Source organism: Podarcis gaigeae (assembly GCF_964106915.1).
Source record: "Podarcis gaigeae genome assembly, chromosome: 13".
NCBI lineage: Eukaryota > Metazoa > Chordata > Lepidosauria > Squamata > Lacertidae > Podarcis > Podarcis gaigeae.
The window spans coordinates 46865617-46936929 of record NC_139689.1 but is presented as its reverse complement, the minus strand read 5'-3'; the positions used below and the strand labels follow the sequence as shown (position 1 = coordinate 46936929).

Here is a 71313-nt window from a genome sequence, read left to right as displayed (position 1 = left end):
GCTGATTTGCTAGGAGTTAAATACCATCGACACATCATTCTCATATAATTTTCTTTCAGCGTATAACATGCCGTGAACTGCTTTTGAGATTATTTTTTTCTTTAAAATACAAAGTGCTATAGAAAGTGTTGTGGGTGAACATATCAGATGACACGGCGATTCTTCAAACAGCTCTTGTTTATTCACAGGCCAGAACAGAACTGAACTGAAGGGTTCAGCCAGCCTGCTTATATAGAGCTCCACTACAACGCAACAGTAGCAACTTTCTGTAACTATCCAATCGCTGAACGTCACTTTCAATCCCTTATTTGCATATGTGGACCTGAGTGAAAACTATCTACAGTATCCCCCTGCTGGCCCAGGGAGAGAACTTCAGTACATAACAGAAAGGAAGTGAATAAGAAGAATCTGTTCAGGAGAAAGGGTGTGGCTCAGCGACAGAGCACATACTTTGAAGAATAATCCGGATTCAATCGCCTTCATTTCCAGGGAGAGCTCAGAGAGATTGTCTGCCTCACTTCTTAGCTCTCTGCTGCCCATCAATAGAAGGCAGTGCAGAGCTAAATAAACTCATAACCTGACTTGGTATAAGGCAGATTTCTGTGTTCCTGCATGAGGTTCCTTAACATAAGGTAATGCTTGAATGTTGTTAATGGAAAAATCCGAGGGCTCCCTTGGACAAAAACAAAGACACCAACCAGGATAACTTGGAGCAAAACAGCAGCCTGTAGGCTTGGCCTTTATTGGATACTGTCGCGACTCCCACCCACAACAAGATGAAGCAAAATGGAAGCCCAGAACAAAAGAAGGTCCCAACTTTTATTAGTTACTAATCCCCCAAACTGCATCCCTAAGACTACATCACATCACAAAAAGGAGGGGTTGAGGGAGGAGTTGTGGTGGTAACCTGAGTGTCCTGTCACCTGGCTGGTTCCTCCTTTCCCCCCTCCCCATGAGTACTTTCCAGGTGACAAAGGGGAGTTTGCAGTTTCCTGCCCCCAGAGGGAAGAGCTGATCATTGTCCTTTGTTCCAGTCCGTGCTGAATCCACTCCCATATGCAAGTTCTTTGTGACCTTGATGGTCTTCTGTCTAGGACCATCAGGGTTGGCATAGCAACTGGGCACGGCTCCTGTGTATGCGCTGGTATGCTCAAGGGATTATGGCTGCCCTGTATCAAACCTTCCCCATTTTGTAGTCCTTCCTTCATGGAGTAAAATAAAAGTGGAACGGTGCAGATTTGATGTATGGTTGATTTTCTATGAATTTATAACAGAAGCATAGCATATGTAGTGTGTGAGTGAGTGAGTGTGTTTGTGAAGTTTGTACAAACTGAATGATTGGGGGGGGGGGCGTTTTCCTGCGACAATGTGAATAAAGACTTCTAGGCACCTCCCAATGTCATCATAATCCATTTTGCGAGCTACTAAAGTCAAGGTGCCCTGTAGGACGGAAGAAGTTGGATGAGTTGAGAAAGGATACAGCCGAGACCTTTGTACCGCTGCCTTAACTGGCAGCTTTTCACAAGAGGTTGTAAACCGAGACACCTCAGCAGCACTGTTTGTTCTGAGACCAAAGGACAAGAGCCAAGACGAGGCCAATTTGCAGAGCCAAAGGTCACTCCCGAAATGGCTCCGCAGCACTGCTCATGCAAGTCAGTTTGGGGGCCCAGGAAGTTGCAGGGACAACTGTACTGGGTGCCAGTGGGTGCAGGATGGTGGCCATTGGCTGGAGAGAGCCCAGGGGAGCTGTGGGATATTTCCAGCACATGCTTTATTGACAAATATACAAGTGGGGAGTAAAGTCATTATTGACATTTGCTAAGGATTGGAAATTTGTTGTGGACTTTTTGTGTGAAAATGATCTTGGTGATATCTGGATTTGAAGACTGAAAAGATAGAATGGTTCGATCTTAAGGAATAAATATCATGTGTAGCTGCAGGACAGAGAACCGGAAGACCTTTTATTTTATTTTTCCCTCCCTCCCTTCCTTCCTTCCTTCCTTCCTTCCTTCCTTCCTTCCTTCCTTCTTTCTTTTCCTTTTTTCTTGTGTTCTCCTTCTTTAGGTTTCTCCTTTCCTTGTATTTTCTTCCTTCTGACTTTGTTCTCTTATAGACTAAGTAGCTGTTTCATCTAAGTATATTATAAAAAGATAATTTGTAATAGGTATGTATTTTTGTACACATTGGTACCTCGGGTTACAGATGCTTCAGGTTACAGATGCTTCAGGTTACAGACTCCGCTAACCCAGAAATAGTACCTCGGGTTAAGAACTTTACCTTAGGATGAGAACAAAAATCGTGCGGCGGCAGCGGGAGGCCCCATTAGCTAAAGTGGTACCTTAGGTTAAGAATGGACCTCCAGAACGAATTAAGTTCTTAACCCGAGGTACCACTGTATCTTTGAATAAGTATCAGTATGTACAGTGGTACCTCGATTTACAAACTTAATCCATTCTGGAAGTCCGTTCTTAAACCAAAACCATTCTTAAACCGAGTCATGCTTTCCCTAATGAGGCCTCCTGCCGCCAGTGCCCTTCCACCATTCAGATTCCGTTCTTAGACCAAGGTAAAGTTCGCAAACCGGGACACTACTTCCGGTTTTGCGGAGTGCGTAAACCAAATCTTTCTTAAACCGGATTGTTCTTAAACCAAGGTACCACTGTATACATTTTTTGAGAGAGAGAGGGTGACAAAGAGGAACACTTTCAAGGCAATTTCCTACAAGGCAGCAGTTCCACAACTCCAACATCTGCTACCCACAGAGAGACCCTGCACTCCCAGAATGCATCCAAACAACTCACAGACTCTGTCTGAATCAGCCTCTTCCAAGGCATGCCCAACAGAGTGAGTGGTCAGAGCCGGCTCTTCCGTGAGGCAGAGCGAAGTAGCCGCCTCAGGCGTCAAATTCTGAGGGACGGAAAGTACCTGGAAACGTGTGCCATGTGGTCTCTCCTGCAGCCCCTAAGTTAGCTTGCTGTCCTAAGGGTGTAGAAATATAAAAGGGTGTGAAATAAATGAATACTACTTTATAAATGAGGAACGCGGGTGGCGCTGTGGGTTAAACCACAGATCCTTGGACTTGCCGATCAGAAGGTTGGCAGTTCAAATCCCGCGACGGGGTGAGCTCCCGTTGCTCGGTCCTTGCTCCTGCCAACCTAGCAGTTCAAAAGCACATCAAAGTGCAAGTAGATAAATAGGTACCGATCTGGCGGGAAGGTAAATGGCATTTCCATGCGCTGCTCTGGTTCGCCAGAAGCAGCTTAGTCATGCTGGCCACATGACCCGGAAGCTGTACGCTGGCTCCCTCGACCAATAAAGCGAGATGAGCGCCACAACCCCAGAGTCGGCCACAACAGGACCTAATGGTCAGGGATCCCTTTACCTTTACTTTATAAATGCAACAGTACATATACAGTCTGCAGTCACACAGGGACTGTCTGTGATCAGTTGCAAGACCTATCATAAACTTCCATTGACTGCAGTAATCTAATCTAATCTGCACAACCTGGCGCCGCCGGATTTCTTTATAGTTATTACTACATGGCTTAGCAGTCCATTGATTAAAGAAAACCATTATCCTGAATTATCATCATAACTTCGTAACATTGTAGCTGCAATGAAAATGATGGCCAAGTTACAACTCTGCACACTGGTCAAGGACAGAAAATGCCATCTGGAGGAGTTTTGCAGGCGCCATCCTTTACAACCAGTCTTGTCCACAGAGCAATGTGAGAGAGCTGAACCAACAGAGAGAGAAGAAGGCAGCAGGGCCCACAACTCCTGGTTCACATCAGGCTTGTTCACACATTATACTGAACACAGGCACAAACTGCCTCTGCACATGTACAAGTGTTTGTGTTTAAGGCTGCGCATCTGTGGTTTTGTGAAGCTAAATCATTTGTGCACAAAATATGTACACAGATCATAATGGAACATGTGAACACACACACACACTGTGGAACCCCAGCTTTTTTCCAGGCCACTGTGGTTAAGACAGTTATTTAGCCCACTCACAGGACTGAAATAAAACTCATAACGTTTATTGTAAACATTTGGTTAGACTACAAGATGTAATGCTGTAATAACAAAGGTCCGTATAGTTAAAGCTTTGGTTTTCCCAGTAGTGATGTATCGGAGTGAGAGCTGGACCATAAAGGCGGCTGATCGCCAAAGAATTGATGCTTTTGAATTATGGTGCTGGAGGAGACTCTTGAGAGTCCCATGGACTGCAAGAAGAAGAAGAAGAAGAAGAAGAAGAAGAAGAAGAAGAAGAAGAAGAAGAAGAAGAGTTTGGCTTTGATATCCTGCCTTTAACTTCCTTTAAGGAGTCTCAAAGCAGCTAACATTCTCCTTTCCCTTCCTCCCCCACAGCAAACACTCTGTGAAGTGAGTGAGGCTGAGAGACTTCAGAGAAGTGTGACTGGCCCAAGGTCACCCAGCAGCTGCATGTGGAGGAGCAGAGACGCGAACCCAGTTCCCCAGATTACAAGACTACCGCTCTTAACCACTACACCACACTAGCTCTCAAAGAAGATCAGGCCTATCCATTCTGAAGGAAATGAACCCTGAGTGCTCACTGGAAGGACAGATCCTGAAGCTGAGGCTCCAGTACTTTGGCCACCTCATGAGAAGAGAAGACTCCCTGGAAAAGACCCTGATGTTGGGAAAGATTGAGGGCACAAGGAGAAGGGGACGACAGAGGAAGAGATGGCTGGACAGTGTTCTCGAAGCTACTAACATGAGTTTGACCAAACTGCGGGAGGCAGTGGAAGACAGGAGTGCCTGGTGTGCTCTGGTCCATGGGGTCACGAAGAGTCGGACATGACTAAATGACTAAACAACAAATGTCTAAAGTATAATGCAACAATTTATTAAAGAATTATAGACATTTATAGAATGTATATATAGTAATCACGCTTAAGTAAGAGCAACATAGAGAAGCCAGAGGAGGGGTGGAGGGAAGGTAATTTGGATAAGATATATGTTGAAAGGAGAATAACATTGTTAAGCTGCATTGTGTTTAACACATTTGGAAAAAAAATCATAAAAATTATTGGAAGGGAAAAAAGACAGTTATTTAGCCCAGCTCCAAGAACCGAGGAGAAAGCAAACATCTACTTTGCTTCTAAGCCTTATTGGGGAGAGGACATTTGCTTGCTTATGTCAGGACACATAACTACATATTGCACTCTGAAGATCTGGACCACAATGATCCAGAAATGCTGAGACCAGGCTCCCAACCCTACCATTAGAAGGTGCCCCAAGGGGATTTCAGTTGACTCAAGGATCTCCTTGGTCTGACCAGCCTGGACTGCAGTGCAACAATGGAAACCATAGAAGTGACTCAGCAAAAAGACAGAGCAGGAATAACGTACCAAACTGGTTTTGTGGTGGTTTGGTTATGCTTCAAGCAACCCATCAGGAACAGCTTGGGGAAATAGGGCAGACCTTTTGGTCTCCAACACTCACTACAATGATTTATTTAAGAAAATGGTGAGTCTATGTAATAATAAAATTTAAGGTCTTATATATATAATAAATGTTCATAAATGTACCAACCAAGCACGTACATAGATCAGCACAGGAAGACCGACCTGAAACCATTTTGACTCCCAAACTGACCAAATGTTTTCTCTGCAAGGAGGGAGGGGGTCAGGGAACCTTCCCATTGCCTCAGGAATTGGGAAATCACCATCTCAAAGGGTGACAGATTACCAGGAAAGGCAATCGGATAAGGCATTATCAGATAACCTGTGAAATATACTCAAGAGTCAAGAGTGGATTTCATGCTCTTTATTCAGCTCATAGTGGTGAGGAGGAAATGGAAGTTCCCCCAGAATGTCTGCCTTATATACATTATTTACACAATGGGCCCCACATGATTGGCTAATTCCGGGATTCACCTGTAGGCCAATCAGGTTGCAGATTGACTTCCACCTGGAGCTGGATAGGGTGGCTCCTGTGGACCAATCAGACTGCTGCATTCTGGATCCTATTGTTTTAGGACCAATCAGACTGCTGCATTCTGAATCCGATTCTTCTAGGACCAATCAGACTTCTGCATTTTGGATCCTATTCAACTCAGTACATAACAACCTGGCAGACAGGAAAAACAACACCACCTTTTCTGTGACGTAGGTATGATGTTTGTGGGGAGTGGTCTTGAGCTCCAGGGCAGGGAATTTAAAATGTCTATATAAGGCCTTCCACGCCATTGTTCAAGGTCCTCCTCCTTTCCTGCGTGTGGGGGGAGCACCCTGTTGCAACAGTTCAATAAAGATCAGGCTTACTAGCTGCTTTGCTTCTCAATATTCTCTGGTTGGCCTCTGTTATTTTCTCCGACCGATGGAGAACCTACAAAGGACTCTACAAGGGCTCTTGTGTCCCCCATAAGGGAATAAGGGCAGATTTTTGTTTATTACATCTATTTAACCATGCATGTGGGAAAGAAGGGTTTTACTGTTTCCCAACAGGGTAGGCGAGTTTTGCAAGAATATCCACTAGAGTTTAGGTTTCCTTTAATCTTTAGTGGAAGTGAAACTGCAAAGCAAATGTTTATGAGAGGAGGCAGAGAGAGCACTCAGCTTATCTGACACCAGAAGCCAAGGTAGCTTAATAATAATAATATTCTTTTTAAATAAAAAAACCCCACCCATCTGGCTGAGTTGCCCCAGCCACTCTGGGTGGCTTCCAACACACATGAAAGCAATAAAACATCAAACATTAATAGTAACAATCAGATCCTACATTTAAAAAATCACAAGAACTTCAAAATAAAGAACTTATATAAAATAAAGCAATATTCAATGATCCATTAGAATCCAATAGTAAACAGTACAATTAAGCACCAGCAAATAATAATTTAACAATTTACAGTACACTTATCAATTGCAATAAATAATTACTAATCTGTAATCAATAAAATAACAGCAAATCACAGTGCATAAAATACCAGAAAGCGTACAAAACCATGTAAAAGGCTCAAACTGAGAAACAAGGATGCACAACTTATAAAATTATTTTTTAAAAAACTGTCCCTGAACTCCTCTCTTCCCAGCTGATTCTGCTGTTCTCAAAGTCATGGGCTGGGAAAGGCTCTCAGGAGCTGGAGGGTGGGGCAAGGTAGGTAGGAAAGCCATTGCCTGCAGAAAGACAGCCTTGCTTTTCTCTGTCAAATCCCACTGTCACACATGTTGCATGAAACCTAATAATAATAATAATAATAATAATAATAATAATAATAATAATAATTTATTATTTATACCCCGCCCACCTGGCTGAGTCTCCCCAGCCACTCTGGGCGGCTCCCAATCAAGTGTTAAAAACAATACAGCATTAAATATTAAAAACTTCCCTAAACAGGGCTGCCTTCAGATGTCTTTTTAAAAGAAGATAGCTACTTATTTCCTTCACATCTGAAGGCCACTACCGAGAAGGCCCTCTGCCTGGTTCCCTGTAACCTCACTTCTCGCAGCGAGGGAACCACCAGAAGGCCCTCGGTGCTGGACCTCAGTGTTGGGGCTGAACGATGGGGGTGGAGATGCTCCTTCAGGTATACAGGACCGAGGCCGTTTAGGGCTTTAAAGGTCAGCACCAACACTTTGAATGTGCTCGGAAACATACTGGGAGCTGTCAGGGAACTGCCATCGGAGCTAGAGTAGGGAGAGAGGCATCCCATCTGCTGGGGAAGGAAATCAGCGTAACACCAGTGGAGAAGGGGGGCAGATGGGGGAATCGGAGAGGAGGCTCCAGGACTCTTCACCGGAGACCAGCGGGGAGAGCACGGGTACTCCGCTGCCCACACCCTCCCTGCGCAGAAGACTTCCGCGCAGGGAGAGTAGGAGGAGACTTGGCGTCAAAGAACTTCTTTGCTGGAAGAAGTTCAAGAAACGCCCACTGACAGATTCTGCCAGCAACTGAGACAGCCACGAAGTGAAGGGCTGTCCAGACAGAAAGGGTTCAACCAGGTAACCTAGCCAGGAGTGGCGGCAACTTACGCACGAGCAACCCCTAGACCATTACAGGAGCCAATGCAGATCTCTCAGGACTGGTGTTATGTGGTCCCGGCGGCCACTCCCAGTCACCAGTCTAGCTGCCGTCTAGAGCATGGGTAGGCAAACTAAGGCCCAGGGGCCGGATCCAGCCTAATCACCTTCTCAATCCGGCCCGTGGACGGTCCAGGAATCAGCGTGTTTTTACATGAGTAGAATGTGTCCTTTTATTTAAAATGCATCTCTGGGTTATTTGTGGGGCATAGGGATTCGTTCATTTTATTTATTTTTTCAAAATATAGTCCAGCCCCCCACAAAGCCTGAGGGGCAGTGGACCGGCCCCCTGCTGGAAAAGTTTGCTGACCCCGGGTCTAGAGTCTAGCATGCAATGCCCTAAGAGAGAATATTATGAAAATGATTTATAGGTGGTACATGACCCCATTCAAGTTCGCAAAAATCTACCATCTGCCCGATAATAAATGTTGGAAATGTAAAGAAAATGAAGGTACATTCTTTCACCTTTGGTGGACGTGCCCAAGGATTAAGGCTTTCTGGGAAATGATATATAATGACATGAAAAAGGTATTTAAATATACCTTCCTGAAGAAACCAGAGGCCTTTCTCCTGGGCATGGTCGGCCAACTGGTGCCAAAGAAGGACAGAACATTCTTTATGTATGCAACAACAGCAGCAAGAATACTCATCGCAAAGTACTGGAAGACACAAGATCTACCCACTTTGGAAGAATGGCAGATGAAGGTGATAGACTATATGGGTTTGGCAGAAATGACCGGCAGAATCCGAGACCAGGGAAGAGAGACGGCAGAGGAAGATTGGAAGAAATTTAAGGACTATCTTGGGAAATATTGTAAAATTAATGAATGTTAGAATGATGTTGGTTTAGAAATTAAGTGGTTTTCAGCTGTAATGATTAAGTAAAAAGAAAAGAAAGGTTGAAAATTAAATGAAAATTAAGGATGAGGATTTGCTGAATTAATAATTAGAATTGGAATACAAAAAGGGGAGGTATGAGGAGGTCTGGGAAGTAAGGTATAAGAAAACAAGGGAATGAAATTTTACTTGTTTTTAAATTGTTTTGTATTTTTTATATTTGATATGTTTTTTGTTTGTGTTTTGTTTTTATTATTGTTTTTTCTGTATAATTTTTGAAATGCTAATAAATATCTTTTTTAAAAAAAATAGACCGGTGGTTCTTATACTCCACCCCACTCCTCTACAGACCATGTTGTTGCTGGCATCTGTCTGTCTCAGGAGACAATGGTGGAGTGTTCCTTGGGAGCGAAGTTCAACTGCTGGAAGGTTGCAGCACTTGCTGTGACTGTAGAGACCGATGCAGGAGAGACATGTTTTGTTGCAGCTGGGGCCGAGGAAGGTGTCCGGTTGTGCTGCTGCACATGCACCAGGGCATTTCATCTCTCTGTGCTCCTCCCAGCGGTCATTTCTTCTCCGGTCACTGCTGTGGAAACACGACCTGATTGTCTGTCTCCAGCCTCTATCTCTGCAAGACATTCACACATAGCAGGGTTGACGTTGACAGCCTTCATGTCATGTTTCCAGACATCTTTGTACAGTGGTACCTTGGTTTAAGAACAGCTTAGTTTATGAACAACTTGGATTAAGAACGCTGCAAACCCGGAAGTTTTGGTTTGTGAACTTTGTTTTGGAAGCAGAACATGTTCCACTGAGTGTGTTCCATTTGTAAACATAGCTGTCAACTTACAGATTTGAAAATAAGGGACCAGCAACCTTGAAAACAAGGGATCAGCAGCCAAAATAAGGGATTTTCCTAACCCGGCTCCTCACGATGCGCCCCTGAGGGCCAAAGGGGAGAGACGGAGATGCGGCAGCTCATGTACGCTCTCTCTCTCTCACGGCGGAGGACCCCAAGCCGCTGCTTCCCTCCCGAGCCGGGCGAGCATGAAACCCGGAAAATTTAAGGGACGTCATCAGTAAGGGACAGGAGTGGGACACGGCGCTGGGATAAGGGAGTTTCCCGCCAAATAAGGGACGGTTGACAGCTATGTTTGTAAACTGAGTCCCCCACTGCTATGGGAAAGCAAACCTTGGTTTAAGAACGGCTTTGGTTTAAGAGCAGACTTCTGGGAAGGGATTAAGTGCGCAACCCAAGGTACCACTGTAATGCAGAGTTGGGCCTGGTGCCTGAAACCAGCTCCCCATAGGGCACGTCCTTGGGGATCCTGCCATCTTCTGTTCTGTGGACATGACCACATTCTGTGGACGTCTGCAGTGTAGACGTCGCTGAGACAGGACTGCGAAGTTGCTGGGAATGTGGACTTGGAAGAGCAGTGAGTCCTGTTAGAGCAATGGGACTTTCCTCTTCTCCTCCCCCTTTGTGCCCTCCCCAAATTTGCTCCAAGGGGTCATGAGAATCCCTGGAAGAGCATGGAGTGCAGGGACAGGTGATATTGTTCCACTTGGCAAGCAGAAATCCTTAGGTTGATAGACCGGTTACCTTTGCATGGCATTGAATTCCACCCATGTATTTATGTAAAATCATTCATATCCTGTTCTTCCTCTCTAAAAAGATCAGAATGGCATACAATAAAAGGAGCAAACAGCAGTTAAATGAAACAGACTACCTATATATACACAGTATATTTACATATATGGCTGCTGGCAGAAGGGCTCGACAACTTGATTGGAAGGGAAGGAAAAAAACTAACTGCCCTTCTTCGATGTGAACTTAGAGAGATCCGTAAAAATCATGGGGCAAGTGTCTCTGCAGCAATGTAAAGGTAAAGGGACCCCTGACTATTAGGTCCAGTTGTGGCTGACACTGGGATTGCGGCACTCATCTCGCTTTACTGGCCGAGGGAGCAGGCGTACAGCTTCTGGGTCATGTGGCTAGCATGACTAAACCGCTTCTGGCGAACCAGAGCAGCGCACGGAAATGCCGTTTACCTTCCTGCCGGAACGGTACCTATTTATCTACTTGCACAGGCATGCTTTTGAACTGCTAGGTTGGCAGCAGCAGGGACCGGGCAACGGGAGCTCACCCCGTCGCAGGGATTCGAACCATCAACCTTCTGATCGGGAAACCCTAGACTCTGTGGTTTAGACCACAGCGCCACCCGCAACCCTCTGCAGCAATGTACATTGCATCAATTGCATGAGCACTATTAACATGTTCAGTCATAAACAGGAGCCACAGGGCCCCATCCAGGATGGTCCTGATCCCCCGGTGACTCAACTCCCTGTCTTGCCCAAAGATGAGCACTCCTCCTGCGAGTACTCAGGTCTCTCCTTCTCTCAGACCTTAGTCTCTGCAGCTCAGGAGATGTTGGTGGGTTACTAGACCCAGAGGCCACCTTAGCCTTTCCTGACCCAACTGGTAGTGCAGAAGCTGTAGGTGATGGCCCAGCTGAAGGCAACGAGGTAATCCCTGCATCTGGAGCCAGGGCAGGCTCAGGCCCCTGACTCGGCTCAGCTGGTGCTTGTTGCAGGGGAGCCTGTGCAGACTGAGGCTCTTCAGAATCAGGCCCCAGACTTGGTTCCGATGCCGCATGAGGCAAAGGATCTGGTGCAGACTGAGACTCCTCTGGTTCTGAGTCCAAGTCCGAGTCCCAGGCCATCACACTGGGGCAGGGCCTTCAGCCCTGGCCCCGCCTGGGCACGTGGACATGACCACTCTTCCCAGATCCCTTTTATGGGATACCCCAGCATTTGGAGGGGCAGGCGGAAACTACTACCTCCCCTCTGTCCACAACAAAGGACAGTGCCCAACCCAATGCCCCAGTGCCCAACCCAATGCCCGCCCCAGTGCCCAACCCAATGTCCAAGTGCCCAACCCAGTGCCCCAATGCCCAACCCAATGCCCCAATGCCCAACCCAGTGCCCAACCCAGTTGCAACAATTGCTATGAGGTAGGCAAAACCAGCAGGTTGGAGCCAATTTGCCTGGACGACAAATTCCTACCCGGCCCCATAAAACTGTGACCGCCATACCCACAGCAAATTCCTTGACTATCACCTTGAACCAAGGTTGGGTGGGTGGAGAACCTGGCAATGGAAAAGCAGGTAGGGGCCCAGGTGAGGGCTGTTTAAGTGGCCAGGGAGTGGACCCAAGAGAAGCCTTCCCTGCTCCATTGGCTCCGCCCCCTGGCACAGCCCGTGTCCAAGCTTGCACCCCCATTCGCCAAACCAGGATGCAGGCCAGGATCTGGCTCCTGAGAGGCGGCGGGGGGGTTACACACACCCCGCATCCTATCAAGAAGGGGCGCTTAGGCTGCGATTACATGGCCGGGGCCCCAGTGGAGTCTCTGCTGTCCTGCAATGCCACCACACCGAAAGGGTGAGCGGGCTTGCTCCCTGGCTAACTCCCAGGAACAGGTAGAGCTTTGTATCTTCCATGCACGGGACTTTTCCATGAAGTTTGTTCCCAAGTTTATTCCACCTTCTCTTTGCTGAGAAGCCACCTTAGATCATAAGAATTACCGTATTTTTCGCTCTCTAAGACGCACCAGACCACAAGATGCACCTAGTTTTTGGAGGAGGAAAACAAGAAGAAAAAAAAATTCTGAATCTCAGAAGCCAGAACAGCAAGAGGGATCGCTGCGCAGTGAAAGCAGCAATCCCTCTTGCTGTTCTGGCTTCTGGGATAGCTGTGCAGCCTGCATTCGCTCCATAAGACGCACACACATTTCCCCATACATTTTAGGAGGGAAAAGGTGAGTCTTATAGAGCAAAAAATACGGTAGTTACTTTATCCCATGCAGCACTGGTGAGTTTCCAGAAGCAGGTCTTCAAGGTTTTGAGTGGCAGCTGGAATAACTTCTCATCAGATTTAAACAAAAACAAAAACAAAAACAACCCCCCACCCCCAACCCCCAAAGGTGTGATTTAAAAGTTTGAAAGTTTAGCCAATGGAAATAGATTGAGAGGGGGTGAACTGTATATTCAGCTAGTGATTCCATCTGTTAAAAAGCTTTAGACTGTTGGATTTGTGGAATAGAACAATGACGATTATTTGTAAAGCCTCCAGGGGGATCACGTTAGAGTGACATTTGCAGTAAATGACAAGAGGCAAATAGCTTCTTTGATGCCTGGGGAAATTACCAGTTTCTGGCTGGAATTCCCCCCCAAGCCTAAACTAGTCTCCAAATGGATTCAGCTAAGTCTTCTTAAATGCCTAAGAAGTTTAGTAATTCTTCTACTTATTTAGCTTTTGTAAGATGCAAAATATTTTTTTAAAAAAACAGGCCTATGGGGGGGAAACCAGACGGTCGATTTGGCAAGAGACAATTAAGTGGGTGGGTGGGTGGGTGGGTGGGAAAATCCCCACATTTCCTAATGGTATAACAGGTCTATTCTCTTTCTCTCTGCCTTTAATTTTCAGTGCTGGGAGGGTGGACTGTTTATTATATGTCTCCAGGCAAAACTCTGAAGGCACAAAGTACTTTCTGTCTACTTCAGGCTGTTTACATTTAGATGGTAAATAAATGGTCCACCAAATGACAGGGCTCATGGGTCACAGAGCAACGGGAGCTCACTCCGTCGCAGGGATTCGAACTGCCAACCTTCCGATTGGCAATCCCAAGATGCTCAGTGGTTTAGACCACAGCGCCACCCGCGTCCCTTGACAAATCCCCGCGACGGGGTGAGCTCCCGTTGCTCTGTCCCAGCTCCTGCCAACCTAGCAGTTCGAAAGCACGTCAAAGTGCAAGTAGATAAATAGGTACCGCTCCAGCGGGAAGGTAAACGGCGTTTCCGTACGCTGCTCTGGTTCGCCAGAAGCGGCTTAGTCATGCTGGCCACATGACCCGGAAGCTGTACACCGGCTCCCTCGGCCAATAAAGCGAGATGAGTGCCACAACCCCAGAGTCGGCCACGACTGGACCTAATGGTCAGGGGTCCCTTTACCTTTACAGCAGGAAGGTAAATGGCGTTTCCGTGCGCTCCGGTTTCCATCACGGTGTCCCATTGTGCCAGAAGTGGTTTAGTCCTGCTGGCCACATGACCCGGGAAGCTGTCTGTGGACAAACACTGGCTCCCTTGGCCTGAAAGCGAGATGAGCGCTGCAACCCCATAGTCGCCTTTGACTGGACTAAACCATCCAGGGGTCCTTTCCCTTTACTGTACGGTAAGGAAATGGCTTCAAATGAAATATGGCTGGAAGGGACGGAACTCAATTGCAGTGTATCAGAGGTGATCTGGCCATTCCTGCACTGCTTTTCTGAAAGATGCCTGACCTCTTCTTCCGCATACATAACCTGCTCTACTTATCTATCTTTACCTTTTAATGAGTTGCCACCAAGCAGAGCTTCAGGGAAGATTAAGAAGGAGAAAGAGGAAATGGTTCTAGGAGGGTAGAAACTAGAAGCTGGGTTTCCTTAGGTCCATGGCAGTGACTAGAGAAAATTATTTTTAAAGTATGTGACTGTTCTGGTGATACACGTTGCTCTGCTGCAACCACATTGTGCAATAGATTGAAGAAGACGGACAATTTTGCTTCTCTGCCTCAGAGGTTTCTTAGAGCAGATGTACACCACATACATACAGTGACCTGACAATTATTTATTCTCAACAAATCTAGAAATTTACAATTCTGTAGGTGGGGAGCAGGGCTTATGGACCTGTAACAGATAATTCCTAGCACCCCTACCAAATCACTAATTCCAGGATTCAAATAGTATGAAATGCAATGAAACAAATAGTATTAAATAACATGAAAGCCATGCAGCTAAACCACCATAAAAATGGCAGATATACTCACAGCAGGGCAAATGATTGCTTGACTTTACCTTCATACCAGTATGGCTCAGTTTAAGGCAGCAGACCAATTAAAAGTCTGCTCTAGAGAAAAATTCCAGCATCAGTGTTAATACTGATGAATTAATTTGAAATTTATTGTGTATTATGTGTTTTCATTTTGCATTTTCATGTTGCGAACCATCCTGTGTTCTTCGGATGAAGGGCAATATTTAATAATAGTAGTAGTAGTAGAGACGCGGGTGGCGCTGTGGGTAAAACCTCAGTACCTAGGACTTGCCGATCACATGGTCACGGTTCGAATCCCCGCGGCGGGGTGAGCTCCCGTCTTTCGGTCCCAGCTCCTGCCCACCTAGCAGTTCGAAAGCACCCTTAAGTGCAAGTAGATAAATAGGTACTGCTTTATAGCGGGAAGGTAAACGGCGTTTCCGTGTGCTGTGCTGGTGCTGGCTTGCCAGAGCAGCTTCGTCACGCTGGCCACGTGACCCGGAAGTGTCTGCGGACAGCGCTGGCTCCCGGCCTCTTAAGTGAGATGAGCGCACAACCCTAGAGTCGGACACGACTGGCCCGTACGGGCAGGGGTACCTTTACTTTTACCTTTAGTAGTAGTAGTAGTAACAATGACCCAGTGGAAAAACACTATGGATGATAACAAATTAAGCTGCACTCAGGGCAGACCCAGAAAAATCAATGGAAAGTTCATTGACCTCTCTAAGTTTAAAATACAATGGGGCGCATGTAGATGTGCACATAGAGTTTAGATCGTTTTTAGTTGCCACTGCCCTTATGGTTCGTTTAAAAATACTTTTCTGTGAATATAAGGGGAGTTCTTTAATCTCAGTCACTGAGAGGTCATATTTGCCCATCAGTTGGGCAGCATGATGTACCCAGTTTTTAAGGGGTAATCCATTTCAGAACTCAATCAGGCATTTTTTTTTGGTAGCCTAGTGTTGTCCATCTGTTGAACTCTAAACCAGTAACAGAGAATTCTTTTATCTATTTGGCTCTCTATGCTCAACATGCGAGTTTCCAACCTGACCATGCAGTGGCGTAGCGTGGGTTGTCAGCACCCGGGGCAAGGCAAGTAATTTGCACCCCTTAACCCGTGGATTTGTGCCCCCTAACCCTAACCCCCAGATGTTGTGCCCGGTGCAGCCAGCCCCCCCTGCACCCCCCACGCTACGCTACTGTGACCATGGCAGATTGCACGTCTTTGAGTAAACCTAAAAGAACTCTTAAAAAATAATTCTGTGGGGGTTCCAGACTGGAGACCTTTGAGGTACCCCAAACCTCTGCACCATATAAAATCTGGGCCATTGTTTTTGCTTTATGCACAGATAGAGCTGGGTTGACCAGATTTCCACCTTTACAGACCAGTGAGTTTGAGTTTACTTGTAATGATTATTGCAGCAATTTCCTCCTTAAACTTTCAATCTTTCGCAAGCATTTCCAACATTTGTAGTACTGCTACAGAATGCAGATTGATCTTCAACTTCACTTGCATATTTTTGCTCTAACTTTTTACAGATGTTTCTTATTATATATGCATTCCATCTGCAGAAAACAGACGCTTTCTGACACGGCAAGTGCAACTTGTCAATTACACTTCGCTCAGGTGATTTAGTGATATTGCCTATCACTTCGGTACAAAGTTGACGCTTCAGCAAAAGGGGGAAGGAGTGAAATCACTTAACCTCTGACCAAGTTTCAAGGCAAGGGCGGGTTATAAAAGGAAGAGCCGGTTTCCGAAGGAGCTGCCTTCTCTTCTCTCCTCTCCAAAGAACGCATCGCCATTATGAGCTTCAACGGAAAGTTTGAACTCCAAACTCATGAGAATTTTGAGCCCTTCATGAAAGCCATTGGTAAGCTGGTCAAATGAGGTGGTTAACTTGTTTGTGCTCCCTGCCTCAACATTGTCTTCATTTTTGTCTTTTAAAAAGGGATTTGAAATCCAACAGTAAGCAGTAAAGAATGAAAAAAAATGTTATGGTGCTTTTGTCTCAAATGTAATTGGATTTTTATGATCACATGTTGTCCTTTTTATGTTCCTTACTTTCCTGCTGGTATTAAAATGAACAAATATGTCTTTTGGTCTCATACAGAGCATAGTGGCAATAACCTGCCTTAAAATTTGTGGCAATCTTCATGCCACAAAAGCAGAATTAACCTGATGTACTATCCAATTCTAAGCCTTGAAGAGGTTGTGTCTGATAGAGTGTAGTCACTAAGCCTATTTTCAAAAAGGAGGGTTGTAGCAGGTCTCACCTCAGTCAGATTTCTAATGTGAATATAAAATCTACATTCTCCCAGAGTGCTCACTTTGCATTACAAAAATGTATCTCCGTAGCTTTTTCTTTCATTTGAACAACTACCTGAAAGACTCAAACAATGCAATCCTATCTGTGTGACTTAGAAGTGAGTGGTATTGTGATCCAAAGTACCTAAGTGGGCATAGGATTGCAACCTTCATGTGGAAATGTTCTGAGAGTTTGAGAGCTGTGAAGTCCCCACCCCATTTCTATTATTATTATTATTATTATTATTATTATTTTCAATTTATATGCTGTCCTTTATCAAAAGATCTCAGGACCATAGGGTTATTTAATGATCTACAGTGGTACCTCAGGTTAAGAACTTGATTTGTCCTGGAGGTCCGTTCTTAACCTGAAACTGTTCTTAACCTGAAGCACCACTTTAGCTAATGGGGCCTCCCGCTGCTGCTGCAGCATGATTTCTATTCTCATCCTGAAGCAAAGTTCTTAACCTGAAGCACTATCTCTGGCTTAGCAGAGTCTGTAACCTGAAGCGTATGTAACCTGAGGTACCACTGTATTACGTCATTTGATATGACTGTTGATTTCCTTCTGCCCAGGTCTTTCCGATGAGCTGATTGAAAAGGGCAAGGACCTCAAAAGCATCTCTGAAATTGTTCAGAATGGCAAGAAGTTCAAGGTCACCGTGACAACCGGAAGCAAGGTGTTGACTAACGAGTTTACCATCGGAGAGGAGGCTGAGCTGCAGACGCCAACAGGAGAGAGGGTCAAGGTAGCATCTTTTCCATTTATATATGGCAGGAATGGGGAACCCACAGCCCTCCAGATCTTTCTGAATGACCGTTCCCATTGGCCAGGCTTGCTGTGGCTGATGGGAGTTGTAGTTCATCAATGTCTGGGGGATCAAAGTTTCCCCACACCTGATACAGGGCTACCATCTTTGAACAGGAAGCTAGTTTCCAATGAGAACAATCAGATCCCACCTACAACCGTACGCAAACTCTATCTTCCCCATATCCTATGGCTACCAGATTTTTTTCAATGACTCCGGGGACACTTTTTTTTTTGAAGCTGAGTAGCAACAGGGAGTCAGTACAGTGGTACCTTGGGTTAAGTACTTAATTTGTTCTGGAGGTCTGTTCTTAACCTGAAACTGTTCTTAACCTGAGGTACCACTTTAGCTAATGGGGCCTCCTGCTGCTGCCGGAGCACAATTTCTGTTCTCATCCTGAAGCAAAGTTCTTAACCTGAGGTACTATTTCTGGGTTAGCGGAGTCTGTAACCTGAAGCGTATGTAACCCGAGGTACCACTGTAGTGGTGATGGTGAGGCAAAAGACCCTGGGCCCAAGCACACATGCATCTTGTATAAAGGTGCAAAGCCCTTCTTTCACACCCTGTGAAACATAAATGTGCAGAGTTTTTAAAAAACTGGGCAATGGCCGGCCGCCCGCAACTCCCGAGACTCCCCCAATCAGTCAAAACAAAGGGGGAAGGGGGCAGGAGATCGCACTAGACACATAATATACACACAAGACACATCATATGGGGACTTCTGGTGAGGAAAAATGGCGGGCGCCAGGGCATTGAGCAGCTCCTGAAGCCAGCCAGAGCCAACTGTGCTACCAGGCTGGCTCCGGGCTGCTGGGGCTGTCACTGCCATGTTTCCCAGGGACAGATTTGCAAATCTGGGGACATTCCAGGGATGGAATTTGTCCGGGGACAGATTTGCAAATCTGGGGACTGTCCCTAGGAACCGGTGACGTCTGGTAACCCTATCAATATACAGCAGCCTCAAAAGAAATATTATGAAGCAGGCAAAAGCATTTTTTTCCAGGGAATGTATGTGGGAAGACCACATTCTTTGATCATATACACACATGTTTTTCACTTAATAAAAACAGAGAGGTGTAACAGATTTCACACAGCCATACTGACACATTGCCATAGATCAGTGTTTCCCAAACTTGGGTCTCCAGCTGGTTTCCACCCCCCCTCCAAAACAATTTATTAAATTTTTCACAATTATAACAAATACAAGATAACAAAATAGAAAAACAGAAACAGAAAAAATACCAAAGAGAAAACAATACAATACTAAAAAAACAGAACCAAAACCACAACAATAAAAAAGTAATCTTAATCCCATATCCCTTGAAAACCCAATTTTGTTTACACTGTTAATTGACTTCCTCAAATCCCTCCCTTCTGAATTTCCTTGTATCTGCATGTAACAGCTTTCCAATATCATTCTTAAACAAAAATATTTCCAACTATTATCTATCTTATTCACTTTTCTTACTGTTCTAAATCCCATTTATTTAATTAAATCCTAATTTCATCCTAGGCCTGTTTGGTACTTTCAAGTGACTTCTAATTATTTATATTTCCAGCTGTTTTTGGACTGCAATTCCCATCATCCCTGGCTGGTCAGGGATAATGGGAATCGTAATCCAAAAACAGCTGGAGACCCAAGTTTGGGGAAAACTGCCATAGATCATAATAAAAAGGGAAGCTCACTGGGCACCTCTTAAATGTGTGGAGGAAAACTTGGGCTTATGAACATGTTGACAAGGTACATGAAAAGCTCAGTGCTTGAACTGGAACCCAATCGCGTCTGCTTTTCTTCTCCCACAGGCCGTTGTTCAAATGGAAGGAGACAACAAGATGGTTGTGAACCTGAAGGGCATCAAGTCTGTCACTGAAATAAACGGGGACACCATCACTAATGTAAGTCCACCTAGAATGGGGATGTCAAACTTGAGGCCTCCATGGCAGCCTGGACCACCACCACAATATTTTACCCTAACTGCTCCATTTTCAGAGGGCCTTGGAAGTTAAGGCCTCTAGAACAGGAGGAGACAATTTAGTGTCCTCCAAATGTTGTTGAACATCAGTCCCAGCTGTCATGGACTGGGAGAGGAACCAGCTGGAGAACGACCAAGAGAAGAAGACTCAGAGCCCAGGGAGTGGTGGTGGGACAACAATGAGTAGTCAGAGGGAGAAGAGGAGGTGGCAGAAGCTGAAAAGGTTACAGGGCTTAGAGAGGTGGGAGAGTTAGTGGCTGTGCTGGGCCCAGGGGTTAACCCAAGCAATGCGGTCCAGGTCCGGTCCCAAATCCAAGGGTTCCATGAGGAGTCAGTCCGACAGGGCCAAGGCAGGAAACCAGGCAAGGTCGGGCACAGGGTCTCAGGCAGGTTCTAGCAAACAGCAAAGTTGCTCCCGCAACCTGGGGCGGGGTCCAACAGACTTTTCTCTTTGTCGGGGTAACGGCCGGTCCTGATTCCCCGGTGACTCACCTCCCTGTCTTGCCCAAAGATGAGCACTCCTCCTGCGAGTACTCGGGTCTCTCCTTGTCTCAGACCTCAGTCTCTGCAGCTCAGGAGATGTTGGTGGGTTACTAGACCCAGAGGCTGCCTCAGCCTCTCCTGACCCAACTGGTAGTGGAGCAGCTGTAAGTGATGGCCCAGCTGAAGGCAACGAGGTCATCCCTGCATCTGGAGCCAGGGCAGGCTCAGGCCCCTGACTCAGCTCAGCTGGTGCTTGTTGCAGGGGCACCTGTGCAGACTGGGGCTCTTCAGAATCAGGCCCCAGACTTGGTTCCGATGCCGCCTGAGGCAAAGAATCTGGTGCGGACTGAGACTTCTCTGGCTCCGAGTCCGAGCCCTGGCCCCAGGCCATCACAGTGGCACAGATAAGTCCAGAACCAGAGGCAGAAACCGAAGAAGGCAAGGAGAGAGGAAGGAGGCCAAGATGCAGAGATGAGTCAGGCGAGTGAAGAGTCACGGGTGTCTCCCCCTCCTGCTGTGACAAGCTCCCCTCCCCCTTGTCTCCCAGAACCAGAAGAGGCATGGAAAGGGCGGAGAAGTGGTTGGCTGAACGCAGATGCAGTCTCTGATAGCTTGGGAAAAACCCTGGAGAGGAGGGGACTTAAGACGGCTGTGGGAAAATGGGGACTTTCAGTCTTCAACTGCTTCATGCGGGCAAAACCTGCCAGAGAAGATTTACTGTGTTTTTTGGGCCTGACCCTCAGCCAAGTCTGCAGTGCAGAGATTGTGTTTTTGCTAATAACTCCCAACTCTGTTGTGATTTACTGACGGCTTACTCTTTGACACCAGCCAACATAGCTATTGATGGGAGTTGTAGTTCCACAATATCTGGGGTCCACCACATAGGCTACCCTGCACCAGAGTATCAAAGGATTTAGCCCACCCTGTGGAATGCCCTCCCATCAGATGTCAAAGAGATAAAGAATTACCTGACATTCAGAAGACATCTTAAGGCAGCCCTGTTCAGGGAAGTTTTTAATATGTAATGCTGTACTGTTTTGAACACTGATTGGGAGCCGCCCAGAGTGGCTGGGGAAACTCAGCCAGATGGGCGGGGTATAAATAATAAATTATTATTATTATTATTATAGCATGTTCCTCATATCCATACTTTTTTCAGTTTCAATGCATTGGGTGGTTTGGTTTCAAATTCAGGTAGAATGTAAATATTTTAATGTATGGCAGGGGGCCACAGCCTTTGGGTCACCTGCTAAGTGGAGAATTATAATAATTTATTATTTATACCCCGCCCATCTGGCTGGGTTTCCCCAGCCACTCTGGGCAGCTTCCAACAGAATATTAAAATACAATAAAACATTAAAAGCTTCCCTAAACAGGGCTGCCTTCAGGTGTCTTCTAAAAGTCTGGTAATTGTTTTTCTCTTTGACATCTGGTGGGAGGGCGTTCCACAGGGCGGGTGCCACTACCGAGAAGGCCCTCTGCCTGGTTCCCTGTAACTTGGCTTCTCCCAGTGAGGGAACCGCCAGAAGGCCCTCAGCGCTGGACCTCAGTGTCTGAGCAGAATGATGGGGGTGGAGACGCTCCTTCAGGTATACTGGACCGAGACCGTTTAGGGCTTTAAAGGTCATCCTGTTTGAAGGTTTACACTCCTGGTGCAGATGTTTAAGAGAACAGCATCCCATCCCATGAACAAATCAAGTATTAATCATTCTTGGGAAGGTCAACTTGAAGTTTGAGGTCATCCTGAAAAAGATTTCTCGTGGTATTAATATATATACTTTGAGTAGGAGGCAAAATCCCCTTACTGTTTTTTTATGCCTATATTGATTACATTTTTATTTGTTAGGGGGTTTTCAGAAAAGCACTGTCAATGATTCTAGAGCGGTTTACAAAATCTGGGTCAGATAACAGGGCGTCAGGCATTGGTTGCAGACAATATATCAGTGATTGTTACCTTATTATAATGATTGGTGATACTGAATAGAAATGGGAGTAATATTTTGGGGGACCCATATATACCAAATGTGCAGTAGGCTCAAGACTCTGGGTTCAAAGTTTGCTTGCATCATGTATGCTGGGCACAGGATCAGTAGCTATTAATAAATAATAATAATAATAATATCTTTATTGTCATTGCCCCCTCTCGGGAGCAACGAAATTACTTTTGTTGTTCCCCAAATTACATATTGGGGGAAAATTTGTTTCCCAAATTACATATTGGGGAAGCAGGGTGCAGGGAAATTCAATTCAGTTTGCATGTTTAGGAAAACCGACCTAATTCAAACCTTTCCATAAACAATCCATGAACCGGAACGCGGTCATTCTTTGAAATTCACACTCCTCTGAATTTAGCAATGCAGATTTGCAGCCAGGTAATAAGTACAAACGGGACGCGGGTGGCACTGTGGGTAAAACCTCAGTGCCTAGGGCTTGCCAATCACATGGTCGGCGGTTCGAATCCCCGCGGCGGGGTGAGCTCCCGTCGTTCGGTCCCAGCTCCTGCCCACCTAGTAGTTCGAAAGCACCCTTAAGTGCAAGTAGATAAATAGGTACCGCTTTATAGCGGGAAGGTAAACGGCGTTTCCGTGTGCTGCGCTGGTGCCGGTTCGCCAGAGCAGCTTCGTCACGCTGGCCACGTGACCCGGAAGTGTCTCCGGACAGCGCTGGCCCCCGGCCTCTTAAGTGAGATGGGCGCACAACCCTAGAGTCGGACACGACCGGCCCATACGGGCAGGGGTACCTTTACCTTAATAAGTACAAACATGTATATGCTGCCCTGATCTCTTTTGGGAGAAAGGGCAGGGTATCAATGAAAACAATTTAAAAAAAAAAAAATTAAGTATAAAGTGTTGCTGATTATAACTCTCTTTTTTTCTTTCCTGTCTAGACACTGAGCATGGGTGACATTCAATACAAGAGGATCAGCAAAAGAATCTAGATAACTCAGGCATTTCTATACTTTTACTGTGTAAAAGTAGTACAATAAAGTGAAATGTATGCAAACGCCTCTTCGTTGCCGTCATTATTGGTCTACAGAAGACAGCTATCAAAGACAAAAGCGCCCAGAGCAGCAGTTAGGGTCAGGTTGGGTCTCTATCCCAACTTAACAGGATTTATTATATGGTTGCCATATGTCTGGAATTTTCTGGACATATAGGAATACTGCAGCCGCAAACAGCGTCCGCTCGGAAATCGGCTAATGTCCGAAAAACTCCAGACATATGGCAGTCCATGGAAGCAGTGTCGTTTTTGCCTATTTCCCTCAGAAGTAGCTCAAAAACGCCCAATTTCTTCGGTCAAAACTTAAAGAACAAAAAACAAAGCTCACCAACTTTTCTGTCTGGATTTTTCGCATTTTGTAATATGGCAACCCTAATCTCCTAATATTTTATGATTCATGCTTGCTGCTTTGTGAGTAGAAGGAATCAGTAGAGGCCTTTGGGTTTCACCCATAAGCAGTGGCGTAGCGTGGGTTGTCAGCACCCGGGGCAAGGCAAGTAATTTGCGCTCCCTAACCCGGTAGGGGCAGAGAGCTGCGAGTGCGCCCCCCAGATGTTGCGCCCGGTGCGGCCGGCCCCCATTGCACCCCCCACACTACGCCACTGCCCATAAAGCCTTTGAACACCCATAAGGTCATGGGAAAAGCTGGAAAGCTTTGCTAGGACAGACATTCAGCCAGAAAAAGGAAAGGACTAAGTAGAAATAAATGCTGCTTTAACTAAGAATCCCCAGATTTGTTATCTTCTGAAAACCTATGCCAGGGGCCAGCAACGTGCGGCCCATGGGCCAGAAGCAGCTCGCGGAGGCCGTTTAACCGGCCCACAAGCCGCCCCAGAACCGAGCCGCCCATTCAGCGAGTCCCAGATTGCTGCGTTAAACCTGCATTAAACTGTGTGGGGACTCTTTTCCGTGGCTCCGGAAATCACTTTTTCCGCATGCACAGAAACCGAAAATCGCTTCTGTGCTGGCATAACTTTCGGCGTCTGGGCATGTGCAGAAGCGATTTCCGGCGCCCATGGAGGATCTCCACCCGAGTGATCCGGCCCAGGCAAGGTAAACCTTGTCAACCCCTGACCTAAGCTAAACTGGTATGCCGGTTGCCATTAGCCCTGGTGCAAATGTAGGGTGGTGCCTGGGACACAATGGGATGCGGGTGGCGCTGTGGGTTAAACCACAGAGCCTAGGGCTTGCCTATCAGAAGGTCGGTGGTTCGAATCCCCGCAATGGGGTGAGCTCCCGTTGCTCGGTCCCTGCTCCTGCCAACCTAGCAGTTCAAAAGCACGTCAAAGTGCAAGTAGATAAATAGGTACCGCTCCAGCGGGAAGGTAAACGGCGTTTCCGTGCGCTGCTCTGGTTCGCCAGAAGCGGCTTAGTCCTGCTGCCCACGTGACCCGGAAGCTGTATGCCGGCTCCCTCGGCCAATAAAGCGAGATGAGCACTGCAACCCCAGAGTTGGCCACGACTAATGGTCAGGGGTCCCTTTACCTTACTTGGGACACACTTAAGGCAACATCTTAGCACTCAAATGTTTTTTTAAGGAATAATATAAATGTAACCTCTGTCTGAGATGGATGTACAAACTGTGGCAAAGTGATGTTCTTCCATAAGTAAGCCAAACACAAGTGAATGAAACAAGTGTTGAAGCCACATGTGTCATAATAACTTTATTGATCATTGAAATGAGTGAATGTAGGCTTTGACTCCTCCTGTGAAATGTTTCTAACTCAACATGCTGGGCATATAGAAAAAGCATGTCTCTCTGGTGCTGTCCTCAGGAGAGCTGGACATTCAGAACCAAACCTCCACTTTCCTTGGCACTCTCTCCCTGTTCAGAACCAAAATGGCTGATTTTGCACCAGCTGTCGGGATTCAACGAGAAACCTCCAGGCCGGCCAAAAATCCCATTCTTATTTCTTCTGGAAGATGCCAGGTGAAATCTCATTGGTGGCGGGCTCAGGCATGACCTGGATTGTTTGGTTCTGTAGAGCTGCCTCTCGCATCTTGTAGTACATAAACTCATTCTCTTGGAACATGCGCAGCTCCATCTCTGACTGAACGCGCATGGCCTGAAAGGATGGAGACAAAGAGATACAAAGCTAATTTATTGAGAGTCAGGATCCTGCTATGCTTGCAATGCGTGAGGAAGCCCTCAACCCTGAAACCCAGTTTCCATCGCAAACTGCTAACATTTTGCCTTGTCATACTACATGTTGTGCATCCTCTGTGCAAAAACAAGTCTTTAAAAAATCTGCCATCTGCATTTCATTATGATAATCTTCCATAATTTACGTCGCTTCTGCTAGTCATACAGCAAGCGGTTGCTCTTAGGGGTTATGTGAACTAACAAAGGCCAATGTAACTCTCATTTAGCCCCTACCCTGTGGCTTCTGATGTTTCATAAAGTCCACACATTTTTAAGTGTCATTGTCTTGACAGCTAGAAACATGCTCTTCTATTCAAGTTGAGATCCCACTGCTCAGGCTACAGACAGAGCGTTTAGTGGGCAGCGTTAGAAACTCAGATATACAAGCTAGGTGCCAAATGGCTGCTTAAATCAGGGTTACAGTTGCCATAATGGAATGCCTAGTTGCCATTTTGGGGGGCCAGACGTCTCAAAAGTCGTATTTTTCAATATGAGTTTTTTGGTTCCTGCAATTCATTCTGGCTGTGCAGGTAAAATATAGAGGATATAATTCTACAGGAGGTGTTGCCAGTGTGTTAAAACAGTTAAGACCTGTTAGGTTTCCAAGGGGTTGCTCAAGAGCAAGCAGGCAAATACCTGCCTGCTCGGTTGTGAAGCCTTGCTTTTGCTGCAAAAATAAACTTTATCTGTCCGGAGCGCCACTCTCCCAAGGCTGACTCATTCACTGGCAGAATCCGTGAATGGGCAGGGCTTAAACTTTCCACAGTTTCAGGTTAAGAAAGGACCTCCGGAACGAATCAAGTTTGTAACTAGAGGTGCCACTGTACGTTCAAGCAAACCTGCCTGGAGCCTCACAATACCACGAGTCACTTACCTCCAAATCTTTGGTAATTGGGTGGGTGGAGCCATGGGTCACCAGAAGAATAGCGTAGGCTTTGCAAATCATCCCATGGCCCGCTTCAATGAGGCCAGCATGCCACTGAGTCACTCCAGCTCTCATGAGGGCCATCCCTAGCTGTGCGTTGTTTGGGTGGTAGAGTTTCCTAAGGAAAATACAAGAGGAAGCCACTTGACATTTGCAAGTCAGTGCTGGGGCATATATGTTGCTTCTTGCCTGGGTTTCCAGCTTGTTGGAGATGTGGTGATTTGCTTCATGGGAGGGCTCAGTCCAAAGAAGGAGGTTTGACTCCATTCTTCCTTCTACCAATGATTACAGCCTCCATAATGGATGGAATGTTATGCTAGGTCTCTGGGACTACACAACCATTGCTGCTGTGCCTTTGGACCGTGTCTTAGAAGCTGTGATGTTGAATGGTTGGAGGCACAAGCTGAAAGGATGGATAGGTGTTCAAAAAGTGAACATAATAAGCTTAAAATCGGGTAAACGGTTATGGAAGGCTTTGGATCCTGCCAATGAAATTTCATGGATCTTTGGGATGCATAATAATAATAATAATAATAATAATAATAATAATACTTTATACCCCGCCCATCTGGCTGGCTTTCCCCAGCCACTCTGGGCGGCTTCCAACAAAACACTAAAATACAATAACCTATTAAACATTAAAAGCTTCCCTAAACAGGGCCGCCTTCAGATGTCTTCTAAAAGTTTGGTAGTTATTTTTCTCTTCTCTTTGACATCTGGTGGGAGGGCGTTCCACAGGGTGGGTGCCACTACTGAGAAGGCCTTCTGCCTGGTTCCCTGTAACTTGGCTTCTCCCAGTGAGGGAACCGCCAAAAGGCCCTCGGCGCTGGACCTCAGTGTCCGGACAGAACGATGGGGGTGGAGACGCTCTTTCAGGCCATTTAGGGCTTTAAAGGTCAGCACCAACACTTTGAATTATGCTCGGAAATGTACAGGACAAGACAAGCAGCTAGACAAGCAGAGACATCACCTTGCCGACCAAGGTCCATATAGTTAAAGCTATGGTTTTCCCAGTAGTGATGTATGGAAGTGAGAGCTGGACCATAAAGAAGGCTGATCGCCGAAGAATTGATGCTTTTGAATTCTGGTGCTGGAGGAGACTCTTGAGAGTCCCATGGACTGCAAGAAGATCAAACCTCTCCATTCTTAAGGAAATCAGCCCTGAGTGCTCACTGGAAGGACAGATCCTGAAGCTGAGGCTCCAATACTTTGGCCACGTCATGAGAAGAGAAGACTCCCTGGAAAAGACCCTGATGTTGGGAAAGATGGAGGGCACAAGAAGAAGGGGACGACAGAGGACAAGATGGTGGGACAGTGTTCTCGAAGCTACCAGCACAAGTTTGACCAAGCTGCGAGAGGCAGTGGAAGACGGGAGTGCCTGGCGTGCTCTGGTCCATGGGGTCACAAAGAGTCGGACACGACTAAACGACTAAACAACAACATTGTTACAGAAAGGTGAGTTGGCTTGCAGTCAGCATCATGTTTCATTTTGGAAAACTGTTTCAAAATCATTTTTATTTGTTGGATTTTTATTGCGGCTGTACGCTGCTACAATATTCGGTAGCTTTTAGCAGCCTAGAGATATTCCAAAGAAATGAATAAAATGGATATACATACATGTAACCATCCACCATTCGTTTTGAATAACCAGCTGCCTCGTCGAAGAGCTGGAGGTAAGAGAGAACTTCCGACATGATGCTGAGAATCCGGAGTAAGTAAAGGTTTGTGTCTCCCAGCACTGGGTCCTGCCTGTCCAGACATTCTCGACACAGCTTTACAACCTAGGACAAACCACACACAGAAAGGAACATCATAGAAAGAGGTACATTTGTGGCAGAACAAATCTGCCTCTGCAGTGCATAGCGCTGAAGAAGGGAGTTGGGACATATACGACCGGTTTCGGTAACCGCTTAACACACATATCCAAAATGGTATTTTGTTTCCCAAGAGGATAGCTATTCCTTTCCTGTACAGTTGTCATTGTCAGCTAGCGCACTATCATGTTTGGGGAATGGGGTGTTGGGTGTGTTGGGGGAAGGGTAGTACCACTGGTGGGGGAACACACCATACTCCTTCTGGGGTAGTTTGGTCCCCAACCCTGCACTCAACCCTCACACTAAAAGTCCAAGGTACTCATTAAACAAATTCCTGGAGTATGTGGTACCCAGAAGAGGACACCACTTAACCACCTGAGTTGGATGATAATCATCATCATCATCATCATCAAGACCAGGCTCAGGGTGGCTAACATCAGGTATAAAAACCATTGATTAAAATACAACTTAAAAACAGGATTAAGATATAACTTAAAATGCAGCCTCATTTCAGTAGAAGCCCAGATCAAAAACTGTTTGGGGGGAGAATACGTCAAATCTTCACCAAGGCCAACTATCCAGACTGGGCCAGATAAAAAGCCAGGGAAGTCCCCAAATAGGAGTTCCATCACAGAAGGAAAAAGAAAGGGGATCAGGCTGATTTCAAGCCAAAGGCCAAGCGGAACAACTCTGTCTTACAGGCCCTGCGGAATGAAATCAGATCCCGCAGGGCCCTGGTCTCATGAGGCAGAGCGCTCCACCAGGCCGGAGCCAGTGTCGAAGAGGCCCTGGCTCTGGTTGAAGCTAATCTGACTTCCTTAGGGTCCGGGACCTCTAGAGTGTTGCTATTTATGGACCTTAAGGTCCTCCACGGGGCATACCGGGAGAGGCGGTCCCATAGGTACGAGGGTCCTAGGGGGAGGCATCCTTTCAGGTAAGAAAGGACCTGGGCTGTTTAGGGCTTTATACACAAATGGTCAAACCTTAAACTTTGCCTGGCAGCTAAATATTTCTGTTAAGTTAAGGGAAGGAACTATTTTCATGTATTCTATCATTGTTCTTCCCAATGACTCAGAGCCTTCTTTTGGGCAGGCAAATGGGGATCAAGAAAATATTTTTTTCCCACCATGTCCCTAGCTATCAAATAATGTAGACGTGAGATGTAATTGTCTGGGTTTCCTCAACACATTAATAATCAGAGGACCACCCCTTCTGTGACTCACTTGGTGGTATATCCCTTCTGTGCGAGCCTCATCAATCTTTTCCAGGGTTTCCTTGGAGAACTGGATGACGTCCTTCACCAGTTCCTTGGAGGGCTGCAAGAGGCAAGGGAAAACGATTCAAATGTGTGTCTTAGGTCTTCCTGTCAGACTATTCCAAAAGTGCCCACCTGGCAACCCAATTATCCTTTCATTAGCAAAACTCCAGGATCAATTATATTCCTGATTGTGTACACCAGCCAGAGCTCAGAAATTCATTTTATAATAATATAATAATAATTTATTATTTATACCCCGCCCATCTGGCTGGGTTTCCCCAGCCACTCTGGGCGGCTTCCAACAAAATATTAAAATACAGTAATAAATCGAACGTTAAAAGCTTCCCTAAACAGGGCTGCCTTCAGATGTCTTCTAAAAGTCTGGTAGTTGTTGTTCTCTTTGACATCTGGTGGGAGGGTGTTCCACTAGGCGGGTGCCACTACCAAGAAGGCCCTCTGCCTGGTTGCCTGTAACTTGGCTTCTCACAGGGAGGGAACCACCAGAAGGCCCTCGGCGCTGGACCTCAGTGTCCAGGCAGAACGATGGGGGTGGAGACGCTCCTTCAGGTATACAGGACCGAGGCCGTTTAGAGCTTTAAAGGTCAGCACCAACACTTTGAATTGTGCTCAGAAACCTACTAGGAGCCAATGTAGGTCTTTCAGGACCGGTGTTATGTGGTCTCAGCGGGCGCTCTCAGTCACCAATCTAGCTGCCACATTCTGGATTAGTTGTAGTTTCCGGGTCACCTGCAAAGGTAGCCCCACGTAGAGCACATTGCAGTAGTCCAAGTACAGTGGTACCTCAGGTTAAGTACTTAATTCATTCTGAAGGTCCGTACTTAACCTGAAACTGTTCTTAACCTGAAGCACCACTTTAGCTAATGGGGTCTCCTGCTGCCGCCACGCCGCCAGAGCACGATTTCTGTTCTCATCCTGAAGCAAAGTTCTTAACCTGAATCACTATTTCTGGGTTAGCGGAGTCTGTAACCTGAAGCATATGTAACCTGAAGTGTATGTTACCTGAGGTACCACTGTAGAAGGAACCAGTTCAAGTTCAGTCACATACCTTTTCATTCCCCTCTTTCACAGCCGTCATCAGGTCGTCTTTGATTCCTTTTTGGCAATGCTCACAGGTGCAGTCAAAATAATACTGCTTCTTCAGCTGCTGCTTTCTGTCTTCACTAACATTGAGGAAATCTACATAGGAAACAGTCAGCTCTTCCCCGGCGGAGATCTTACCCAGAGCACGCAGCTCGATCCTGGTGTCAACAAGCAAAGAGACAGCGCCAGATAAACACCAGAGACTTGTCTGTATAGCTTTCCAGTAATATTAATATCAGGAGTGACCCACCACCACCCACGATGCCTAGGACGAAAGGATTACTTCCTAGAGCTGTGCATCCTTTCCACACAACCAAAACCCTGTACCAAGGTAACACAAATCCTGCATGAAGGAAGGCTGTATTTGGCTACCTGCATAAAAGGTAAAGGTACCCCTGACCATTAGGTCCAGTCATGGACAACTCTGGGGCTGTGACGCTCATCTCGCTCTATAGGCCGAGGGAGCCGGTGTTTGTCCACATACAGCTTCCAGGTCATGTGGCCAGCAGGACTAAGCCGCTTCGGCGAACCAGAGCAGCGCATGGAAACACCGTTTACCTTCCCACCGGAGCGGTACCTATTTATCTACTTGCACTTGACGTGCTTTTGAACTGCTAGGTGGGCAGGAGCAGGGACCGAGCAATGGGAGCTCACCCCGTTGCGGTGATTCGAACCGCCACCCTGTTGATCGGCAAGTCCTAGGCTCTGGGGTTTAACCCACAGCGCCACCTGTGTCATTTCAATAGGGCTGCTTAAATAGGCTTTGGGACTCCCCAGATTGCAGAATTGTGTCAATTTTTTTCAGACGCAATTCTTCTAAGGATGTTGCATGTAAAGATCTTTCAGTTTCCCCCACCTTTCCCCTTAACTTCCAGAGGGGTAACTGTGTTAGTCTGTTGCCACAAATAAAGAGTCTTTGGCAAGTTAAAGACTGACACATTTATTCTGGCAATTTTATTAATGTGGGACAGAGACCACAAAAGCTTATGCCGTGGTAAATGTGCTAGACTTTCAGGTACCACAAGTGTTGTTTAATTTTTTAAAAAGTCATTTATTTTAGGCATATAGCTCAGGAAGTCCTGCACAAAGTTCCCTGACCAGGTCCACAGCTGTTTATTTCAACAGTGTTACCCCATAACAGTTCATTAGGACCCTAGATTTGTCGGGGAGATGAAGAATACATATCTACGAGTGCTTGCTCATTGGCTGCAGGACCAAGGAACTGGTAGACTTCCAGATGTTGAATGCCAACTCCCACCAGTCTCAGCCAGCGTATCTAATGGTCAAGGATGATGGCGTTCCGCAACCCTGATTTGCAGGGACCAATAGCAAACATCTGCCACAGTGCACTCAAATTCAATCACAACTTTTCAATTGAAAGCACCACTCTCTTTTTAAAAAAGGATGTTCCTTTACATGCCACATTAACCATGTTCATAATTAGATGCACACAGGTTTAAAAAGACAACAATGTGTTAGTTGTGGAGACTTAAGTTTCAAGCATGCAACATCGCCCAACAAAGGCCTTTTTTAAAATATACAATCAGCTATTCTATCTAGAGACATGCAAGCAACCGTTTCCCTTGTAAACCATTGGAGTTTTGACAGCCTACTTTGCACCCATGACCCAAGGTGAGCCAACCAACTCAGGCAGCTGTGGGGCAGTCCTTGAAGGCATAACCTGCCACCTCCTTGGTAGCGCCCCCCACGAGCAAATAGGAGGCACTTCTGGTCTCCTCCCATCCTAAGGCATAACTGAGAGCAGGATCCTCCCCACCGCCCACCACCAACAGCCTTGGATTCCCACTTCAACCATCTGGTAAGATTGATTTGATTCCCCTGCTCGTCCCCAGTGCAGAACTTCACCCATCCCTTCTTCTCTGGTGGGGCGTAGGGATGCCATTTTGTGGTTCCAAAATGTCTTGGACCGGCCCTGACCACCAGGAATGCTTGGAATAACCCTTACAGTTTTCGCAGCCCCCAAATCTCTCCCCTCATTGCAAAAGGAGGAGGTAACCAGTGGCAGGAGGTTGATGTGCTTGCTTCCACACTCCAAAGCACGTGGACCAGCCTGCCCAGAGGACTTCGCCCTTCTAAGCATGTATTTTTAAGCTGCGTGTAATTAATTGAGCACACCATCTCTTGCCAGTCATTCCCTCCCTCTTCACCGAGGTAAAGGTAAAGGGACCCCTGACTGTTAAGTCCAGTTGCAAACGACTCAGGGGTTACGGCGCTCATCTTGCTTTACAGGCCGAGGGAGCCGGCGTTTGTCCATAGACAGCTTCCGGGTCATGTGGCCAGCATGACTAAGCTGCTTCTGGCGAACCAGAGCAGCGCACAGAAATGCCGTTTACCTTCCCACCGGAGTGGTACCTATTTATCTACTTGCACTTTGACGTGCTTTCGAACTGCTAGGTTGGCAGGAGCTGGGAGCTCACCCTGTTGCGGGGATTCGAACCGCTGACCTTCTGATTGGCAAGCCCTTCTTCACTGAGGTACTTAGGTTTATTCATTTTTGTTATCATTACAAAGGGAGCCAGTGGCAAGGGTGAGCACACCAGAAAATTGTAATATGAAATGAATGGCAAAGGATTAAAAGAAGAAGATCACACATTGATTTCAATAGGGAGAGTTCACCAGGTGTCAAGGAAGGAGTCAGGGACAGGTCAGCAATAGCCCCCAAGGTGTCAATGAAGTTAAATCTTTATTCAAAGAAACAAAACGGCTCAAGGCTCGTGAGCAGCCTGTAGGTTTTGCCCCCAATGAAGAAGCTTCAAGGACTGAAGATCCTTTCCTTTCTACAGCTCCCCAAATCTCCTTCCCCAAGCAACCTGAGGCTCCTTTGCCTTCTCTCTCTTCGCTCTGCCCTCTCCACCCCTCTCCATGTTCTGGGAGACAAGGTGGAGAGGAGCTGGACACTGTAGCAGGAGGAGACTCCCTCACTTCTTCAGCACCCTGCTCTCTTCCTCCCCAGCCTCTGCTTCTGCATCGGAGTCTGAACTGCGCTCTGCCACAGCCTCTTCCTGCTCACTAAGCCCTGTTGCCTCTTCATCTTCCGACACCTCCTCCTCCCAATCTGCTCCCTCTGATCATTCATCCCTGTCCCACCACCAATCCCCAGTCTCTGAGCTTTCTTCCCTTGGGGGTTCCCCAGCTGGTTCCTTCCACCATTCCTCTGCATCTAGCCAGTCCAAGACACCATGTGCTCAACTCTCTTCCATTGAAATGAATGAAATTTAGCATCTATTGTGTTATTAAGTTAATACATAAAATTAGACATTTTTTTTTAAGTACTTAACTTTGGCTGGATTGTCCCCATGGGATCTACATCTACTCATTCCCACATGAAGAAAGAGGATCCACCAAGAGGGCTGATCTTTGCTTAGAAGACCTCAGCAGAAACAGGTGTCACCTTGCGGCCTAGAACTAGCTAAACTGATAAACACCTGCGGCTTTTGCCATTTTAATCGCTTTTAAGGTTTTGTAATTCTAAACAGGGGCCTGAAAGTGTTTGTCAATGCAGCCAAAATCAGAGTATCAGACAATGCCACGTTATTTGCTCTTGTAATAAAAGATCTACTGGATCTACTACGGTTACCATCGTTAGAAATTCTCATGCTATCATTGCCAATGAAAGAATTGGAGAGAAAAATAAATTGGAGCAGGCATTAAGAGGTATGGGGAAGTTTGTCAGAGGAGAGGGGGAATTATTGTCATAATGACTACTTTTTTAAAGAAAGACTCTACAAATGCAGGGATTACAAAATGAAGGGTTGGGTTTAGTGGGACTTTGCATAGAGGTGGTAGAAAGAGTAAAAACAAAGTCATCTTTGTAACTTGGTTATTACTGCCTGTGGGACTTTGGGGTCGGTACGGGGGGTGTTCGAGCGGGATAGCAGTGAAAGGGGAAATATTATGGTATCAAGGCCAACCCACCTCATCTGGGTGTGGAACATTGATCTTACAGCCTGATGACTGAAAGAAAGAAACAGACATCTGCAGTTTGACAGAGGTAAACACACTAAAAAAAGAAAGGAGAAAGGGCAAATGGAATCCATACATTTAGTACATCAAATGTTAGCGTACAGCTTTCGAGGGCCAATGTAGAGATCAGAGGCAGCAGTGAAAGTAGCATATCAAATTGCAAGTTGGAGTCCTAAGTCACAACACTCTCCTCCATGACTTTACAAGGCTATCGGCAGGCGACGGAATTGCCACCCCTTTCCTGCAGCCTTCAAATGGGCATAGCTGTCAACTTACAGATTGGAAAATAAGGGACCAGCAGCCTCGAAAATAAGGGACCAGCAGCCAAAATAAGGGATTTTAGTCAACCAGCTGACATACGAAGTTAAAAGGGACCAGATAATTTTGGAGAGCAGCGCCGGTTTTTAGCCCTTCATTTCCAGAGCTTGCCGCTCAAGACACCAGCTGAGGAAACACTGCAATTAAATAACTACAAGCAGCAACCACTTTTTTGCGCAAAACAAAGTCCAAGCCAGGAAGATGCTGCTGCAGTTCTGTATCTTTTCTCTCGTGCTCCATCTGCAGCTCTCAGTTCCATCAGGTGGGGCGGGAGGAGGGGGGGAAATAGCGCCCGAAGTAAACCCGCAGATCAGACCATCTATGCTAGTCTACCACTACAAATCTATGGGAGAAGTGCTTGCGGTCCTTCCTCTGCTTTCCCCCTCTATGGTCAGCCTTTGGAACACCTGCCGCCTCCTCCTCTCTCTGATCTGCTTTCTCTATAGTTGCCCCCGCTCTTCTCTCAAGGCTCCTCAGCAATTCATAGGCTGCCCATCTCATCTGGGTTCTTCGGCGGCACAGCCGCAGTACAGTCTAGCAGGAGCAGCGGCAGCGGCGGTGGGCAGAGGGGAGGCCCCAGGCAGAGACGCTCAGTTCGGCGGCCGCGAGGAGGATGGCGGCAGAAGGGCCCGAGGCTCCCGCCAGTCCCAGCAGGGAGGGGCTCCCAGGGGCTGAGGCTGGTGAGAGGAGGCCGGAGGGGGGCAGGCCGGGCAGCCAAGCAACACAGTTGGAGCCTCCCTCCTCCCTGGCCGGCAGGGAGGGAGGGAGAGGAGCTGCTTCCTTTGAAACCCAGGAAATTTAAGGGACATCATCAATAAGGGACAGCAGAGGGACACAGTGCTGGGATAAGGGACTTTCCCGCCAAATAAGGGACGGTTGACAGCTATGCAAATGGGCTCTAAAGACTTTTCATTCCGTCAGGCTCTTAATGGATTTTATCAGTGGCCCTCCCTATATGTTTTGTACAATTGAATGTGCTTTTCATATTTGTGCCGTTAAACTGCCTGGCTGAGAGATCTCAAGACCCATTTGGAAGCTTCCTTCCTCTCAATCGACAAAGAACCATTTGAAATCTCATGGGGGGAGCAGCCGCGAGGGAGCCATTGGGACTGGAGAAACTACAGACAGAGGAACGGTTACACACTTCTTCACTCCCAATTGCCCCTGCTCAACACAGGGGGAATCTAGACACATATTTAAAACGTTGCTTTTAAAAATAATGTTTTCAAAAAAAAATATTGAATTTGTCATAGCTCGCCATCACCATCTAGTGTCACATTTTTATAATGCACTTTGCAACACACTTTAAACATTTATTTGCAAGCTGTATAGCCAAGTCCACAGTTTTTCTCTCTCTTTAAAAACTGAACAGGCTGCTAATGGATTGTTTCATAACAACTATTTGAGTGTTTACTTAGGCCTTCGAAAGCTCAGCATAGGATCTGTTCCTTGATGCTACTTGATGGATGATCTCTTTTGCTTTGGGGGAAGGGTTTTTTTTTTAAAAATAAATTTGCTGCTTGGGAAGAACCAACAATACTGTGATGGCAAAGATGAGATGAATTCCCTAGCCCAGCAACTTCCCATGCACTAGCTGGTATCAGATCTGTCCTGCGACTTACATTTTCCTGTTTCTGTTCTGTTCAAACTGTGATATGCTTTTGTTGCAATATTTTAGTCTGACTGTTTTGAAACTTCTCTAATAGGATAAAATGTAAAAAAAGAAGAAGTAGTAGTAGATCAGACTGTTGGTATAAACCATCTCCTTCCTTATGACACCACTTACCTGCCAGGCAGATAAATGCATAGTTTCTGTTACAAGCTTTTGGTTTTGGAGGAAAGATATTTCAGCTATGCCTTTAACTACAGCTGCAGATTCTTTAAAATCCAGGCTGGTGCCACCTGTCTGCTTTTAGGGCGGGGGGGGGGGTGAAGAGGAGCTTCCATCTTGCAAAGCTATGCAGTTTGCATGACAACAAGCCTGCAGAACCACAAATGCATGCACAAAGTTGCTTAATCGTGTTAGAAATGAACCGAAAAGGATTTGTGGGGAAATATGCCGATGTGTTGAAAACCAACATTTGGCAGCTTCACTCTGGTGTTCGCTTAAACTTCACACGTTATCCATTTCCCCTAACTTATCTTCAAGACCCAAGATTGTTCTGCAGGGTTGTCAAAATCACACATTCTGAGCACAACCTTTAGCAATGTTCTCGGCGCAAACCCCACTGATATAGTAATGCTCACATACAGCTCCCAATCATTTTAGTGGGACTTGCAGAGGAGAAGCTTCCAACGGGCTGTGTAAATTTGCCATTTTCTAATGCGTTTTCTCCCCACTGCCCCAAGAACTGATAGGATCTTTATCAGTGACTAGGTCCCAATGAAATGTTAGAAGCCAACAGAAACACTCACAAGAATGTATTTTCATGCAGCTCCAAAACACGAATCAGCAGAGCCAGGCAACCTCTCAGCTCAGAGTAGATTAATTTTCTGGAAAAACCCTGAGTTGACAAGCTTAGTTTCTCATATCGATGCACAGAAGATGACTTACTTGCCATTGTTAAAGATGACCGTGCAGTTGGGCCAACAGTCATGGTTCACCAAGCAAAGGTTTGGGAAGATACCCACACCAACTGCCTGCAGTCCCCGTTGATCACTCAGAGTGAAGCCATTGCAGTTTATCTATTCCGCAAAACAGAAGAGCAAGACAGATTAGGGGATCTGTGGATCTCCAGAACAGGAGCAGCCAAGTTCTGTATTCTCAGGACTATTTCCTGGATGGTTTTTGAAAGGTAAAGATAAAGGTATCCCCGACCATTAGGTCCATTCGTGGATGACTCTGGGGTTGCGGTGCTCATCTCGCTTTATTGGCTGAGAGTGCCGGCATACAGCTTCCGGGTCATGTGGCCAGCATGACTAAGCTGCTTCTGGTAACCAGAGCAGTGCACGGAAATGTGCTTCTGGCACAACAGAACACCGAAACCAGAGCAGCGCATGGAAACGTCGTTTATCTTCCTGCTGGAGTGGTACCTATTTATCTACTTGCACTTTTTTGGTGTGCTTTCGAACAGCTAGGTTGGCAGGAGCTGGGACTGAGCAATGGGAGCTCACCCTGTTGCGGGGATTCGAACCGCCGACCTTCTGATCGGCAAGCCCAAGAGGTTCAGTGGTTTAGAACAGAGGGCTAAAAAAACCTGACTAGCTATCATTAAAAAAAGAGACCAATAGGGTTAAAACCAGCTTGCAAGATAAGCGGTCTTCAAAAAGTACAGAAGATGTTAAAATACCAGGGAAGACTTAGTAGAACAAGAAAGCCTGGTTTTCTTGCCTTACAAATACTCCAAAATCTGAAGCAAGGTTAGTCAGCTGGGGTCTTGAGAACCACACAAAACCCACATTAGATCCCTTCTGTTGTATAACCTGAATCAGCACATGCAAAAGCTCCAGCAGAACCCCCTTATGCCTACATAAGGTGGCACTAAATGGTGGGATGAGCAGCACAATCTAACTACTGTAGCTTTTCCTTTTTTCGTCCAGGCTTGGGTCACTAGGCAGACTTACCACACCCAATATGTGAGAGATGTACGTCATGCCAAATTGCTTGTTGTCAGGTGGCCAGAACTCCAAGAAGCTCTCCAGGTCGATCCTCATCTCCTTCTTCTCTTCGTCTCCAAAGTGATCTACGTGGTTCTGTAGGTTGTCAATGGAAACCAAGCATCCCTCTGTCAGGCCTCCTCCTTCTTTCTCTATTCTCCACAAGATTCGGGCAGCCAACCTAGTAGGCCAAAAATGTGCATTTAACCACTGGGCCTTAAGGAGTTACCTGCCCACACAATAGGGGGAGGATCTTACCTGGGAATTGTCAGTTGGCTCCAGAGCTTCTCCCACCCTACCCACCCTCAGTTAAGACTTCTTTTGCAGGTTAACCTTTTCTCCGCTGGTACGTGGGCGCTGCTATGTCAAGGTCTCTGTTGAAGGGCCAGAAAGGAATTCTCCTGCATTGGCAGGTTTGCCTTTCCCGTAGCAAAACGTCACAACTTTGGCGGTATCAGGCCTTGGGCGGAATCCTTTAGTCTATCTTCCCTGAATTGGGGGGGGGCGTGTAGTGGTGACCCACTCCCCCCTCCTCTTTGTGGCGGCAATACCAGGGTTCCCCATTAAAGGGGTTGTTTGAGGGCAGGCTCTGGCCATATGCCTAGAGGTTGTCATTGCTCTCCCCTATGATGGTGGCATAATGGGGGTGGGCTCTCTCTGCTTGAAGATACAGTGAGGGAAATAAGTATTTGATCCCATGCTAAATTTGCCCATTTGCCCTCTGGCGAAGAAATGACCAGTCCATAATTTTAATGGTAGGTTTACTGTAGCTGTGAGAGACAGAATCTCTGACTTTTGTCTTCTGGGTTTCTGGGGGTTTTCCTGTTGTTATTCTGTCTCTCACAGCTACAATCGCGTTCTCAATCCGGCCCTAGGACTGTCTAGGAATCAGCATGTTTTTACATGAGTAGAATGTGTAGAATGTGGCCAGTGTGGTGTAGCGGTTAAGAGCGGTAGTCTCGTAATCTGGGGAACCGGGTTCGCGTCTCCGCTCCTCCACATGCAGCTGCTGGGTGACCTTGGGCCAGTCACACCTCTCTGAAGTCTCTCAGCCTCACTCACCTCACAGAGTGTTTGTTGTGGGGGAGGAAGGGAAAGGAGAATGTTAGCCACTTTGAGACTCCTTAAAGGGAGTGAAAGGCGGGATATCAAATCCAAACTCTTCTTAATTTAAAATGCATCTCTGGGTTATTTGTGGAGCCTGCCTGGTGTTTTTACATGAGTAGAATCTGTGCTTTTATTTAAAATGCATCTCTGGGTTATTTGTGGGACATAGGAATTTGTTCATATTTTTTCCCCAAAATATAGTCTGGTCCACCACATGGGACAGCCCACAGCTGAAAAAGGTTGCTGACCCCTGGCTTTGACCTATTGCTTTGTCATTACATTCCATTTGTTAATCCATATGTAGACCATACTCAATTGATAATCATTTGATAATATCTTGCCTGATTTTGTATTAATTGCTATATATATTCCATTTTCCATTTTCTGTATACAGTAGTACCTCGGGTTACAGATGCTTCAGGTTACAGGCGCTTCAGGTTACAGACTCCACTAACCCAGAAATAGTCCCTCGGGTTAAGAACTTTGCTTCAGGATGAGAACAGAAATTGTGTGGCGGCAGCAGGAGGCCCCATTAGCTAAAGTGGAGCCTCAGGTTAAGAACAGTTTTAGCTTAAGAACGGACCTCCAGAACGAATTAAGTTCTTAACCTGAGGAACCACTGTGCATTCTACATTCCATAGCATTTCCATTATCCATTTCAATTCAGCTCTGTATAGCAATAAACCCATCAGATGTCAAGAAGATAAAGAACAAAACATCTGAAGGCAGCCGTTATGTTTTTATATGTGTTGAAAGCCACCTAGAGTGGCTGGGACAACCCAGCCAGATATGGCGAGGTATAAATAATTTAAATTTAAATTATTTCAGTTATGTTCAGTAGCTTGTGGTTTGTCTTGGTATTTCTAAGCTTTTATTCCCTGTAGCTCTGGGGTTGCTACTGAGCAAAACCGAACTTTGACTGGGATCCAGTGAGTGTTAATGCATCGACCAGGGTTTGGCATTGTGTTCACTGATGTTGACTGGATCGTCAGATTAGCAGTATAGAAAGGAAGACCTTCTTGGGTTGCTCTTGCTAACAAAGCAGATTTCCCCCCCTGTGCATTTGAGAATGGAAAATTCATGCTGGTATTTCCCTCCTGCTACAAACACAGTCACAGCTGGCAACCTTCCATAGCCTGAAGCATACTTTCCATTACAGCTCAGAATACCTTCCAGTCTCCTGTATCACAATGGAGTATTTTTAGCCACTTCTATAAATAGGACAAGTTGATAAAGGAACCCACAGTGGCTGAACCTGATAGAGAACAAGTGCAAATTTCTGACGGTAGCTTAAGATATCTTCCTCTTAACTCCTTGAGATACAGTATCTTCTTGTTTCAGGATTTAGTGTTATAGGAGGTTTCTAAATTATTATTATTATTATTATTTAATTACTGGAATTAAAAATAATAATAAGTGGTGGACAGTGGGAAAATAAGACATCCCCCACCTTCTTTTTACTGATGTCATTTGCCTCCAGAAGGGAATATCTGGTTATGTGGCAAACATAATTTAAAATCATTGTGCCCACAATAGAAATCAGGGCAAACTGTCCTTGGTTAGCAATGGTCATTTTAGGCATATTTATATGTTGTTGCTTTAGCTCTCAGGAAGGCTTATAAATAAGTTATATAATATATATATATATATATATATAATATAACATAATATATAATAATATAATATATTATATATTATATAAAACATAATAGAGCAGCAGCCATTAAGCAATATTTAAATATGAATAATGGCAATATTTAGAATAATTGGGCTAATTTTTAAAAGTCTTCAACTGGTGCCCAAAATACAGCAGGCTTGGAAGCAGGCAAGCTTGCCTTGAGAAGGTGTTCTAGAGTCAGTGCACCATGATCATGTTTTTGTGTACACTGCTTACTGTTTGTTTGTTTGTTTATTTATTTATTAAAGTTGTATCCTGCCCTTCAACTGAAGATCACAGGGCAGTTCACAACACAAAAACACAAAATGCATAATAAAACAAAAGGAAAAGGAAAACAAACCAATAACCACCCCCCTCCCGTGAGCGGTTTATAAATTCTTCTAAATAAAGAAATAAAATAATAAAGAAATAATAAAAGAAATAAAGAAATAAAAATAAACAGCATCGTGAAATATTTTTAAAAATTGCCACATCACATGCAGAACACAGATCTCTGTTTGTTCTCATCAGGTTGTGGGACTATACCAGATCTACCCGTGAAAACATCTGGGTCCCCTGCAGATGTTTGAAAAGCTGTTTAACAAGTGACAGTTCTGAATACTGATCCTACTGTCCTACTGTCACCAATACTCATTGCATGTTGTGGAGAGACCACGCTCATGCGTTGGGTAGGAAGAACAAGACACCAAGCAGCCTAGAGAGATTTTTCAGGACCCTGGACAGAGCACAAAGAGCAGAAGACTTGTTAAATGCTTCACTTCAGTCCTTGTGGCCCAGACGGAGATCCTTCAAGGAGAAGCCTTGTGGTTAGAAGTCTAGTAGTATTTCCGGAAGGTTTTGAGTTCTGGGGAAAGAAGTAGATGCACCCAAAGGGATTTCCAAGTTGGAAATCCATGGGGTGGTTATAGGGACATAGGAAGTCATCAGACTATTGGTCAAGCTGGCCTAATGCTGTCTACAACATGGGTCAGCAAGGTTTATCGGCCATGGGCTGGATCACTTCTATGGAGATCGTCCGTGGGCCAAACTGGCGCAGCGTGATGCCAGAAATCGCGTCTGCGCATGTCCGTGGTGTCAGAAATCACTTCTGCACATGTCCAGGCGCCGAAAATTTTTCCACCTTCACTGCATCAAGCAGTTGGTCCCTTACCTTTCCCACCCCGACCTGGCCACAGTGATCCATGTGATGGTCACCTCCAGGCTTGACTACTGTAATTCGCTCTACGCTGGGCTGCCCTTGAAGCTGACCCAGAAACTCCAGCGGGTGCAGAATGCTGCAGAGAGGCTCCTCACGGGGGCTCTGCCATGGGAGCATATTCGCCCAGTGCTTCTCCAGCTGCACTGGCTCCCAGTGGAGTACAGGGTCAGGTTCAAGGTGCTGGTTTTGCCCTTTAAAGCCCTTCACGGCCTAGGACCCTCGTACCTACAGGACCACCTCTCCCGGTATGCCCCATGGAGGACCGTAAGGTCCATAAACAGCAACATCACAGAGGTCCCTGGACCTAAGGAAGTTAGATTAGCCTCAACCAGAGCCAGAGCCTTTTCAACACTGGCTCCGGCCTGGTGGAACGCTCTGCCTCATGAGACCAGGGCCCTGCAGGATCTGATTTCTTTCCTCTGCCTATAAGACAGAGTTGTTCCACCTGGCCTTTGGCTTGGAGCCAGTTTGATTCCCTCTCCCTCTTTCTTTTTCCTTTTTCCTTTCTCCTCCTGTGATGAGGCTGCATTTTAATATTTTAATATTTCAATATTTTAATGTTGTTTTTAAGTTGTATTCATTCAACTTGTTTTTATTATTGCTAGTTAGCCGCCCTGAGCCCGGCCTTGGCTGGGGAGGGCGGGGTATAAATAAATAAATAAATAATATTATTAATAGCCCTTGATCAATTAATTACACACATTCGTTGGCGACCAGCCTATTCACGCACCTGATGTTTTCGTTGGGCGCTTTCCCATGCCTCTTGATGGCCGAGCACTCATTCTTGTGGTTCGCCCAGGCATCCTTCTGGCAGGTTCGGTCACAGTAATGGGCAAACTTGCACTGACCGCAGCGCTGGAGCTTCTCGTGGCGCTTAAAGCAGGTGTGGCAGACCAGGTGGGTGAGGCTGGAATAGAGATTCCTGGTGAGACCGGAGGGGCATCTCTCTGCCTGACAACAAACCCCAAATATTGGATTCTTTTGCCCCACTTTTGGTGCCTGCCAAGCAGCCCTGCCATGATTATGACAATATTTTATTCTCTTGTTAATTATGCTGTTTTCAATGTGCATTTTATATTTGACTTCACTTAGCAGTGGTGTTTTTAAAAAACGTGTAAGTTTTTTTTTTTGTTAATTTGGTTTGTGTTAAACATGTATTCTGTAGCTGACCTCCTTTGTAATGTTTTATTTTGAAATCTTTAAGATAACGTTTTAGTTTTCTGTTACCGTATTTTTTGCTCTATAAGACTCACTTTTTCCCTCCTAAAAATAAGGGGGAAATGTGTGTGCGTCTTCTGGAGCGAATGCAGGCTGCGCAGCTATCCCAGAAGCCAGAACAGCAAGAGGGATTGCTGCTTTCACTGTGTAGCGATCCCTCTTGCTGTTCTGGCTTCTGAGATTCAGAATATTTTTTTTCTTGTTTTCCTCCTCCTAAAACTAGGTGCGTCTTGTGGTCCGGTGCGTCTTATAGAGCAAAAGATACAGTAATTATGTTGCTTTGACTGTATACTCTATATTTGATTTTCTTCATATTGTTTGTTTGATGTTTTAATATTCTGCAAACTGCTTTGTGATTTTTCTTAAAAATATAAAGTGTATAGAAATGAAATGAAATTATGAAATGAAATGAATAAATAATAAAGGAAGCAGACTCATTTGTAGCCATTGGGGGGGGGGGAGTGCACTTTGTCTCTTACTAGTAAAATACCACAATGCCCTCCCAATCTTACCTTTTTAATTTTATATCAGGATATAAGCATAACATTATCTAAACAACTGGTTTCCCCCCTCTTAAACAGCAAATTTCCCCATATACTGTATACAACAACTTTCCCCATGAATCTATATACATAGTTGGAGGGTGCATGCCCCTCAGGTCGCTCATTTGAATACTTTGTAAAGGGATGCAGTGTTCTAGCAAAATCATTCATATCAGCTGCATCATTCAGGGCATGAGCTAGTTTCTCAGATAAAGCAATTGTCCACATTTCCTGTTGTGTGATATAGTAGATGATCCAATATTTTGCCATTTTTTGCTATGTGTTGGTACAAGAAGAAAAGCAATAAGTTCCCTGTGCAATAATTTAAAATGAGTATCTTTAAAGATTGTTAATAAATGTAGGCATGGGTTGAATTGTACATCCTGCTTTGAAACAATCTAACCAGTGATCCTTCTGAAACAGAACAGAAGAAACATTAGCCTTGGGCAGGGTTTGCCCAAGACATTTTAGTACAGTGGTACCTGGCCTTGGTTCTCAAACTTAATCTGTTCTGGCAGTCTGTTCCAAAACCAAAGCATTCCAAAACCAAGGCACGCTTTCCCATATAAAGTAATGCAAACCGGATTAATCCGTTCCAGACTTTTAAAAACAACCCCTAAAACAGCAATTTAACATGAGTTGTACTATCTAATGAGACCATTGATCCATAAAATGAAAGCAATAATCAATGTACTGTACGATAAAATAAATAAGACAGTAAAAATTAAAATTTTTATTTTTTCTTACCTTCACTGATGATAGTCATTATTTGGATGGGAGGCTTTTATCCATTCCCACAATCACACACACAATCAATCAATCAATCAGCAACTGAACTGGGTTCCACACAGTCAACAAAAACACATAAACCAAAACAGATTCAAAAACAAAAACGTAAAATAAATAGCAAAAACAATAGCACCAAACTTAATCCATTCCGGAAGTCCGTTTGACTTCCGAATTGTTTGAAAACCAAGGCGCAGCTTTTGATTGGTGCAGGTGCCCCGGGAACAATAGCCAACAGCCGCATCAGATGTTTCACTTCTGAAAAATGTTCGCAAACCAGAACACCTAATTCTGGGTTTTCGGCATTTGGGAACCAAGGCATTTGAGAACCAAGGTACCACTGTATGTTAATCCACAACCATCCTCCACTCCTAAACACACCTCAACTTATATGGAACACAATATACCAGCCCACAGTAGCAGCAGCACATTATTCATAATCCAGTCTCAGCACTCCATGGTTTATACTGTTTATGCAATACTAGGTATCTGTGCACCACTGCTCATAGCATTGCACCATGCATTTATAAAGTGCAGTTTATAAAGTAGCAAAATATTCGTGAGATATCACAAGCAGAAAGTGGAACTATTGGAAGAAGGAGCTCCCCATCCACACTCCCCCCCCCCAACACACATATTCCATACCGGTGAATCTGTGGACAATCATTTCATTATCTATAGGTTCACGAGGAGCCAAATGAAACCGTGTTGGGGGTTTGGCCCCTAGGCTGCCAGAGTTGTCTGCTTGGACTTCCCAAATGATCTCTGGGGCAGGCTAAGATGTAATGCATTTGTGATGTACTGCTATTCACACAGGCAGGCAGGCAGACACTTTATCTTACAAATGTCTTGCTCAACCCACAAAGAAATAAAGAAAATATTAAGAATATCATATAGTAAAAGGCCAGAGGCATTCCTTTAAGGACTTTTAAATGATGATATTCCAAAAGACAAAAGTAATTTTTTCTTATATGCAACGTCTGCAGCAAGAATCCTGGTGGCTAAGTATTGGAAAGGGAATCAGTTACCCACTAGGGGAGAGTGGTTATGTAAGCTTTCAGAATACTTAGAATTAGCCAAATTGACAGACATAATAAGTGAAGTAAAAAAAGAATGGGAGTGCCTAAATGAATACCTCAAAAGTCAAGGTTAGAGGGCAGAAATCTGGCTGAGTCTGGAATAACCTTGTGAAGTGAAAGGACATGAAAGAAGGATTTATATCTATATGTTAGGATCGAGATGACAAGGAAAACAGGAAAACAGGAAGACACAATGAGAGATAAAGGAGGTGCTGTGGGATTGGTGGAAGTCAATGTTTTGTTTTGTTTTAGTATTTATATTATTAACTTGTAAGATATGGATTTGTTGTTTTTTTTAGTTGTTGCTTTTTTAGTTTATCGAATGTTGGGTTTTGTGTGTTGTGTATTGTTATTTTTCAATATTTTTCGTGTTGTTGTTGTGTGGAAAATACTAATAAAATTTATAAAAAACAAAACAAAACACAAATGTCTTGCTCAATTCTGTCATACTCCTAATGGGTGATGGAATTGGATCAACTGGCAGTTATACATACACAGAGTTGAGTATTACAGTGGTACCTCAAGTTACAAACACTTTGGGTTACAGACTCCGCTAACCCGGAAGTAGTACCTCGGGTTAAGAACTTTACCTCAGGATGAGAACAGAAATCACACGGCGGCGGCACAGTGGCACTGGGAGGCCCCACATTAGCTAAAGTGGCACCTCAGGTTAAGAACAGACCTCTGGAACGAATTAAGTTCGTAACCAGAGGTACCACTGTATATGGAATAATGAACTGCACTTCTTGGTGCTTATTTAGTGGTTTGTAGAACACCTTTGTCACCTCTCAGGCCGTGGCAAATGGTTTGGCTGCAGCTGCTCTTTGCACAAGAACCAGCTGTCTCCATAAATTCCATTTCAAATGTAGGGGACATTTAGTCAAAGGTGACACAACAGCTGCAAGCCCGCCTCTCTCTGCCTTTCAGATTCCATTATAGATCACGGTTTGCATGAGGAAATGTGGGCATTTGAGTTTTAAAGCGTTAACTAGTAAACGCTTTTTAAGAGATGATGAAATGGTTCCTTGGCTTGAGAGAAATAGGGAACCTACCAGACAACATAGAAGTTGGAACAGTGATAAAAACCTCCGTGGGCATTGCTGGTCTTTGAAAATACCACTTGGTGTGCACATACTAGCCAGCTTAAACTGGCCCGGTGCCAAGCATAATTTGGGCTTCAGACAAGAGTGCAGTGTGGGTTTTAAAGATGCATGTTTTAATAGATCACAGGGCAGGGACTTGGAAGCTGAAATGGACAGAGCTTCTGGTGTCAGTTAATAACTGCTGTGGGTGAGGAAAGAATTCAGGATGAGGCCCAGTGTCAAGAAGTGAGGCTTTTGCCCTACAGAACATGAAAAAACCAAGGGGAACAAACTACAATAGACTCTTGTTACTGCCACACACTTCCCTGTGGTTGCACTTTTAACAAAACCAAACACACTTCCAGTCACTGCTGGCACTCCCTGCTCTGTGTGTTTGGTTGGACACGTCTGTTGCTTTCCTCCAAAATTACATTTTAACCTGGTACTTTTGTCTTGTGGTGAGGTGTTTGGGATGCTTCCGTCAAGGGCTCCTTTCGTCAGGCTCTATTCTTCAGTAGCAGTGTGCTCAAATTCTGTATCCAAGCCACAGCTTCACACAGCTGCTTCATGTTCTACAAACAGGCAAAACTATCTTCATAATCAGACCAAACAGACAACTTTCTGGAGTTTAGCTCTAGGAAGTGCTCCAGCATGCTTAAAGAAATGGGGAAGGAGATATGTAGGTCAAAACAGGAAAGGACATACAGTGAAACCTCGGTTTTTGAGCATCTCAGAAGCCAAACAATTTGGAGCCCCAACGCTGAAAACCTTGAAATAATTGCTTCCATTTTCAAAAGTGCCTCCACTGCATGTTTTTCCATTTTTCAATGGATTTTGCTGGCCGCCCATTGATCCTTGTTTTTCAAACATTTCAGAAGTTGAACGGTCTTTCAGAATGGATTACATTCAACAACTGAGGTTCCACTGTATTAGAAAGGGTAAATAAATAATAAGTTTATCTTGTTCTGTTCTGCCCCCTAACCAAGTCCACCCCTCTCTTTTCCAGCACTTCTCCTCATGCTGTGATGTAGTTATCAAAGGCATGCTAAAGTAAAAAATAACATACAATGATGCATTGTGTTCTGGGAAATTGCTTGCAAGCATGTGTGTATTTAAGGGACGCAGGTGGCGCTGTGGGTTAAACCACAGAGCCTAGGACTTGCCGATCAGAAGGTCGGCGGTTCGAATCCCTGTGATATATAGTATCTCGGACGGGGTGAGCTCCCATTGCTCAGTCCCTGCTCCTGCCTACCTAGCAGTTCGAAAGCACATCAAAGTGCAAGTAGATAAATAGGTACCGCTCTGGCAGGCAGGTAAATGGCGTTTCCGTGTGCTGCTCTGGTTCGCCAGAAGCGGCTTAGTCATGCTGGCCACGTGACCCGGAAGCTGTATGCCGGCTCCCTCGGCCAATAAAGCGAGATGAGCGCCGCAACCCCAAAGTCAGCCACGACTGGACCTAATGATCAGGGGTCTCTTTACCTTACTGAGACAAGAAGTCAGGAACAAGTTGCAAAACCACTGGGTGAAATGATGCAGAAGTGTACTCTCTACTTCTGCAGCTGCCTTGCTGCCTATCTAGTAGGTTTTATTTATGTATGGAGGTGCTTTTATCTTATGCTGGTCTATGACCATATTAAAGATTTGGATTGGATTGGAAGTGCTTATGTATCTCAGTCGGACGCTGACTTACATGGCCTGCAATGCACTTGCAGCAACATGGTAATGTGATATATAGTATCTCAGACAAGTGAAGTAGTGATCTAAATAATTCCTTGCATTAACCCTAGCAACAATGCAGTAAGTCAAGTGTGACTTATTTTCAGGGAGATGTGAAACAGAAGTGCGGTCATGCGGCTCATTCCTATGTATGTTTGCTCACAAATAAGTCCTAAGGAGTAAAATGGGATACAAGTGTCCCTCCCTCATTACAACTTGTGTTTATCATGGCTTCCTCTAAGACGGTTTATTTCTTCAGGCAGCAGTTGCAGTTGTTTTTATCCCAAGCCTTTGTCTTCTTGCTGCCATATATGGCGACAAGCTCTGCTGCCCCTTTTCACCCTGCTGACATGGCAGCTGACAGAAACCAGAACTTCTTGAAGTGGCCAAATCTCAGTTTCTCTCAGTTTCTTGTTTTCCCAGTCTAAAGTTCACTTTGCCGCCATTTCACATCAGTCTGACTTTTTTGAGAGTCCTCTTGAAAATTCACCCGCATTTTTAGTTCCCATTTCGTTTGCAATTTTGCCAAATAGACACGTAAGGTAAAGGGACCCCTGACCATTAGGTCCAGTCGTGACCGACTCTGGGGTTGCAGCGCTCATCTCGCTTTATTGGCCGAGGGAGCCGGCGTACAGCTTCCGGGTCATGTGGCCAGCATGACTAAGCCGCTTCTGGCGAACCAGAGCAGCGCACAGAAACACTGTTTACCTTCCCGCCAGAGCGGTACCTATTTATCTACTTGCACTTTGACATGCTTTCGAACTGCTAGGTTGGCAGGAGCAGGGACCGAGCAGCGGGAGCTCACCCCGTCACGGGGATTCGAACCACTGACCTTCTGATCGGTAAGTCCTAGGCTCTGTGGTTTAAGCCACAGCGCCACCCACACCACCATATGAGGGCTAGCCTTGATCAAAGGGGGGTTGCTGCAAAGTAGACTTTGTAAAGATACAGCTCATGAGAGCATCGAACCGCACAGGGTTCCTGACTGAGTGGAGAGCCCATTCATATGTAGCTGTTTGCAAATATGTTTCAACATTGGCACTGAAGGTGCAGGCATTTGGGATATGTGATGCTGCAGCAGGCCTGGTGGGCATGGGTATGTTCTGCGCCTCCGTGTGTTGGATGGATGGATGGATAGATGACTGGCTGGATGGATGGATGGATGGGAAGCTGGGCAAGAGCTCCATCACATAAGGCAGGTATGCTGAAGATGACCATTCTGGCGAGTGTTTCATCACTAGAGAGGAGGAATCTGCCGCTGTCCACATGTTACTGGATTCCATCACCCAGCCACCAGAGCCACAGACATAGAAGCTGAAGTCCTACAACCTTGGGAGGCCTACAGCTTCCATATGTCATCTGACTCAGAGGATGCAGAAGCTCCCCTCCTCAGAAAGTTCACTGGACGTGAACTTTTCAAGTCCCTGAAACGAAACCCACAGCGACTGCACTTGCAGTCTCCAAGTCTTGGCTGCGACAGCTTGCCAGGGAGAAAAAAATAGACCCCATAAATCTGTCGACCTTGTCAGCACGCAAGGTAGTGGAGCCTGCCTAACAAACAAGGTTTCTGTGACTTCTGAGAGGAAAGGTGCGACATCTTCATTTCAAAGAGCTGTATTAAAATATCATCAACTATCATCTCTCATCAGTTCTGTAGCTTATTTTCTGCTGGCTCCATAGTCGAGCAAAAGGCGGTAACAGAACCTAAGTCAGGAAAAGAAACCTGAGGTGAACCACAAAATAGTGCCCAACTCCCCACCAGGAAAGAACATCAAGAACATGGGGGGATAAAGATCTACACCAGGATCTGCTGCCCCAGTTGCTCCTGCCACCTGAGGAAGTCACCTCCTGTTGCCTCATGGATGGGCCGGCCCTGCCTGGCTGCATGTAAGCCTATGGACAAGCAGCTATTCACATGTAGGTTTTTTGCTTTGCAGGCAGCTATGCTAATGCATGAGGTCATGCTTCTCATCCTAGAGGTAATGGATGCATACTAATAATAATAATAATAATAATAATAATAATAATAATAATAATAATTTATTTATACCCACCCATTTGGCTGGGCGGCTTCCAACAAAATATTAAAATATAGTAATGCATCAAACATTAAAAGCTTCCCTAAACAGGGCTGCCTTCAGATGTCTTCTAAAAGTCTGGTAGTTGTTGTTCTCTTTGACATCTGGTGAGAGGGGGTTCCACAGGGCAGGTGCCACTACCAAGAAGGCCCTCTGCCTAGTTCCCTGTAACTTGGCTTCTTGCAGTGAGGGAACCACCAGAAGGCCCTCGGCGCTGGACCTCAGTGTCCGGGCAGAATGATGGGGGTGGAGACGCTCCTTCAGATATACTGGACTGAGGCTATTTAGGGCTTTAAAGGTCAGTACCAACACTTTGAATTGTGCTCGGAAATGTACTGGGAGCCAGTGTAGGTCTTTCAAGACCGGTGTTATGTTAATGCTCGTGTGGTGCCTCCCCTTCTCTTAGTGGCAACACATGAAGCGGGTCAAAGATGGACAACCACCTGGCATGCTGCCAGTTTAGATAAGGCCATGTTCCAGTCACAGGGAACAGGGTGTGCTGGGAGCTGGGAGGGAAAATAAGAAAATTGGAAAGACGAAGGGGAAAGGAGAGGTTTGAAAGAGGATTCCTGCTTCGTCATAAATGCAGTGCTAGTGTAGTGTGGGTGCTTCGCTTAATAATAATAATAATAATTTATTTATTTATTTATTTATTTATTTATACATACCCCGCACATCTGGCTGGGCTTCCCCAGCCACTCTGGGTTGCTGCCAACAAAATATTAAAATACAGTAATGCATCAAACATTAAAAGCTTCCCTAAACAGGGATGCCATCAGATGTATTCTAAAAGCATACACTGTGGCACAGTTTTAGACACAACCATCACACAACCTTTAGACACAACCTGTATCCGTATACAGGGTTGCATCTGCAGAGCATCCTTTTCCTGACAAGGAGCTGTGGGTCAGTCACGTCTCACCCCTGCCCTACAATTTTATTAATATCCCTTCTCTGCCCTTTGAGGAATGGCCCAGCAACCCATTGCATCCCTGTCGAAGTGACTCTAGTCTTTCAGCGCCTTTGGTAACCATGCATTTGTGAGTGGGAGCTACTTGTGACAGCAGAGTTCCCCAGATCACCCGAGGCCAAGAGCAGGACATCCTGTCACCACCACAACAAAAGTAAACACAACATTAGATACCCTGAGGTGGCCGAGTTTCTTGAGTTCTGTGGCCGAGTTAATGTGGCCGAGTTTCTTGAGTTCTGTGGAAGGCAGTGTGTCTACTCAACGTATCTTAAGGGGGACTGTATTAATGGAACAGTCTGTTTCCCCCTCTAACACTTGCCTGGTTTAGTCCAACAGAGGGAAATGGAGGGTTGTGTGGGTTGCTCAACATATCTGCAAGAAATTTATGTCCATTTTTGTTTTGTTTTTAAAGAAGCTTTTTCTGAGTCTACCTGTCTCTTTGTGCTGGTCCCAGGGGGGGGGTTACCGTGCGGGGAGGTCTGTGTCCAGTCCGGGGTCAAGGGTGTGGCATGTAGGCTGTCCGTCAAGGCAGAAGCATGGTACAAGGCAAGGAGACAGGTGAGGTCAGGAGCTCCAACAGGACAGGGTGCTGGCAGGAACAGGCTACCAAGAATGTTGCTCCCGCAACCTGGGACTGGGGCTGACCGGCTTTTATCTGCCCCGAGGCTCCGGGCAGCCCTGGTCCACAGGTGACTCGCCTCTCCTGGCCTGGAGGCAAGCACTCCTCCTGTGGGAACTTAGTTCCCTCCGCCTCTCCGCCCTGAGCCTCTGCAGCTCAGGAGAGGCTGGAGGGTTACCGGACCCAGAGGCAACCTCAGCTTCCTTTGACGGGGCTGAGAGTGGAGCACCTGCAGGCAATGGGTCCTCCATCACCTCAGGGGCCAGAGCAGACTCAGCTGGCGCCTGCACCTGAGGATCCAGCACAGGTGAGGACCCTTCAGGCTCATGCCCCAGCCCGGGCTCAGCTGGTTCTGGAGGCAGGGAATCCTGTGCAGGCTGGGATCCCTCAGGTTCAACCTCTGAGTCCGAATCCCAGGCCATCACACTCTGCTCGAGTGCTGACTTGGCAGCAGAACCTGTCAGGGCATGGAAACCTGAGGGAGTCTTGTACGCTTCCTTCCAGCAAGTCATGCAGCTAAACTGGGGCCAAACATTTTGCTCTGCTTTCCTTTGGACCACATCTGTGGGAGTCATACAGCTAAGGCAGAGGCTTGTAAAAACTGCAGGGGCCCACTGATATTCCTCTGGGCAATGATTACCTTATACGGAGAGGGGAGTGTCAAGCCTTGACCGGATGAGGTAACAGGAGACTTTGAAAAAACGGCCATGCGGCTGGGAGAACAAAGGAGATAATAAAAAGCTGCCGGAGGAGAAAGGCTGAAAGGACCAGCTCTCCAGCATTATGAAAATACTCGCTGTCTCATTGTGTCTTTTTTCTATGCTATGCTAAGCACCAATTGACTGGCTGGTTCCAACAAATGGTCCCTCTCTGAGGCTCAATTAAAAGAAGAGGAAAACTTAAAAGAAAGGAGGCTGACTGAAGAAAGCAGTTGAGACGGACTTCAAAGGCTAAAGAAAGGAAGCAGTGGGACGCTGACTTCAAACTTCAAAGGAAACCATAAGAGGCTTCTCGATCATCGACTCACCCCGCCCGGAAAGGGCTAATCAGCGCTGAATTCATCTACGGATCCCTGGTGAGTCGATCCCTATTATATTAATTTTAGAAATATGGGCAATTCCCTGTCATCTCCGCAACAGAAATTTTTAAAAGACTTACAATTTCTCCTGTCCTCCAACCAATTGGAAGTTCCTGAGGGTGATTTGATACAGCTCATTCTAGCCATTGATGAGCATTGTCCTTGGTTTCCAGCAGAGGGCACATGGGAGCTAACACAATGGGATAAGATTGGAGCACATTTTCATGGACATCCCAGTTTTGGTGTTCGAATTTTAAATGCTTGGTGTAAAATTCGTTATGCTATGGGCTCTCTATCACCAAAAAATATCTCCATGGCTACATTGCCAAAACAACCTTCAGCTTCATTAATTCAGCATGCTGCTATGCCATGTGTTCCAGCACTTGTTTTGCCAGCAGCCCCAGACCCCAAACCTCCAGATTACAGTGCCTCACCAGAGGACCCAATCCTGCAAAAATACAGTGGTCTGGCTGGAAATGACCCTGCTCTTTCAGCAGCAGAACAAGCTACCCCTTTTCAACGTGCAGTACTTGCCTGTTCCTTATCACAGGATACCATGGCATTCCCTGTTATTGTGCCCCCTACTGGTGCTCCAGCAGGAACTCAAGCCCAGCACCAACCTTTTGACTTTAAAATCTTGAAAGAGCTTCAATTGTCAGTTAGGACAAATGGACTGCAAGCTCCATTTACACAAGCTCTTTTGGAAGCCACATTAGCCCAGCTATTGGTTCCAGATGACATCAAGCTTTTGGCACGTACGGTTTTACCCCCATCAGCAGGTGTATTGTTTGCCCATGAATGGGAAATCGCCTGTCGTGCTTATGCTCCTGCTTTACTGCAACAAGCAAGAGGGAATAATCCTAATCTTACCCTCACAAATGTGATGGATGCTATGATGGGGCGTGGTCCCTTTGATCAGGCTTCAGTGCAAGCCACACTGCTGCAGATCTTATTGAGGGATATGGCTCTTGCTGCTCAACAAGCAATGAGAAAAATTCCTGAACCCTCCAGTATTCAGTCTAGGTGGGGTTCAATCAGCCAAGAACCTAGAGAATCATATTCTTCCTTTATGGACAGGCTGCTTACAGCAGTGAATAGACAAATTGAAAATCCTGAAGCCAAACAAATAATTATCAAACAATTGGCCTTCGAAAATGCAAATGAGGATTGTAAGGTTGCGTTGCGCCCGATAATACGCAATCCTGCCACAGACACAGCAGCTATGCTTCGCATTTGTCAGTCTGTAGGTACAGCCACCCACAAGGCCCATCTGCTGGTGGCAGCGCAAAATAAAAACCAGCCTGTAGCCACGGATACAACGTTTCCAGCGTGGCAAACCAAGATCATTGATACCTCAGTGTGGATAGAACAGTGGCCTCCACCAAAAGAAAAATCCGCAGCAATGGCACCATCTCGTTTCTGAACAGCTTATTTCTGAACAATTGACTTTCAGCCACATTGAACCGTCTTCATCCCACTGGCTCCAGCAGACAGGAACGGTTTGCTTTTACATTGCCAGTATATAACAATTTGAGGCCCACCCAGCAATATCAGTGGGTTGTCCTGTCTCACAGCATGCGGAACTCCCCTACACTTTGTCAGCATTTTGTGGATGAAGCATCGAAACCTTTCCGCATGCGCCACCTAGAGGACAAGCCTTTGTGGGTTCCAGCTCGATGCGTGCGGCCATGGCGAGCATCTTCAACCGCAGAAGCGCCTTCCTAACCATTTGCCTTGCCATCCTTTGCTGCACCGTTATACAAGGAAGAGAAGCAGACGACCCAGTCCAGTTGAAACCACCATATTTCACCTTATCAGCTGGCAAGCCGCAGTCGTCAGAATCCTACTCTGGCTGGCAGCATCCACGGCTCAGCCACTCTCGAACTATAAGAACAGCTTTGTTGAATAAGACTTTTAGGGGAGAAAATTATCATAAGATATGGAGGAATAATATTTTTGTGCAAGATATGATTAAGTTTACTAGTTTATTGCATGCTTCTAAATGTTGGTTATGTATGCACATGCCCCCTTTTGCCAGCCATTCAGGCATAATGCTTCATGGTGTGCCTGTCAATGGATCTTTTCGATTTACAAATATTATATCCCCTAAGCAAACTTTTTGGCCTCCAGTACAATTGACCCTCCATGAGCCTGCCCCCATTTGTTTTCAAATTAGAGAGGGGAAAGAATCATGGGGCATATATCCAAACTGTCAATATACATTGAAATTCATGTTTAATAGCTCTTGTTCTCTTACAGGAACATACAGTGACCAATCTCAGTGCTGTAGGAGTGACACGAGTGCATGGCTAAAAACTAGGAAAGAAACCTACCATGCAAATTGGAGTCTGAATTCTTCTATCCCTGGCTTAGCAAATGCCGCAGATGAGCAATTTCATATCAGTTCCTTATTTACTGAAGCCTTTAATTGGTCCCAACAGAGTAGTAATATCAGCTATTTACTCCAAAGAGAGTTATGGTTGCTTTGTGGCGAAAAAGCATACAAAACCATTCCTCGAAACCTCACAGGCACATGTACCTTAGGTATCGTGGTTCCGTTGTTGTATAAGGTTGATAAGTTACCATCTTCTCTTAGACTAAGAAATCGTCGGGAGGTTAATTCACCCATAAATCAATACATCGGTACCCAGATCTCTCGGGCCTTGCTGCCCTCAGTGGGTGCAGCAATGAACTATAGGGACCTCCATCAGCTAGCAAATTGGACTGAGGGATTATTCAATGATACCATAAAAGCTTTGAAGGAACTCAACCAGGAGGTGTCCGCAATGAGAGAAGTGGTTTTACAGAATCGTTATACTTTAGATGTGATTTTAGCCTCAAAAGGAGGAGTTTGTGCACTTGTTCATTCTCATTGTTGTATGTTTATTCCTGATAATAATGTCAGCATATCTGCGACGATCGACCATATGGAAACTATGGTAGCCCACAATCCGTTTGCCCCCCCTCCTTCCGTTGATCCATGGGCATGGTTATATTCTTGGCTTCCGGATGGAAGTTGGCTTCGACATTTATTAATTTTAGTGATCATTATAGTAGTTATTTGCAATATTTTGTGTTGCTGTATTCAATGTATTCCTTCTTTAATCTCTATATGTACTGCATGGTTCTCCAGTCCGCGGCCCGCTTCCGGTTTCACAAGAGTCGCTTATCGCGCTCGTTATAATCGTGTTGGAACGGACATTTATGACTCTGATTAATAAAATAAAGAAAGAGGGCATGTGGGAGTCATACAGCTAAGGCAGAGGCTTGTAAAAACTGCAGGGGCCCCCTGACATTCCTCTGGGCAATGATTACCTTATACGGAGAGGGGAGTGTCAAGCCTTGACCGGATGAGGTAACAGGAGACTTTGAAAAAACGGCCATGCGGCTGGGAGAACAAAGGAGATAATAAAAAGCTGCCGGAGGAGAAAGGCTGAAAGGACCAGCTCTCCAGCATTATGAAAATACTCGCTGCCTCATTGTGTCTTTTTTCTATGCTATGCTAAGCACCAATTGACTGGCTGGTTCCAACACACATCAGCAAGGCTGAGAGCGGGGTCCTGTCATCGGAGCAGCTCAGGACCTCCATCCACGCTGCCCAGGCTTGGGCCACAGTGAAGTAAGTCTCTTTGGTTTGACTTCTCCCCTGGTGGCTCAGTCTATTGTCTCTCAAGACAGATAGATGCCAACAACAACAACTTGACTCCTGGGACCCACAGCCACAGTATACCACAGTACACCTGAAGGAGCGTCTCCACCCCCATCGTTCTGTCCGGACACTGAGGTCCAGTGCCAAGGGCCTTCTGGCAGTTCCCTCATTGCGAGAAGCAAAGCTACAAGGAACCTGGCAGAGGGCCTTCTCGGTAGTGGCGCCCGCCCTGTGGAACGTCCTCCCATCAGATGTCAAAGAGATAAACAACTACCTGACATTTGGAAGACATCTGAAGGCAGCCCTGTTCAGGGAAGTTTCTAATGTGTGACATTTTAATTTTTAATCTTTGTTGGAAGCCAACACAGAGTGGCTGGGGAAACCCAGCCAGATGGGTGGGGTACAAATAATATATTATTATTATTATTCACTCATTTTTCAGTCTTTATAGGTGCCAGACTGCAGACCCCACACAGGAAACTATCCCTCTGGGGTGCCACATTGAAGCAAGGGAAACCTCCAGCGAGATGGTTGAACTTCCAGGTAGCCACCCAGGTGAGAAATATGCCAAGCAGCTCTCACCCAGCTCCCCACCCCCAAGATCAGCTGGGGAGGCCCTACTTACACTTTCCCCTCCTTTCTGCTTCTGTCCATTCACAGCTCTCTTCAATCCCCTTTGGCAAATAATTTCAGATCAACCAAATATAGAAAAAGGGTATTACAGTGGTAAAAGGTAAAGGGACCCCACAGCACCACCCGCATCCCTTCATTACAGTGGTACCTCGGGTTAAGAACTTAATTCGTTCTGGAGGTCCGTTCTTAACCTGAAACTGTTCTTAACCTGAGGTACCATTTTAGCTAATGGGGCCTCCCACTGCCGCCACACGATTTCTGTTCTCACCCTGAGGTAAAGTTCTTAACTTGAGGTACTATTTCTGGGTTAGCGGAGTCTGTAACCTGAAGCGTCTGTAAACTGAAGCGTCTGTAAACTGAAGCGTCTGTAACCTGAGGTATCCAGTTAAAGATATATAGAATATTGAAATGACATCTCCTGGAAGGAGTGTTCATTTAGACTTTTACAGAACTGAGGGCAGGGAGAGAACAAAACAGTAAGACCTTCCCTCTCACAGAGTAGTGCCTCACCATCTTGTGAACATTTATTTTTTAACATTTAATTTTTGAAGCTTTTAAAATGTTCATTTCCCAGATGTGCCCCAGGACTTACTACTGAGTAGGGATGGTGGGGGAATTCCATATGGTTAGGATCTTAATGCGAACCCTACCCAATTTGTAATTTGAAAAACAATTCGTAAACCGACACACAGCGATCCTTTGAAATTCATGCTTCTCTGAATTTTGTGGCGCAGTGCTCCAACCAAATAAAGTGTCCAAAGATTGGTCTGTTATTGGAAGGCATTTATTAGTGGGGAAAGTCTATAAAATGAATTATATTGAGGGAACTTGCTTGCAAAGAAAGGTGTGCATTAAGAGAAATTGTCACTAAAATACCCACAAATTTTCACAAGGACTCATTAAAAAGAACTGGCCAACTAATTAAGAAGTGTGGAGAACTGGAAAACTGAGAAACTGATAGAAACCCAAAGTGACCCATTCATCTGCCTCTATTACAGAGTAGATACAGTGGTGCCCCGCAAGACGAATGCCTCGCAAGACGAAAAACCCGCTAGACGAAAGGGTTTTCCGTTTTTCGAGGCGCTTCGCAAGACGAAATTCCCTATGTGTCTTGTAAGTTTTTTCCCTTTTTTCCCACTTTTTCTAAGCCGCTAAGCCACTAATAGCCGCTAAGCCGCTAATAGCGCTAATCCGCTAATCCGCTAATAGGGATGCTTCGCAAGACGAAAAAACCGCTAGACGAAGAGACTCGCGGAACGAATTAATTTCGTCTTGCGAGGCACCACCGTATGCAGATATGATTGCACCCTATGCCCCACTGCTAGGCTTTGCAGCAAGGCTTCCTCGTTCCAAAATTTGTGGTGCATTTCAGATGCATTTCAAATTGGACAAAGACATAACACATTACTCTGGGGAGATCAGACCACTCAAACCCTCAAATGCCCCATTCTTCACACACAAAAAAGCAAACAGGATAGCATTGTTAAGTGTGGAGCTGTTCAGTCTGCATACTTAACCTTTGCCTATATCAGGGTTGACATGACACAAAATAGTTGTGCTTTGGTTAAAGGGTATGGTCACTGATATTCAGAGTTATATATGGTTTCTCATAACCTTATATATATATATATATAGTTATATATGGCACATATATAGTTATATGTGGTTTCTCATAACGTGGGTGGCGCTGTGGGTTAAACCACAGAGCCTAGGACTCAGAAGGTTGGCGGTTCGAATCCCTGCGACGGGGTGAGCTCCCGTTGCTCAGTCCCTGCTCCTGCCAACCTAGCAGTTCGAAAGCACGTCAAAGTGCAAGTAGATAAATAGGTACCGCTCCAGCGAGAAGGTAAACGGCATTTCCGTGCGCTGCTCTGGTTCGCCAGAAGCGGCTTAGTCATGCTGGCCCCAATAAAGCCAATAAAGCGAGATGAGAGCCGCAACCCCAGAGTCGATCACGACTGGACCTAATGGTCAGGGGTCCCTTTACCTTTACCTTTACCTCAATTATATTTTACCAAACAATATCTCATCCGTTAAAAACTGCTTCATCATACTCCTCCGAAGCAATGATGCAAGCTTTTAATTGGATACAGGACAGTAGCTCATTACATTATGACAAGCTGCCATAGCTTCCCTCCCAACATGAATGCTTTGAGTGTAACGTGAGATACTGGAATAAGCTGTCAACGCATTAGAGACAGAGCCAAGCTCTAGAATGTGCTCCTTGATTTCCAGTACATTGCATTCTGGAGACTACCAGCTACATTCAGTGGAGAGACTGAAGTCCTAAGGCATGTGGACATCTCACCAATACCTTTTAGATCCCTGTGATTAGAAAAGATTTGGGAACGCATGGCTGGCTATCCCTTGCAATCAACTCACATGTTGGACATTCTTGCGCCCTAGATTTTCTTTGCTGTTGTGCATCTGATCTGTTGCAAGCACCAAGGATTGGGCCCAGTGCAATGTATTTCTCTGTTCTCAGAAGCTACTGGAACTCGCTGATTCAGTACAGAATTGAATATTCTTAAATCTGTGTTGGATTATTACCCAGAAACACCAAGACAGCCTCGGCTTCTTTTTGACACTTGCGAGCAATTCTGTGAAGGAGTTTGTTCCTTAACAGAAAAGCTGTATGCACTTCACAATGAAGACCAGAATTCATCCCAGTGATGTGCCAGACCAATAAAATCGTCTCATGTGATTAAGACTAGCAGTCCATTCACCAAGACCACATGGTCAGACCCCCAGCCATGGTTGGTTTCTTCCATGCAGGGTGAATGAGCCAGATTAAATGTTCATCAAAAGAAGGCTCACACACAATTCTGGATGTTCTGGGGAAAGTCATGGAAAAAGCAAAAGTGTATAGATGAGTCTTCAGTCGAGCAGCCATGGTTTCTAAGTTGTGCAACAGCACAGGGGGGAAACTACCACCATCTGTTTGTGCATACAGTATTTAGCAATGGCAGGGGACCGGGTGGCGCTGTGGGTTAAACCACAGAGCCTAGGACTTGCCGATCAGAAGGTCGGCGGTTCGAATCCCTGCAACAGGGTGAGCTCCTGTTGCTCAGTCCCTGCTCCTGCCAACCTAGCAGTTCGAAAGCACATCAAAGTGCAAGTAGATAAATAGGTACCGCTCCAGCGGGAAGGTAAACGGCGTTTCCGTGTGCTGCTCTTATTCACCAGAAGCGGCTCAGTCATTCTGGCCACATGACCCGGAAGCTGTATGCCGGCTCCCTTGGCCAATAAAGTGAGATGAGCGCCGCAACCCCAGAGTTGGCCACAACTGGATCTAATGGTCAGGGGTCCCTTTACCTTTACCTTTTTATTTAGCAATGGCATGTTCACCTCCTACTATCCAAGCAATGGTGATATGGAACAAGCTTAAGGGTAACATCAACAGTCCCTGCTTCTACACATATAAACCCTTTTGTCAGAAGACAGCTGTACATAATGATCAAGAATTCCACAATGAGACATTGTCGTACATCTTTCATGCCTTGCCTATTTATGTGAAAAGCCTCCAGTAAAACTGTTAATTTAAAAAAACCAAAAAACCAAGTGAGCTTGGAAGACATTGCACGTCTTAAAATTGTACCAACTTCGGTGTTTTAAAGTTTGTACACCTAGATCCTTAAAAAGATAATAAATAATAATAATAAAATTTTATTTATATCCCGCCCTCCAAAGCCAAAGCCGGGCTCGGAGCAGCTAACAACAGTAAAATAATACAAGATAAAGCGAAGCAATTTCCCCCCGTTTTTCAGTTTTGTTAAAAGTGCAAAATGGTTGAAGGTAGCACATAGATAAAAACCAAACAAGCAACGTTGCAAATTTCGGTTTCTAGCAATCAATTTGTTTCAAATAGCAATTCGAGAATTCATGACTCTCTTCCACACCTCACAAGAAATATCTTACTCTCATTTACAACCAGCTGTATTCCAACCTCACCCAGCCTCGGCCACAACCTCCAATCCCAAGGTGGCCCTCAATAGCCTGCAGCACATGTTCCACTTTCTCCTGTGTGAGCCAAAATGCAGGCAGGGTGCTTTTTAAGTCACACCCACCCACCCCAGTGTGAACAACAACAGAGCCTCTGCCAAATTTTGTGACTTGGGTACTACAAGGGGCCCAGAATTCAGAACATGAAGTGTGCAAAGAAAGAACTTGAAATATACTCGGAGTCAAGAGTGGATTTCATGCTCTTTATTCAGCTCATAGTGGTGAGGAGGGAATGAAAGTCCCCTCAAAGTATCTGCTTTATATACATTATTTACACCAGTGTTTCCCAACCTTTTTTGGGCAAAGGCACACTTGTTTCATGAAAAAAATCTCGAGGCACACCACCATTAGAAAATGTTTAAAAAATTAACTCTGTGCCTATATTGACTATATATAAAGTAACTCTCTTTAATAGGCATCAAATAAACACAAAGAAAGTACCGGTATTTTATAATTACTTTATTATGAAATAGTAAGTACCGTATTTTTAGGACGCTCCGTCCCATAGGACGCACCTACTTTTTTTGGGGGGGGGGGGAAATAAAGGAAATTTTTTTCCCTTTATTTCCCCCCCCAAAAACCAGGTCGGGGAACAGTGGGATGGCGGTGCTGCGCCTCCCCGCTGTCCCCCGAGCTTGTGGGGCTGGCCCATGTCTGCCTGGCGCGAGGGGCGCTCTGCTTCTGGGCGCCCCGCGCATCGGGCGGCAGGCTACAGTCCGCAGCATGGGGAACCCTCTGTTTCAGGGCGCCCCACGCGCCCCCACGGGTGCGCAAGGCTTGCCAACACGAGCGCGGAGCACGGGGCGTCCTCCGAAGGGCGCCCCGTGCTCTGCGCCGCCCGCAAGCCTTGCGCTCCTGGGGGGAGATCCCCCGGGTGCGCAAGGCTGGCCAACACCAGCGCGGAGCACGGGGCGTCCTCCGAAGGAACGCCGCCATCCCGCTGTCCCCCGACTTGGTTAGAAGGCTGGCGGGGGGGGGGGGAGAAGCCTGCTTTTCCCCGTCGCCAGCCCCGCAAACTCGGGCGACAGCGGGAGAGGCGTAGCGCGCCCTTCCCGCTGTCCCCCGACTTGGCTAGAAGGCTGGCGGGGGGAGAAGCCTGCTCCTCCCCGTCGCCAGCCCCGCAAACTCGGGAGACAGCGGGAGAGGCGTAGTGCGCCCACCCGCTGTCTCCCGACATGGTTTGGAGGCTGGCGGAGGGCTTCTTCCTCCCCCAGCCCCGCAAGCTCCCAGAGCTCTGGGTCCCATTCTGGGGGAGGGGGAAGCTCGGGTCGCGCTTTAGCCCCGTGCGTGCTCTCCCAGCTGGAGAGGTGACGCGCGCCTATGGAGGCTCCTGCCATAAGCGCGTGTCACCTCTCCAGCGGGGAGAGGGTTGCGGGGGGCTGCTTTAGCCCCGTGCGTGCTAAAGCAGCCCCCCGCGACCCTCTCCCCGCTGGAGAGGTGACGCGCGCCTATGGCAGGAGCCTCCATAGGCGCGCGTCACCTCTCCAGCTGGGAGAGCAGGCACGGGGCTAAAGCAGCCCGTCTCGCCCGCCTCCCTCCCACGGCACACCCAGCAACTTCTCGCGGCACACTAGTGTGCCGCGGAACACCGGTTGGGAAACACTGATTTACACAATGGGCTGCGCGTGATTGGCTAATTCCAGAATTCTCCTGTAGGCCAACAGGTTGTGGATTCACTTCTATCTGGAGCTGGATTGGGTGGCTCCTGCCGACCAATCATACTGCTGCATTGTTCTAGGACCAATCAGACTGCTGCATTCTGAATCCTGTTGTTCTAGGACCAATAAGACTGCAGCATTTTGGATCCTATTGTTCTAGGACCAATCAGACTGCTGCAGTTTGGATCCTATTCAACTCAGTACATATCAGAACTCTTACTACTTTCAGACAGGGATGAACTGGAGAGTTAGAAGATCTTTTGCCTATTTCTTGAAATAAGAATTTGAACTGCATACTAAAGGGGTGCCCATTGTCTGCTGAACCTTGAAGATGGACTTCAGGAGAGGGGGTTTTTCAGCTGGAACTCACCAGAACTTAGTTTTGGCACCTTTCAGGTGGGCACCATTGCCATTTTAAGAGAATGAGGGAGACGTTCGTGGTGAGTTCCAGCACCTCCTTTTCTAGAAAAATAACACTGGACTTCAGGCTCCAAACATGGAAGAGTAATTTACTTGGTTGGTGGCACTGTGGGTTAAACCACAGAGCCTAGGGCTTGCCGATCAGAAGGTCGGCGGTTCGAATCCCTATGACGGGGTGAGCTCCCATTGCTCAGTCCCTGCTCCTGCCAACCTAGCAGTTCGAAAGCACGTCAAAGTGCGAGTAGATAAATAGGTACCACTCCGGCGGGAAGGTAAACGGCATTTCCGTGTGCTGCTCTGGTTTGCCAGAAGCAGCTTAGTCATGCTGGCCACATGACCCAGAAGCTGTACGCCGGCTCCCTCGGCCAATAAAGCGAGATGAGCACCGCAACCCCAGAGTCGGTCACAACTGGACCTAATGGTCAGGGGTCCCTTTACCTTTACCTTTACTAACTTACAGGCAGCACCCTGGGAGGTTATTAACACAGGCCTGCAACAGGAGATCAGTGTCTCAAGGAAGACACCTGAGGATGGGTTTTACTTAAGGCCAGCATGCACTACAAATTCACCATTCCTGACTACGGTGCACAGAGGAGTTATAGTGTTCACACCAGAGAGAAGGCAGTTAAAGAAACCTTTGCCAAGTGCCTTGCTTCAAGGTGGAGTCAGTCAGTGAGGCCAGTTGGGACTTCACAACTGCTCGATTCAGAAAGTATTTCATTTAATTGATAGGTCAACCATTTTGGAAAAGGGTATTTACAGAAACAAGCAAAATTGCGAATTAGGATGTACAATGCAACCCATGCTTGGGTTCACCAAGAATTTTTTAAGATACTCAACGTAAATTGTTGCACAAGGAACATTTTTCTTCTTGTAGCGACACGATTGCTCATAGCGAAATATCGGGAAAGACTTGGTCGTCTTCATATCACACCATGGAAACAGGAAGTATCTGAGAAACACATTAAGAGTTCACACCCTGAATGATGCAACTGAAAAGGATGATTTTGCTGGAACATGGCATCCCTTTATAAAGTATTCAAGCCCTGATGACTAGTATCTGCCAACTACACATATGTGCAAATTTGCTGCATGCATCTTCTGTTCCAAAGGAAGGGTGGGAGAGGGGGAACCAATTGTTTTGACAATGTTATGTTTATATCCTTTTTCTTGGAAATTAATAAATATAATTAAAAATAATAATTGATTAATGCCCAGTAATTTGGAAAAGACCCTGATGTTGGGAAAGATGGAGGGGACAAGGAGAAGGGGACGACAGAGGACGAGATGGTTGGACAGTGTTCTCGAAGCTACCAGCATGAGTTTGACCAAACTGCGGGAGGCAGTGGAAGACAGGAGTGCCTGACATGCTCTGGTCCATGGGGTCACGAAGAGTCAGACACGACTAAACGACTAAGCCAGTGTTTCCCAACCTTTTTTGGGCAAAGGCACACTTGTTTCATGAAAAAAATCTCGAGGCACACCACCATTAGAAAATGTTTAAAAAATTAACTCTGTGCCTATATTGACTATATATAAAGTAACTCTCTTTAATAGGCATCAAATAAACACAAAGAAAGTACCGGTATTTTATAATTACTTTATTATGAAATAGTAAGTACCGTATTTTTAGGACGCTCCGTCCCATAGGACGCACCTACTTTTTTTTGGGGGGGGGGGAAATAAAGGAAAAATTTTTTTCCTTTATTTCCCCCCCCCCCAAAACCAGGTCGGGGAACAGTGGGATGGCGGTGCTGCGCCTCCCCGCTGTCCCCCGAGCTTGTGGGGCTGGCCCATGTCTGCCTGGCGCGAGGGGCGCTCTGCTTCTGGGCGCCCTGCGCATCGGGCGGCAGGCTACAGTCCGCAGCATGGGGAACCCTCTGTTTCAGGGCGCCCCACGCGCCCCCACGGGTGCGCAAGGCTTGCCAACACGAGCGCGGAGCACGGGGCGTCCTCCGAAGGGCGCCCCGTGCTCTGCGCCGCCCGCAAGCCTTGCGCTCCTGGGGGGAGATCCCCCGGGTGCGCAAGGCTGGCCAACACCAGCGCGGAGCACGGGGCGTCCTCCGAAGGAACGCCGCCATCCCGCTGTCCCCCGACTTGGTTAGAAGGCTGGCGGGGGGGGGGGAGAAGCCTGCTTTTCCCCGTCGCCAGCCCCGCAAACTCGGGCGACAGCGGGAGAGGCGTAGCGCGCCCTTCCCGCTGTCCCCCGACTTGGCTAGAAGGCTGGCGGGGGGAGAAGCCTGCTCCTCCCCGTCGCCAGCCCCGCAAACTCGGGAGACAGCGGGAGAGGCGTAGTGCGCCCACCCGCTGTCTCCCGACATGGTTTGGAGGCTGGCGGAGGGCTTCTTCCTCCCCCAGCCCCGCAAGCTCCCAGAGCTCTGGGTCCCATTCTGGGGGAGGGGGAAGCTCGGGTCGCGCTTTAGCCCCGTGCGTGCTCTCCCAGCTGGAGAGGTGACGCGCGCCTATGGAGGCTCCTGCCATAAGCGCGTGTCACCTCTCCAGCGGGGAGAGGGTCGCGGGGGGCTGCTTTAGCCCCGTGCGTGCTAAAGCAGCCCCCCGCGACCCTCTCCCCGCTGGAGAGGTGACGCACGCCTATGGCAGGAGCCTCCATAGGCGCGCGTCACCTCTCCAGCTGGGAGAGCAGGCACGGGGCTAAAGCAGCCCGTCTCGCCCGCCTCCCTCCCACGGCACACCCGGCAACTTCTCGCGGCACACTAGTGTGCCGCGGAACACCGGTTGGGAAACACTGGACTAAGCAACAACAAAACAAATTTGGGGGAATCCTCTCCAAGGCTTGATCCAAACTAAATAATATATTTGTGTGAAAACAATCACCAGGTTTTAAAGCATCCACTTAGTAGCAGAGAAGAAGGAATAATGAGAGAATAAGAAGGAAGGTAGGAACTCAACGAGGAAATAATCATTGGGGCCTTTGGGCAAATGGTTAAAAAAGCCTATCCAGACACGCAGAAGTTACATGTGTTTTATTATTTTTGTAGCTGCTGTTGATTTTGAATGATTTTAAGTACCTGTTTTTAACTTTTTAATTTAGATTTTTAATGTTTTATATTTCTGTAAACAGCTTAGAGGTTTTATTGTTATATAAATCTTGTTTAATAAAATAAATACGGTAAAAAGGTTGATTAATCCTACTCCCACCCCTTGAGAGACATATCTCTGTAAAATTCAGTACAGTAAATGCATTAATAAAAGAGAGGCGGAAACATAGCTGTCAACTTTTCCCTTTTCTTGCGAGGAATCCTATTTGGAATAAGGGAATTTCCCTTTAAAAAAGGGAAAACGTTGACAGCTACGGGCAGAAATATCCCTGTAGCATACAATCTGGCAGTGGCGTAGCGTGGGTTGTCAGCACCCGGGGCAAGGCAAGTAATTTGCGTCCCTAACCCGTAGATTTGCGCCCCCTAACCCTAATCCCCAGATGTTGCGCCCGGTGCGGACGGGCCCCCCCTGCACCCCCCACACTACGCCACTGCAATCTGGTAGCCTCAGCGGAATAGTACAAACAAGTCATTCATATGCATGACACTGCTGGTGTCAGGTGACGATGGTGATAAATGTTTGCCAACCATGCAGTGCTTTGAATGCTAAAGCATCTTCATATCTCAGTAATTCTTATAGCCCTGTGAGGCAGATCAGTATTATTATCCCCACGGCACAGATGGGGGAGACTGAGGCTGAGAACTACTGACCTGTCTAAGGCTACCCAGTGAGATCACAGCAGAGCTGAGAATTTAACTGGGAACTTCCAGACTCGGCTCAGTCTTTGAGCTGCCACTCTGCACCAGCTCTATTCTGGCTATAGGGTCGTAAAAGTAAAGGTAAAGGGACCGCTGACCATTAGGTCCAGTCGCAGACGACTCTGGGGTTGCGGCGCTCATCTCGCTTTATTGGCCAAGGGAGCCGGCGTACAGCTTCCGGGTCATGTGGCCAGCATGACTAAGCCGCTTCTGGCGAACCAGAGCAGTGCACGGAAACACCGTTTACCTTCCTGCCAGAGTGATACCTATTTATCTACTTGCACTTTGATGTGCTTTCGAACTTCTAGGTTGGCAGGAGCAGGGACCGAGAAACAGGAGTTCAGCCCGTCACGGGGATTCAAACCGCCAACCTTTTGATCGGCAAGCCCAAGAGGCTCAGTGGTTTAACCCACAGCGCCACCAGAATCATAGAATTGTAGAGCTGGAAGGTACCTCGAAAGTCATCAAGTCCAACCCCTTACAGGAATCCTGCCCACAGCTGTCCCTGGGTGGGCTCGATTCACTAACCTTCTAGCTAACAGCCAAATGCATCTCTCTTCCTGAAATGCTTCTCATTAGTAAATTAGACAAGGAGTAACAGCATTCACCCTGCTAAGACTGTGATGAATTAAAGCCAGCTGTTTCCACATCAGCTCCCTCTTCCATTCACTGTCAGCAGCGAGGTCTAAATTTTCAGCAACACACTTCCCTTTCTTTTGGTCCTCCTTACCTGTCAAATACTACTGCAGCATAGGCTCGCTCTGCAAAAAGGACATCTCCTGCCCAAAATTCCTTCACTGCCTTCAGCCCCCTGCCTTTGGCTTCGCAGGTGAACACGTCCACATTCTCCATGCCCCTTTTTGTTATATCAAAGCATCCAAGCTCATAAGACGAGGGCTTCCAAGTGACTCAAATCTCTTATCACTCCTGCTCTTTAAAGGCTTTCCAGATGACCAATCCTATAAATGGTCTGCCTTGGCACCTCCCAACTAACACCAAATTTCCATAGCAAAGGGGGCGGGAGACACAACAAGGGCTTCAAAGTGTCCTTGGATGGGTGGCGAGAGTTTGGTCCTGCAGGATCGCAGTTTGTTTCATTAGCCCAACGAAATAACACAATATTATTTTTCAACCAAAATGAAAATTATTGTGCATGCGACAGCCACAACATTTACTTTACACTCTCCTACTGGAAAGATAATGTGTGTTCTTGTGTGTATTTTTAGAAACCACATGCTTCTGCCTGTCAGGAGCCAACAGCTGAGAAAGTGCTAAGTAGCATGCCTTGCGTGTAATGCCCAGTAACATTCGACACTGTTTGCACTGTTTTAAAAAGAAATTAAACAATGCTGCATTTGTTTGACACACAGGCGGAGTTATGTGGGGCTGCATTTGAAGACTGTGCACTGAAAACATGTCCCCCTAAGCACATAAGCTGCCCAGAGGGCACTAGCCATGCAACCTGCACTTGGAAGTCACTCAAAGGTCTTGCAGAAATCTGGCACCCTTCTCCCAAGCAGACATGGCATCTTTGCTTGTCCCTTGGGTGAAGATGAGATTATACTCATGTAAACATGAACCGTTGATGTTTGGATAGTGTTCTCGAAGCTACCAGCATGAGTTTGACCAAACTGTGGGAGGCAGTGGAAGACAGGAGTGCCTGGCGTGCTCTGGTCCAGGGGGTCACGAAGAGTCGGACACGACTAAATGACTAAACAACAGCAACAAACATGAACCTGCTTGGGAGTGTAGGCAAGATATAAAGGTAAAGGTAAAGGATCCCTGACAGTTAAGTCCAGTCGCGAACGACTCTGGGGTTGCGGCGCTCATCTCGCTTTACTGGCCAAGGGAGCTGACGTTTGTCTGCAGACATTTTTTCCAGGTCATGTGGCCAGCATGACTAAGCCGCTTCTGGCGAACCAGAGAAGCACACGGAAACGCCGTTTACCTTCCCACCGGAGCGGTACCTATTTATCTACTTTCACTTTGACATGCTTTCGAACTGCTAGGTTGGCAAGAGCTGGGACTGAGCAGTGGGAACTCACCCCGTCGCAGGGATTCGAACCGCTGACCTTCCGATCGGCAAGCCCTAGGTTCAGTGGTTTAGACCACAGCGCCACCCACATCCCTAGGCAAGATATACATACCTTAAAAAAACCCCGCACTACATTTAACCAGATTGTGATATATGAAAGATGTGTTCCACATGCAAATTAAGCACGGTGACTGTAACTGTTCATAACATACCGGTAGATTGCAGCTTTTAATTCATTCTACTTCTGCTCAGTCACAGAGAAAGACAAATAGCTTAAGCAGAATTCTGAAGATTAACCCCACCCCTGAATAGTAGAAGTCTTATTTCTGAAATTCCTGTCTTTGGAGATTTCATCAGGCATTGTCCACACACCTTTAAGCACATGTGTGCAATTATAAGGCCACTGCGTGATTTCTGTTCTCATCCTGAGGTAAAGTTCTTAACCTGAGGTACAACTTCCGGGTTAGCGGAGTCTGTAACCCGAAGTGTTTATAACCTGAGGTGTCTGTAACCCGAGGTACCACTGTACAACAAATACAAACGGCTTTTTGTATTTTTAAAAAGAGCAAGTTGATAAAAGTTACAAAGACATACAATCAAAATCTAAATTGTACAATAATGTGACCCACATCTGAGGCTAGAAAGCATCGAAATTAAAAATAGCACTCGCTGTGAACATGACTGACTCTACTAATCTACAAAGGTGGATTGATTAAGACGGAAGAGACTTAAGGTGTTTTCTTTTTATAACAGGAGAGATAAAAATATTGGCTCGAGATAGGAAAGGGGGTGGTATCAATGTACCAGTCTGGTATGCAGGTCTGGTATGTCTCTGGAGGACGGCACAAAAGTAGAAAGACCACTTTCTGTATCCAGACGTCAGCGGCTGTTGAGACCCCACACAGCCACTAGAGAATAATAATAATAATAATAATAATAATAATAATAATAATTTATTATTTGTACCCCGCCCATCTGGCTGGGTTTCCCCAGCCACTCTGGGTGGCTTCCACAAAGATAATAGAATCATAGAGTTGGAAGAGACCACAAGGGCCATCGAGTCCAACCCCCTGCCAAGCAGGAAACACCATCAGAGCACTCCTGACATATGGTTGTCAAGCCTCTGCTTAAAGACCTCCAAAGAAGGAGACTCCACCACACTCCTGGGCAGCAAATTCCACTGTCAAACAGCTCTTACTGTCAGGAAGTTCTTCCTAATGTTTAGGTGGACTCTTCTTTCTTGTAGTTTGAATCCATTGCTCCATGTCCGCTTCTCTGGAGCAGCAGAAAACAACCTTTCTCCCTCCTCCTTGTGACATCCTTTTATATATTTGAACATGGCTATCATATCACCCCTTAACCTCCTCTTCTCCAGGCTAAACATGCCCAGCTCCCTTAGCCGTTCCACATAAGGCATCATTTCCAGGCCTTTGACCATTTTGGTTGCCCTCCTCTGGACACGTTCCAGTTTGTCAGTGTCCTTCTTGAACTGTGGTGCCCAGAACTGGACACAGTACTCCAGGTGAGGTCTGACCAGAGCAGAATACAGTGGCACTATTACTTCCC

At 46.3% G+C, this 71313-nt stretch overlaps 2 protein-coding genes across 3 annotated transcripts; one reads left to right on the top strand and one right to left on the bottom strand.

The window, feature by feature from the left end:
• Nucleotides 1-16305: 16305 nt before the first annotated feature.
• FABP1 (fatty acid binding protein 1) lies at nucleotides 16306-23304 on the top strand. The gene is made up of 4 exons (XM_083709999.1): nucleotides 16306-16602; nucleotides 17613-17785; nucleotides 19649-19741; nucleotides 23189-23304. The coding sequence occupies exons 1-4, from the start codon at nucleotides 16536-16538 to the stop codon at nucleotides 23237-23239; spliced, it is 384 nt and encodes a 127-aa protein (XP_083566125.1). The 5' UTR covers nucleotides 16306-16535; the 3' UTR covers nucleotides 23240-23304.
• A 1647-nt stretch (nucleotides 23305-24951) lies between these two features.
• SMYD1 (SET and MYND domain containing 1) lies at nucleotides 24952-68895 on the bottom strand. 2 transcript variants are annotated; one of them, XM_083709549.1, is made up of 10 exons: nucleotides 68443-68655; nucleotides 43155-43331; nucleotides 38409-38622; nucleotides 37399-37529; nucleotides 34479-34517; nucleotides 30508-30700; nucleotides 29407-29499; nucleotides 27987-28150; nucleotides 26319-26487; nucleotides 24952-25367 (listed from the first exon to the last, which is right to left on the bottom strand). In XM_083709549.1, the coding sequence occupies exons 1-10, from the start codon at nucleotides 68562-68564 to the stop codon at nucleotides 25209-25211; spliced, it is 1461 nt and encodes a 486-aa protein (XP_083565675.1). In that variant the 5' UTR covers nucleotides 68565-68655; the 3' UTR covers nucleotides 24952-25208. The 2 variants fall into 2 exon arrangements, with proteins under 2 accessions (XP_083565675.1, XP_083565676.1); XM_083709550.1 differs by lacking the exon at nucleotides 34479-34517 and having other exon boundaries at nucleotides 68443-68895.
• Nucleotides 68896-71313: the final 2418 nt, after the last annotated feature.

What these genes read in the sequence shown, in the direction of transcription:
- FABP1 (XM_083709999.1), top strand. Translation starts at nt 16,536, where the DNA reads ATGAGCTTCAACGGAAAGTTTGAACTCCAAACTCATGAGAATTTTGAG. An exon ending in CAACAGGAGAGAGGGTCAAG is followed by an intron (nt 17,786 to 19,648) that starts GTAGCATCTTTT and finishes CTTCTCCCACAG; the next exon opens with GCCGTTGTTCAAATGGAAGG. An exon ending in ACGGGGACACCATCACTAAT is followed by an intron (nt 19,742 to 23,188) that starts GTAAGTCCACCT and finishes TTTCCTGTCTAG; the next exon opens with ACACTGAGCATGGGTGACAT.
- SMYD1 (XM_083709549.1), bottom strand. Translation starts at nt 68,564, where the DNA reads ATGGAGAATGTGGACGTGTTCACCTGCGAAGCCAAAGGCAGGGGGCTG. An exon ending in CGAATGGTGGATGGTTACAT is followed by an intron (nt 26,488 to 27,986) that starts GTATGTATATCC and finishes TATTTTCCTTAG; the next exon opens with GAAACTCTACCACCCAAACA. An exon ending in CAATTACCAAAGATTTGGAG is followed by an intron (nt 25,368 to 26,318) that starts GTAAGTGACTCG and finishes CCATCCTTTCAG; the next exon opens with GCCATGCGCGTTCAGTCAGA.